Source organism: Salvia miltiorrhiza, chromosome 2 (assembly GCF_028751815.1).
Source record: "Salvia miltiorrhiza cultivar Shanhuang (shh) chromosome 2, IMPLAD_Smil_shh, whole genome shotgun sequence".
Classification (NCBI taxonomy): Eukaryota; Viridiplantae; Streptophyta; class Magnoliopsida; order Lamiales; family Lamiaceae; genus Salvia; species Salvia miltiorrhiza.
The window spans coordinates 48,111,162-48,177,262 of NC_080388.1; the positions used below are offsets into that span (position 1 = coordinate 48,111,162).

General features: G+C 37.5%; 8 protein-coding genes across 8 annotated transcripts; 4 read left to right on the forward strand and 4 right to left on the reverse strand.

Annotated features, from left to right (window-relative positions):
* Positions 1-2,818: 2,818 nt before the first annotated feature.
* Positions 2,819-4,275, forward strand: LOC131009640 (protein FAR1-RELATED SEQUENCE 5-like). The gene is made up of 2 exons (XM_057937052.1): positions 2,819-3,494; positions 4,124-4,275. Exons 1-2 carry the CDS (start codon positions 2,819-2,821, stop codon positions 4,273-4,275), a joined length of 828 nt encoding a protein of 275 aa, XP_057793035.1.
* An 8,741-nt stretch (positions 4,276-13,016) lies between these two features.
* Positions 13,017-14,419, forward strand: LOC131011835 (1-aminocyclopropane-1-carboxylate oxidase 5-like). Its single transcript, XM_057939711.1, has 3 exons — positions 13,017-13,247; positions 13,344-13,567; positions 13,639-14,419. Exons 1-3 carry the CDS (start codon positions 13,146-13,148, stop codon positions 14,234-14,236), a joined length of 924 nt encoding a protein of 307 aa, XP_057795694.1. The 5' UTR covers positions 13,017-13,145; the 3' UTR covers positions 14,237-14,419.
* A 20-nt stretch (positions 14,420-14,439) lies between these two features.
* Positions 14,440-21,257, reverse strand: LOC131011834 (NAD kinase 2, chloroplastic-like). The gene is made up of 8 exons (XM_057939710.1): positions 20,740-21,257; positions 18,503-20,431; positions 17,572-17,693; positions 17,333-17,474; positions 17,024-17,248; positions 16,733-16,807; positions 15,988-16,089; positions 14,440-14,866 (listed from the first exon to the last, which is right to left on the reverse strand). Exons 1-8 carry the CDS (start codon positions 20,995-20,997, stop codon positions 14,663-14,665), a joined length of 3,057 nt encoding a protein of 1,018 aa, XP_057795693.1. The 5' UTR covers positions 20,998-21,257; the 3' UTR covers positions 14,440-14,662.
* Positions 21,258-21,596: 339 nt separating this feature from the next.
* LOC131011836 (uncharacterized) lies at positions 21,597-24,780 on the reverse strand. Its single transcript, XM_057939712.1, has 2 exons — positions 24,268-24,780; positions 21,597-22,462 (listed from the first exon to the last, which is right to left on the reverse strand). The coding sequence occupies exons 1-2, from the start codon at positions 24,468-24,470 to the stop codon at positions 21,703-21,705; spliced, it is 963 nt and encodes a 320-aa protein (XP_057795695.1). The 5' UTR covers positions 24,471-24,780; the 3' UTR covers positions 21,597-21,702.
* Positions 24,781-28,348: 3,568 nt separating this feature from the next.
* On the forward strand, positions 28,349-30,063 carry LOC131011838 (pentatricopeptide repeat-containing protein At1g09220, mitochondrial-like). The gene has a single exon (XM_057939714.1). It carries the CDS (start codon positions 28,574-28,576, stop codon positions 29,975-29,977), a length of 1,404 nt encoding a protein of 467 aa, XP_057795697.1. The 5' UTR covers positions 28,349-28,573; the 3' UTR covers positions 29,978-30,063.
* On the reverse strand, positions 30,000-35,067 carry LOC131011837 (uncharacterized). Its single transcript, XM_057939713.1, has 7 exons — positions 33,280-35,067; positions 32,504-32,559; positions 31,484-31,756; positions 31,152-31,388; positions 30,682-30,801; positions 30,464-30,592; positions 30,000-30,249 (listed from the first exon to the last, which is right to left on the reverse strand). The coding sequence occupies exons 1-7, from the start codon at positions 34,976-34,978 to the stop codon at positions 30,232-30,234; spliced, it is 2,532 nt and encodes an 843-aa protein (XP_057795696.1). The 5' UTR covers positions 34,979-35,067; the 3' UTR covers positions 30,000-30,231.
* Positions 35,068-37,607: 2,540 nt separating this feature from the next.
* On the forward strand, positions 37,608-39,645 carry LOC131011839 (probable receptor-like protein kinase At1g11050). The gene has a single exon (XM_057939715.1). The coding sequence runs from the start codon at positions 37,676-37,678 to the stop codon at positions 39,530-39,532; it is 1,857 nt and encodes a 618-aa protein (XP_057795698.1). The 5' UTR covers positions 37,608-37,675; the 3' UTR covers positions 39,533-39,645.
* LOC131011840 (1-aminocyclopropane-1-carboxylate oxidase 5-like) lies at positions 39,563-40,960 on the reverse strand. The gene is made up of 3 exons (XM_057939716.1): positions 40,769-40,960; positions 40,444-40,667; positions 39,563-40,372 (listed from the first exon to the last, which is right to left on the reverse strand). Exons 1-3 carry the CDS (start codon positions 40,868-40,870, stop codon positions 39,784-39,786), a joined length of 915 nt encoding a protein of 304 aa, XP_057795699.1. The 5' UTR covers positions 40,871-40,960; the 3' UTR covers positions 39,563-39,783.
* Between the last annotated feature and the right edge of the window lie 25,141 nt (positions 40,961-66,101).

Sequence of the window (66,101 nt, forward strand, 5' to 3'; positions counted from 1 at the left end):
TTTTGTATTTTTTATTTATAAATAGATTTTAATGCAATTAAGGAGAAAGACGATGAAGCGCAGTCTGTTGGTAAGACGCTTCCCCTCCAACCAATAGGTCGGGGGTTCGAGTCACCCTAGGAGCTAGAGTGTGAGTGAGTTTTTTCCTTTCTTTGGTTGTAACAAATTTTAAAAAAAAATGCAATTAAGGAGAAAAAAAATATTGGTTAAAAATAAACTTTTAAAAATATAATTTTAATTTTAATACAATTAAGGGGAAGTAAAATATATTGGTTAAATTATATTTAATATTTATATGTAATTACTAAAAAATAGTATCAATTGATTTTATAATTATCGTGCATCGCACGAGTCGGGTGGGTATACTAGTTATATTTTTAAATGCCACTAATTTTTATGACACGAATATTAGCTAGCAATTAAGTCTCATGTCATTAATAGAATTTTTTTGTTGTAGCAGTGGGGCTCAATTTGATAATTAACTGAAACAGAACCGATCACCTACCCACCGTGGGCATGCATAACGTACCCACCATGATGTGGCAATTGTAATTATAGTAAGATAATTTTAATTAGAGTAAGATTTATTAGTTATCTTTCCTAATTAAAATTCACACATCAATGGTGGGCACGTTATGCTTGCCCACGGTGGGTAGGTGATCGGTTCTGTTAACTGAAAATGGATACGTAATGGAGCAAAAATATTTATCTGTTCTTTTTTTATTTATTTACACGATATATATCAGGCTTGTATTTTAAACACCAGGTAGTCATACATTAATTGTTCATGAACCAAACAGCAAATTTTATTCTAAAATATTTAAAGGTAGTTTCATCGTTTGACTTAAACTCTCGGTAGAGTAACCAATAATTCGATATTCTTCCAATAATATTGTAACTTAATCAATGAAGATATTTGATCTTAATAGGGTAGTTAAATTATAGGCTTCATATCAAAACACAAATATCATACGCTAAATGCACGGCATATTTCGAATATAGTTTTTGCAATCTTTAAACTTTAGATTTTCCCCATTTTAAATTATATATTTGTCATTTTCGCGCATACTATAATTTATCATACGGGGCTAGAATTCTTTAACAAAATTTATCCATCAAACTGAAATTAGCACCTATATATATATATATATATATATATATATATATATATATATATATATATACCAATTTAAGAAAGAACGAAAAATCTACTAGCCAGTTAAATGTAACTGGACGGACAAATGTAGAAGGACGAAAATATAAAAATGAATTGAATATAATCTTCAACGAGCTGAGGGATGCCGTGTATATATATATATATATATATATATATATAAATCACGATAAACAAATAAAGTCAATTATAAATAAAATATACATATATTTTTATCAGAGCGGTATGCACGTACCTTTACGTACTCAGTTATCATTAGTACTATCATATACTTATACCAGAATTAGGGTTTTTTCCATCTTGCACCCAGGTGCAATGTACCTAGGTGCTGGATGGACGACACGTGGCTTCCTCTTAAATTCCATTTCCTTTTATTTTTTTTGAACCATTTAACTCAACCCAGGTTCTAAACTCCTATCCCACCTGCCAGCTGTGATTGCTCAATACATTCTTTATACTGTATTTCATTTTAATTTTAAATACATATGCGGGCCCCACTATTGTAAAAGCTTCGAAGGGAAGCTTCTATTCCTTAAAAAGATCTGAAACATCATTCAATTATTTTTGAATTTTACATGTGGGTCCCATTTTAGTTCGAAGCTTGCAGAATTTTGTGTAAAAAATTTTGCTTCGTCATTTTTTTTGGTGGGAAGAAGTCCGTTCATCGTCAAACTAAAAAGTCCGTCACCGTCAGCTTTGGCATCCTTGCCGGAGACATCTTCCCGGAGCAGCGGTTGTCGTTAAGCCCCCGACGGAGGTTTTTTGGGTTGGAAGGTCCAATGGTACTATGTTCGTCATTTGCATCTATCTTTTCCGTAGCTGTGGCTGGCGTTAACCCACCGGCGAAGCGAAGTTCCGGTATGGCGGTATAGCAGAAGCAAGTGAGATTCTGCAGTAGCGAAAATTTGGTAGACATTTGTTCTTTTTAATTTTGAAAATCTTTATATGTTATTCCTATATACTATATTGTAGAAATGGTGTATGCATGTAGTTGTTGCTCTTATGAAATGTGGCAGGTAGTTAAATGCAATTAGGGTTTTTAGTTTTGTGTGTGGATATGTAATGTGAGCCCTGAGTTCGTCAATTTGGTGTGTATGAAGGTTGTTTTTATTGTTTTTTGGTTGAGTGCTTGGATCTGCGAACATTATTTTTTTGGAGGAACAAATACCCCAAATGGGTTCTTCGATGGCTTGTTTATTTAATATGAGTCTTTTGATTCCTGTATTATTGTTGTATAATGTTTTGTCATAAAATAATTGTTTAATTGTAATCATTTTTTCATTGATTAGTGAAAATGGTGTTAGATTTGAATGTTCCGGCTGGAATAGATGAATTGGAATATTACAATAATATTGACAATGATGATGCAATAGATTGGGGCATGAATAATGTACGTGCTGAGGATTTTTCAGCATATGGGTTTGAAACGGAAGAAAATGTGAATGTAGAAGATGTAGATGTGAATGAAGATGTTGTAAATGAAGAAGAAGAGAATGTTCAAGATGTGGAATCTGAGTTTCTCGACGATGGTGAAGATGTGGCGAATGAAGATGTTAATTCAACATCTAGAGAGTTAGAGGACAAATTGGGTGTTTAGTTGATGGGGTCGATGAGGCTTTTTTGTTATATTGTGCCTATGCCAAAATGACTGGATTCAGTGTAAGGAGAGGGAACGAAGAAAAATTTGGGCGGACAAAATTATTGCGTATGAAGACATTTGTATGTAGTTGTCGCGGTTCGACACCTAGTAGTCACATTGATGGTCGTTTACCTATATATAAGAAGCAAACAACTCGGTCCAACTGTCAAGCCCTTTTGAGGGTTGCTCGTGTTGAGGGAGGGCCGTGGAAGGTAACGACATTTAATAAAGAACACAACCACGAGTTACTTGCCAAGGATGAAGCCTATTTTCTTCGTTCTAGTCGTCACCTTTCGGATTCTAAGAAGTCTATGTTGGAGGCTTTGACTTCAGCCGGCATACCAATAAATCGGGCTTGTCGTTTCATGGAAAATGAATCTGGTGGCCTTGAAAACGCCGTATTTATTCGTAAAGATGCTTACCATCATATGGACAATGTTAGAAGAAAGTCTAAGATGACGGATGGAGATTCAATGGCTCTCATGCAGTACTTTGTTGACAAGTCGAACAAAGAGCCTTTTTTCTACTGGAATATGCAAAAGGATGATGATGGTCGACTTATGAATTTATTCTACCGTGATTCTCGTAGTGGCCTTGATTACGAGTATTTTGGTGATGTGCTATCCGTTGACACAACCTACAAGACGAACAAATATGATCTTATTTGTGCTCCCTTTGTAGGTATGGATCATCACTTTGGAAATATTGAGAATGCCCTTAAATATTTTATCTTTTTTTTTTATGAAATTACATTATAAATAATACAAACCACACACACACCCCACCTAGTGATTATTGTGGTCGAGAGTATTCGAACTTGTGACCTCTTGGACAACAGGCAACCACCCCAACCACTAGGCCATCCCAAGGGGTAAATATTTTATCTTTGATTGCATGAAGTGGTTATAGTTCCTTAATTAATGCTAAAATTGATAATGCCTTTTAACATACATTCGACCTCTATTTTGTGCTGTTACATGAGAAGCCCAAAAATGAAGATGATAGACATTCTTTATATTTTTTTTTTACCTAAGGCTTAATTATTTTGTGAGCTTTATTTGACTTTGTTCTTATTTACACCTTTAACATTGATTAAGGGGCCAAGAATAATTTTAGCTTCGATCCAGATAACATTGCCTATTTCTGTAAAAGTTTTTTTCAACTTTATTTGCCATCGAGAATAATTATTTTTGGAGTTTTATTTGGCTTAATTTAAGAACAACTTATGTACACCTTTGTTCTTACATACATTATGGCTTAACATTACCTATTTTTGTCAAACTATAATTTTTATTATGTTGATTTTGTAGGTATTAATCATCACTTGAAGAATTGTATGTTTGGGTTGGCTTTCCTTTCTAATGAGACAACGGAGACATTTGAATGGTTGTTTTCAACCTTTCTCGAGTCGATGAATGGAAAGCAACCGGCGTTATATTCTCCGATCAATGTCAAGCTTTGATGAATGCTATTGATTCTCAATTCAAAGGCGCGGCTCATCGCCTATGTCAATGGCATATCAATCAAAATGCCCCTTCACACTTTGGGTCCTTGAATGGTAACAATGAGTTCAAGAGAGCTTGACATCATTGCATGAATTGGTGCGAGAGCGAGGAAGAATTTGAAAGCTTGTGGGCAAAAATGATTGGAGATTATGGATTGACTGAGCATCAGTGGTTTGCAAGTATGTACAAATTGCGTCAGAGATGGGCTTCTGTTTTCACTAACTCTCATTTTTCTGTCGGATTGCATGCTACTTCGCGAAGCGAAGTAACGAACAAGATTTTGAAGGATTTGAGTAGAAGAAGTGGCTCGTTATTTGAATTTGTCCTCAATTACGAACAAATTCAAAAGGATTGGCGGGTCAAAGAAAGAGCGGACGATGTTTTTTGTATTGGGATGCCCGGTCAATTTGTTGAGCACAATCCACTGGTGGTGGCAGCAGCAAAATTCTTTACACGAGCTGTTTTTATTTCGTATGAGTTCGAGGCCAATCACTCATTGAATGTGAGCATCGTTGAAAATCCTACGGAGGCCGACCAACAACAGTTATGTTTTATTGTGTAAACGACTACATCTATAAATCGGACACTATGTGTACTATTCCATCGTACTTCTCACGAAGCTTCATGCACCTGCCGGTTGTGGGATACTTCTGACATCTTGTGTCGTAATCTCTCAGTCGAAATCGTCCGTGATGTTATCAACGGCATTCATCTGGAATTCACTGGAGGACGGCCATATTCTTTCTACATACGAAAAATTACCGCATTAAGAACTAGATTTTTATTTTTTTCTCGACTCATACAAGACCCTGAAGTGCATTGGGATCCCGTGCATAACATCATGACTATCAGCGATGAGGTTTTTGCGTCCTATCTTGAATTTAACAAAAATCTCGAATTTTTTGTTATAGGCTGAACCGTTAATTCGCGGATACAAGGAGCACGGGGAAGCAATGTTTTTCTTACTTCGCGGAATCTTCTTTGGTGACGCGTGAAGTTTTATATGTGACGAACTCTATCTTTATATCTTTCATATGGTTGTAGTGCATTCTTGTTTGTTAAGCTATTTTAGAAAATAAATTTGTTTACCGAATTCAATTGAAGTGAAAAGGTAAATTATCCACTCACCAACTTAGATTCACTATAAGTCACACATCCGGAGGACCCAAGGGGGGTGCACTTCAGCCCACCAATAAACATAAGAATATATTTTTAGGTTTTTCCAAAATGGTCAAATACTAACAAAATCAGGCTTTCGAAATCTCAAACAAAAATTACAGAAACTATACTTTTTTTTCCCTGGTAGTGGCATCCTCCAATTTCAGCTGAATACACCATATATTGTGGAAAATAATAGCACAAAACTCACTTAAATGGCCGAAAACAATTCTGCATTTACATCGGAAAAACAAAAATCATGAACAATTCCAACACAAAACCCCCAGCAAAACCTAAAAATGGACACAACCACCACACTTCACAAAGCATCATAATAAAACTGGCCAACATACAAAGGAACCGATTATCCAAACTCCTAACTTTCAACTGCAAACTTATACAGTTTTGCACAATACGAGTTGCGGTAATCTTGAGCAGAATCTCCAGATATAGAATCCGTTGGAGTGTTCGTCACCAAGCACTCGAAGTACTTAAGGGCTAGAATGCCACAATTCGTCGTCGTACCTTGTTGTGGCAGATCCGGTATAATTTCTACCTTCCATTTGCCCCTCGGCTTTTTTCTATATCCCCTTTTCTGCCACACTTCACATTGGCCGCAAATTCAATTAAGGTTTTTCCCAACGTCAATGAAAGCATGAATAACCTTTTTAGGATCCCTTTGGAGGGAGAGTGAGTCGTAAACATCAATTTTTTGTTCGTCTAGGAGCACCTCGTAACACACCCAATGCTCTCGGTCTACTAGGGTAAGGCCGAAGATCCTGTCGGCCTTCCACCACGGCATACACAGCCCATATGGAGTCTTTCCTTCAATATATGATTCAATTTGGGATCGGATTGCTCCATACACCTCCGCAGCAAGACCATTCTAACACAAAGACCAAAAAAATATATATATACACGTTCATTATTTTGTTAAAAAGTTAGAAAATAAGTTAACATTTGTACAAAAAAATAATCACAGGAGATTATAAAATCTTACCCATCCTGGTGTTTCAATTACAGTCCAATTCTGTACAAACTCACTGGGTGCTTGCATGAACCGCTCAATATGTAGATTAAGGATTGCATCAATGTGCTGCAGTATAAAAGAAATTCAATATGATACGAAGAGGTCAATCTCCATTGAACATAATCATTTATATATGCCATTTATCCGATCAGTATAGCTGTAGTGGGAAATAAATTAGGTAATTCTCATCGTTATTTGAATTTGTGGTGAATTACGAACAAATTCAAAAGGATTGGCGGGTCAAAGAAAGAGCGGACCATAACATGGTCTCCAGGTACAGATCCAAAGTCTCATGCGCCCACGTCTACAAATCATCCAACAATGAACTTTCCAGCAAGATAACCATACAATGAACTATTTTAGTTCCACGAAAACCATTTTGCAAAAGGAAAGCCTTAGCGGTTTTATTTAACAAAGAAAGGGACAAACTGAGATACTTACTTCAGCGAAGACCCAACCATTGGATTTCCAGAGCTCAGAGAACCACCATGCCTGCCTTGGCCCAACATAGGGCATACCCTTCAATGTTTTCGACCCATTAAACACCAATAGAATGCAGTTAGTTATATAAGTGAAAATGGGATTTCATATTTCCAATAAAATCACATCAACATGTTAGTTTACCTTGGATTTTCAACATTTTCCTCATACCACACCCTAAACTTGTCTATCCATTCATTCGATGCAAGGCGCATCGGATAAGGATCGTCGGTGGAACCGAAGACAGGTGCGGGGGCGGCTTTCTTTCTTTTGGACTTTCTTTGTGCCTTTGGTGAGGGCAAATCATGAACTAACTCAACATCGATCACCTCCTTCTCAACCATCTCGTCCACTTTATCAGTAGGCTCGGACGTTGTAACTAGGGCTAAACATTCATTTCGATGGCATCCACCTGTGAACAACTAGGCTCGGGTGTAGGTTCTCGATGTATGTTGTCTGCACCAAGGTCGAAGGCATTCCCCTTCGGCGGCGGGATATCGTCTCGGCAAACATCATCTGGTACATCAGCTTCATCTATTACAACGATGTGCGACCATTCTGTTTGAGCTCCCGCATTGATAATGTTTGCCGATTTATCATTTTCGAGACGGTCGTCCATAGAAGTGAGGGTGGCTTGTATTGATCGTGCAATCACCAGAAACTACACATTAGATACACAAAAAAGAGGCAGAATTCAGCTTATATTTAACTTTGAAAACCATAAAAATCTATTAAACTTGGGGTTTATACATTACCTCTTCCATTTGGTCGTATGTAGGATATGAATGAGTGTCACACTCTTCATTTTTCTTTGTCTGACCTCTCTTGCTTTAGGTTTTTTGATTTCTCATGAGAATCCACCACAATAACCAACTGCATTAGTTGCTCAAATATGATCTCTTCAACTGCCATGCATACATATGCATTCATTTTCCTCAATTTCTGTAAAGAATCTATTTTCTCACAAATGAAACATAATTTATTTGTCAATGAACTCATCGACACGAACATAGCAACTATGCTTACTATCTATTATGATACCAATGCTCATATAACACATTGCAACAGCCCTAAGCAAAATAACTAACTCACAGATTTCAAAAAGACCATAGCTCAACAAAATGAAACACAAATAAAGTGCAACAAGCACTATACAGACTACATATTACCAGCAAACGAATCACAACACCAATATCACCGCACATACGGAGGAGGCACATCAGAATACAAAGAAGCAAACAAAGAACTCAGGAGACGTGCAACAAAAATGCACTCGCAATTTGCACATCACTTGCTGAAAATAAAAAAGAAGAGCCATTTGAAATTGATGCTTACCCCTTTCGCAAAACCCTAGCTAGTTGGGGTTTCCTAAAAATCCGATCGATATGCAAGTCTACATCCACAAATCCCGCAATACCTACGACAAGGGCAAATAACCCATAGTTAGATGGTGAATCTGCCGGTAGAAATTCAAGCGCAAGTACAAAATACAAAGTTATTCGCCTATCCAAAGTCTGCTTGGAAAAATTCGCAACTCGTCGGATATACGAAACATGTAAGGGTGAGCAGCGGGTCAGACCCGGACTGACCCACCGGGTTTGACGGCCCAAAAATTTTCAAAATTTGGACCGACTCAGATCGAATTTTAAGGGAGGACCGACCTAGGACAAGATCGAACCCGAACATCAGGTCCGGTTCGGTCCGGGTCCGACCCACCGAAAGTAAGAATGTTGAAATACTCGATTACCGTATGGGGAGTAGCTAGACAAGACAATAATATGAGCAGGGTATCTGTATATATAATTTATGATATGAAAATCAAATAATATAATGTATAAAACATTATACACACAAAATTATTACAACCGTATAATTCAGGCAAGAAGGAAGAGTATCTTGCTGCAAAGTATACTTTCAGTTAGCAATCATGATCCTGATGCAGAAGGAATGATTTGTCATCATGCTTCAAACATCATTTGCATAATGTAATAGAATAAATACAATATAAAATGTGTTTTCCACTAAATTAGAAATTTAGTTTTCAGGGAGGTCAAAGTCCCCTTGGCAATCAAAAACATGAATTTATACACAAACTCATATTCCACTTCCAAGAGCAAACAATCCTTAAGAGACGGAGGGAAGCTTCCTAGACATGAATTTAGTTTTCAGGGAGGGAAGCTTCGCAAGGCTGCTGCAGGGTGGTGCAGCTTCCTGGAGACGGAGGGGAGGTCCGGCGCGAAAAGGCTGGATGGCGGTCCGACGCAAGAAGACTAGGCAGCGGTCCAGCGGCGTAAGAATGCTGGGCGATGGGTTTGAATATGTGGTAGGGGTGAGGGCGGCGCTAGGTAGGGTTGTACAAAGAGAAATTGTTCTTTTCTCTACATTTAAAAATTAAGTTTAGATATTATTTTATTTATTAATATTAATATTAATATTATTATTATTATTATTATTATTATTATTATTATTATTATTATTATTATTATATAAATTAAATAATTATTTTATTAAAGGTACGGATCCGTCCGGGTTCGGCGGCTTCGAATTGGTTAAGACCCGGACCGACCCAAATATTTTTCGGTCCTAAAAAACAGACCTAATATATCTATTGGTTCGGTCCGGTTTGGACCGAACGTGCCAGTCCGGGTCGGGTTAACGGGTTCGGTTTGGGTTTGCTCACCCCGAGAAACATGACACACCTATCGCCGGCTAAATCGACGATTACCTGGTGAAGAATCTGTCGTTTTAATATTAACACTTCTCGTCGCCTCTGATGTTTTTAATACATCGCGAAAAATGCGCGGTGAATGAAAATTATTTGAATGTCAAGGGGTGAAAACAATGGGTAATTTTGGGAGAATAAATTATAGACCAATTTACTGTAGCATCACAGCTTTCTAAACCAGTGTACCCCTCATCCAATTACCTATTGTAACAGTGGTTTTGTGACCGGATCCAAGCTAATTGATGGGCTTCCTGTGATACAGCTCTTAAATTTCAAACGCCCACTTAAAGCTAGCACGCGCTCTAAACAGCCCTTAACAAGAAGATCAAACACGGCCTAAGTGGGGTTTGGACCCGAGACCTCACTGTTAAGGGCTGGAGAGGGGGAGCGCAGTGGGGTTCAAGCCCTTAACATGCTCTTAATAATGTCCGATGCATAAAAATATCTTAATTTCACATTAATTTGTGGAACAGTAGATCACATAATTCGACAAATTAATCAATCATATTTGCATTCAAATCGGATGGAAATAACTACAAATATTAAAGTTTGCATTGATATATAGGCTATATATACTAGTAGCTATCTAATATTTCGAGCCACAATTTGCCCTTTTAATTCTTACAATCATTTTGGTTCTAGATTTTTGTCTACAAGTCATTTTTCTTGGACAACATATTAATTTATCCTTTAAGTAGAAATCAAGGAGTTGGCAAATGTTGTGAATTAAATTAATATTTGACCTTCAAGATTATTTAATTTCGAGTCCCTTTCTTAACCCTTAAACCATGCCAATGAATCGACCGATTCTTTAGTTACTTCTTATCTCATCGTACAAAAGTAAAGCACTTCATTTGGTGTAAAGAATTAATGATGGTAAAGTTTAAATGAAATGAAAGAAATATATTGGTGGACGCAGTAAATGGAGTTAGTCGGCAGAGATTATTTATATATCAAGTAAAAACGCTGTCACATCCAATATGAATTCAGCAAAACGTGTATTGGAAATAAAGCGAAAATTTAAAAATGCAGTATAATGTCATTATGGATTTGACCTATTAAATTAAATTTATTTATTTTTTACTTGGGGGAGTTGGAGAGCGGGAGCGCAGTGGGGTTTGAACCCGGGACTTCACTGTTCACACACAGGAGATCGCACTGCTAGGTGTCCCCGGGACACCTATTAAATTAATCTTATTGGTTGATATTGTACTTCCTTGTAACGATTACTATTTTTTTTATTTTGGTCACATGGTAATTTTATGGCTAATTTTTTAAAATTAGTAAAAAAAAATGCCTTGAACCATTTTTTTTTTTCACTTTGTAGCATGGGAACAAATTTCTTGCTGTCGGAAAATTAATGTGGATCCTCTAAACATGAGGTGAATTTTCCACAAAATTACATGAAAATTATATTTTGGGTTTATCATATTTTGTGGGCCCGAATAATGGCCAGTTTCCGACTAATGTTTATAATTCTTTAATTATAATTTATCCAATTTATAATTAGAATTTATTAATTATAATAAAAAAATTTAATTAATTAGAGCACATCATATTTTTGAATACTATTCACACATAATTCAAATAATTTTATCATTTTAACTTGCACTTACTTACCTACAATCTATATAATATTACCATTATTGTGAGACCATTTCTTCACTATTACTTCCCCCCGTCTCACTCTAATAGTCATGTTTTATCCTTTTCGGACGTCCCACTAGAATAGTCATGTTTGTATTTTTGGTAATGATTTTACACTACAAATAATGTGGCCCCACACACCTTTGCACACTATTACACTCAAAAAACAAGTTTCTTAATCTCCGTGTGCCGAAAAGAAACAGAACAATTCTATTGGGACAGAAGAAATAATACTATAAATAACTTTTTATTAAAATTTGTGTTAAAAGCACCTTGCATATTTATGGGACACAGGGGGAATATATCTTAGCCTTAACTAAGTTCGAACAGACTGGTTTACTTTTTCGGATCTCTTATTATCTCTGTCTCATTTCAATAGATCATCTTGTCTTATTTAAACGTTTCATTTCAATAAGTCATTATATAAAATAAAAGTTCTTATATAACAAATACTTCAACATAACTCAGTACTTACACCATGTTATCGTGGCTCACAAATAATTATTTCACTTTAACACATGGTTAGTTCACTAATGATAGCACAGCTACCACCATCAATCCAAAATTTATCTATCTGACTTTATTATTTGAAATTAATTTTTTTTCTCCTACTTGTTACACAAAAATATACTTAAAAAAAAGTTACATTCTCTTATATTTTATTAAAAATTATTCATTTCTTTATATTCATGTTCGAATCTTGAAGTCTACTAAAATGAGATAGAGATAGTATCTCTAGTCACTTATGTCTTGTTTTTTGTTTTAGTTTTTTTTCCCCTTATCCCTCATTGTCTAATCTACAGAGTATTTATTGATGAGAATGATTATATCAGAAGAAATGGTCTGAACTATAGACTTAGAGGCAGCTATAAATTAATAATATCAATCATCATTCTAAAAGCGTCATACCATTGACAAAGTAAAACTTAAAATAAGATAAATTAATAGACTTGACAAAGACAATATATAACACGATTATATATAGGTTGTCAATAAATATCAATACATTAAAGAAAAAAAATGTTCCCTCTAAAATTTGAGTCAGGTGACATTGAAAAATTAATGGTAGAAAGTAGAAACAAAATTATTTTCTTACACAAAAATTGGTTAATTTTCAAGTTTTTTATTTTAGTGGATACTTTTTATTATATGAAAATGGATAATTTTGTATATTGACTCTATTTTTATTTTTTCATTATGGTCCATCATTATTTTTTATTAATTAATTCATTATCTACTATATAGTTATGTATGTGTTCTACTCAAGAAAAAGAATACCTAAACTATGAAAACAAAATAATTACAAAAAATGTGAAATTGAAATACGACATATGAAAGTAAAATATTACAATTGCTTGTTCACTAAAAAAAATCCTTGTATGCTGAACTGCGTCACATTGAAATAAAATACATTGAAATGGGAAAAAAAGGAAATAAGAGATACAGTCGGCAGATGTGGAGAAGATTGCTTTTGTTGTGGAATAGCAAAATAATCTGATTCAGCAAATTAACAACATTGACCTTTACAAGTTCGTTACAATGTGTCACCGTCCATTGCATGTCTCGCGGCTCACTTTTAATTATTTCTAATTATTCAACTAACCAATTCATTAATCATGACATCCCACAATATATATATATATATAGTCCTTCCACTATAAATACGCCTTCATAGTTAAGCCATTCATCACCACTCCATTACTACTAGTCTACTGTTGCAACTCTCAATACATTGAAAAAAAATATATATAGCCCATTTTATACTTAAATTCTTGATTGTGTTATCAATGGCGATTCCGGTGATTGATTTCTCGAAGACGGAAGGAGAGGAGAGGGTCAAGACGCTGGCTGAGATTGCTCATTGCTGTCAAGAGTGGGGATTCTTTCAGGTAAATATGTATAGTATTTACTTTTGAATTAATTAGCACTTGTAACTAATATAATGTTGAATGATTAAACATGGTAAGATTTGATGATTGTGACAGTTGGTGAATCATGGGATCTCGGAGGAGCTCCTGGAGAGGGTGAAGAAGGTGGCGTCGGAATGCTACAAGGTGGAGAGGGAGGCCGGTTTCGAGGAGTCGGAAGTGGTGAAGAAGTTGAAGGAGAAGCAGAGTGATGAGAGGATTGAAGATTTTGATTGGGAAGATGTGTTCTTGCTCACTGATCACAATGCTCAAGAATGGCCCTCCAAAACTGCTGGCTTCAAGTAAGAAAATCTTTCTATCTGTTGGTGATGTGATGAGATCAAATGTTTATGAATGGAGGTTTAATTAACAGGGAGACCATGGAGGAGTACAGAAGCGAACTGAAGAAACTGGCGATGAGAGTGATGGAAGCAATGGATGAGAACTTGGGCCTCCCAAAAGGGTACATGAAGAGGGCATTCAACGGCGGAGAAGAAGAAGAAGAAGAAGAAGCCTTTTTCGGGACGAAGGTGAGCCACTACCCACCGTGCCCGGAGCCGGAGAGGGTGGCGGGGCTGCGGGCCCACACGGATGCGGGTGGGGTGATACTGCTGTTCCAAGATGATGAGGTGGAGTCCCTCCAAATCTTGAAAGATGGAGAGTGGGTGGATGTGCAGCCTCTGAGAAACGCCATAGTCATCAACACAGGTGATCAGGTGGAGGTGCTCAGCAACGGCAGGTATAAGAGCGTCTGGCACCGCATTCTCGCCACACCACACGGCAACAGAAGGTCCATTGCCTCCTTCTACAATCCCTCCACCACCGCCACCATTCAGCCGGCCCCTCAGCTGCTCCTCGAGGAGGTCCACCCAGAGTATCCCAGCTTCGTGTTTGGAGACTACATGTCTGTTTATGCTGACCAGAAGTTTCTGCCTAAAGAGCCCAGGTTCCGAGCTGTCAAGGCACTGTAAATTAGGATTCCTATAATGGGACTCCTACTACATGTGTAGTAGGTTGTGTGATTTTATGCTTCTTGTTTCACCAAAGTAATGCAGTAGTTCCTCAAATAAAATGATGTAGGGGACTGCTGTCATAATTTGTAAGGGAACGAATATAATTGATCAAATGTCAATACAGTTACTTGTTTTATTCAATCTGTTAATAGACAAAATCAAAATGTAATGTGTTTGTTTATTGATATTTTTATAGAGGTAAAAACACCATGCACCCACCAAAATTTAGTAGGCCAAGTTGAGTGGTCAATAATATAGAGAATCAGCTGAATATGCAGGCTGATACAATGGCATTTCTGAGTTCAATTTTCGCTATATATGCTGTACAGTAATATATACAAGGTCTGGGAGAAGAAAATAGTTTGAGCTGTATGGGTCCGGTCCTCAAAGGGCTTTCTGGTCTAGCCTTTCGTTCCAGTTCAAGCAACGGATCAAGCTCCGGAACCAATCACCTGTTTGGTCACACTTATTCACAGTTGGGAGTGGGTGTTGGCTCATGGATATCCGGACAGAATCTCCTCTCGAGAGCTGTTGCCTTCTCTTCCCATCAAACGATACCCAAGCATTGCTGCGTGCATCTTCAGGAATCTGTTCCGTTGAAAGTAAACATTGATTTCAGAAGGTAAAGTGGAATTAGGAAAAAATATAGAAAAGATGATGCTGGAATAGTTGTAGGTAACAACATCAAGCTCCCTGTTGGTAAGGTAGAACATCCCGTGTTATTGATTGCAGAAAGGAAAAGGTAAGAAAACTAGAAAGATAATTTAAAAGACCACAGGTAAGGGACGACAAAATCATACTAGAACAGTCGTCATGTCAATGTGGGCAGATTGGATTAGCACGGAGTAGCACCCATATCTTAAAGAACTGTTAGGAAACAATTGGATAGGACATACGCTTGGAGTAGATGCCTTTCGTTTCTTTAATGTTTTCTAGCAAAAAATTGTCCATCTAATAGGACTACAAACTAGATCTCAAGCACAACTGGTTGAAGGCAACGAAGCAAAAGGTCAACAGAGCCCGAGAGACATCAGAATCCACACAGGCAATTATCTGTGCACCACCAATCTTATTTCATTCACCATTTCAGATATGCTATTGGAGTGAAATATTTCAGACTGTTCCAGATTACATGTGTGTGTGTGTGTGTCTATTGTGCTAAAGTACGATAATATTCATACATAAAAAAGTTTGTATCTCTTTCCGTAGATCATAAAATAAGTTACAGTATTTCTAGGCCACTCAAACAGTATTTCACAAGAATTACTGGGCTATATTTCTCCATTCACATAAGTCAAACCCTAATTCGTCTGATACCTCTCTCTCTTTTTCTCTAGTTCTCGGTGTAATTTTCTTCTTCTCTTCATCCTTTTGTTTGAGTGTAGTCCTCAAACCTAAGTCTATATACAGTTCATGCAACAGTATGGATGGAGCAAAGTCGAAGTCCATGGGAAGACATATCTTACAAATCTAGATTGTCCCTTCCATTGTCATGTAGTTTGAATCTGGTGGGGGGAAATTATTTTACATATATATACAGAATAGTCATTACATAATTGCATTCACTATCCTTTCCTAAGTTCTCTATTATAAGTACGCATAAAAAAAAGGCCATGCCTTAGAAAAGTTAATGTATTCCTCCATGTAGTAGCCACCACAAAATTAGAGTTATTACCAAATTGTTTAAATTCATAAGCGCACGAATATACCTTTAGTTCCAGTCGAGCAGAATCTGGAAGTATGACTGGTCTGAATGAGAGAGAATGTGGACAAATTGGAGTAAAGAGCATACATGGAACATTCGGATGAACCTGCAAAAGGGAATATAGACTCTTTCTTATATGTTTTTTACCAATTTATTTCCGTAAGATATGACAGCAAGATCAACTCTAAAGGAAGACACCATTATGTTCTAATAAGAATCAACTAAGATTGTGTTGGCCTAGTGGTAGGTGGTTAATGCCCAAGGCTTGAGGTCCTGGGTTCGAGTCCACCGTGGCACGGTCTTTGAATTTCTTTATTTACTTGTGTAATTTATCAAAAAAAGAATCAGCTAAGATCAAAATAGTCATATATTGCACACACACAAAAGCAGCATATATTTCCTTAATACAGTACTAGAAATGAAACCCTAAATTGGCAATATTGAATTCCCATACTTCCAGTTTAAGTTTCTTAATGCATCAAACTCAAAAGATAAATTTTCATATAAGTTGCTATTATCTGCACAGTTGCAAGAGTCGCATGATTTTTTTTGTGTGCAATCTTGCTTCCTCATAATCAACTTTCTTACTATATCCAGCATTATTAAAAATTTTGGAAAACAGCACTAGTTTTGTAGGAAACGGCTAATTTAATTAATTTTTATTATCAAGAAATCAGACTAAAGAAACTCAATCTTCATTGAAATTATTTTTATAAGAAATCTTCATACTAATTCTGATAACAGCATACCATAGAACCTCCAGCAGCTGTGGAATAAGCTGTACTACCGGTAGGAGTCGCAACTATGACTCCATCACCTTGCACCTGGTTCAATAATGATAGAAACTGTCAGATACCCATAGAAGTATTTTTTTTTATTACTAAGTATAATTGACAACTCCAGCAAAACTCAGATCATTTGAGTAAAAATACATGAACAAATTAATGTGGCAAATATCCTAGGAAATACATGTCCAACCAAAAAAGGGAAAAGAGAAAAGGGTCCATTGAATTCCTATGTCAAAAAGTAATGGACCAAACCTTGGTTATGAGGCGATCATGTTCATAACACTCGATTTTTGAAAGATATGGATTAGAACCACGATCAACCACAATTTCATTGAGGACATCAAATATCTTGCCAGGCATAGCTTTTCCATTTCGAAATATTTCACAGCGGAGACGCATTCTAAGAGTTATATAAACTCCATCAGTCGTGTTATTCCCATGGATCACTTGTCTTAGATCACCCTTATAATCACCAAACTGCAAAGACAAATAGGAATCACAAAAAAAATGTGTGAAGTAAATTTGCATATTTGTCATCAGAGGTTGACAGAAGAGGCTTACAGTGTGAGATGTCAGAAATCCTAAGGATCCAAGATTAAACGAGACAACAGGCGGAACAGCACCTCTGAATAAATTTGATGCATGAAGTATGACCCCATCTCCTCCCAAACAAGCAACAAGATCAACCCTCTCATGAAGATCACTGCATTGGAGACATGTAGCAGGTTAACAATCCCCTGAACTGAAAATTGATGAGACCAAAGGAGAAATATAATGCTTAATGCCTAAAACTTAAGCACCTTGTATCTTGACTATAGAATGTCTGGACAAACCCAAATCCGGGAATCCTAGCAAATACATCATGAACCTCAGGTTCGACAAGAACATTCATCTTCTCTTTGTGATATAAGAAAGAAGCAACCTGGAGTGCACAGAGAACTCACAGTGAGATGACTTACATAAGGCAGAGATGTTTCAGAAATTAGAGAATTTTCCAACGGAATCAGTTAAAAGCATGCCAACAAAAGCTACAAATATAAGAGAAGAACTAAAATACAAATTTGGATGTTGAGAAGAGCAATGTTCACATATACATATGAAGAGCAACTATCAGCACATTTTCAAGGCCAAACAAAAGGCGCTGAACCGAAACCTTGTTATATAAACTAAGAATGTTAAAAAGAAAATATTTTAACAAAGGCAAGGAGAAAGTTTACCCAGTGCACAGAAATCTTAATGCATAACATGCATCTAAAGCATCTTTTACTGAGATCAATGTAGTGGTATGTAATTGCCGAGCATAGCATGATGGATCAAGACCTCTCCAGGCCACATTGTTAAGAATAATGGACTAGTAAGTTAGTATTCTCATTAATAGCATTTATTCAACTGGGAAGTGAAACAAACTTCACTCCGCATTAAATATCGGTCTGCTTGATGAAGGTAAAAGTACATTGGATTCATATGAAGTTTCCCATGAGCTGATAGTATTCATAGAGCTACGGATTCGATCACAATTTGCTTTTCAGGATTACCAAAAGCAAGCATGAAATCAGTACGATTATAAAGTCCCAAGCTATGGAATCCAAAAAGAAGCTGACCCAAATTAAGTGAGACATCAAGTCTCACTTATCTAACATTCTTGCCTATTAATCAATGTATTAATTAAACTAACATATGACAGAAACACCTATAAACATCAGGGAGTATTACCTAAAAAAGAGCATATACCTCTTTAGCTTCTTCCATGAGTTCCTGGCCCAGCTTCTTTAATAACAATACAGTCTTTGGGGTAGATTTCCACAAAAGCATCTGTTGCTGAGTGCTAGGATGAGAGAACGCCAAGGAAGATTCAGTTACCTTTTCTCGAGTGCAGGAAAATCCATCTGTTCTAACTAAGAACATCTCTGCTTTCTTTCTTGATTGCACTCTTACAACACCAGTTGCTGAAGCACACATATTCTGTTCAATCATATCCAGGTTTTCATCATCTGAAGAAAGGTAGCTTTCAACATCACTCCCATTCTGTACAGAAACCATCACAGAAATGGGATTCTTACTGAGGTCATTGCTTGTCTTTACTGAACCATTTTCCTTACTCTTTGAGTAACTGGCACCATTATTGGCTTTATCAGGAAAAGTCATGGTTCTTGAAAGAATGGTGGGATTTTGATATGACCCGTTACTGATGACCGTACTTTGAGGCTCAGATGTTAATTTCATGCTGGCAGCTGGTTCATTCATAGTCTGTACTTGATTAAGGCTTGAACTAGAGTAAGACAAGGCAGTCCCATTGTACTTGTACTGTAAAGCAGACTGCATCTCCAATCTTCGCTGTTCATGACTGAAGTACGTTCCAGGTGAAATCTTTTTATTTCGCAAAAAGTTGGACATTTCTTTTCTAGAAAAAATATCAAGAGGAGGTATTTGAGACTCCATTGGTTTCACATCTTTATATAAGTCAACAGTTGATTCTAAACCATTAACAGAGATCCCAGCAGGAGTATCAGTTGTCAAAGAATTATTCGATTCCATGGTGCTTTGGGACTGTGTTTGTGTAGATGGAGTTTCGAAATCATTGAATGCAACTGCAGAAGCATAAGACTTATCGGATTTATGTGGAACAGATCCATTCACATTATGAGAAGATATACCTCCTTTAGACTTCATTGAGATATCAGAATCTTCAATTTCTCGAGTATCTTGAGCTCCAAGATCACTGGTAATGACTCTTCTATTTGTAGATGTAATGCGGTTAATGTACTGCCTCCATCTAGAAATCAGAGAAGAGGTTCTCCTCTTTCCTTCCTTGCTGTGTACATAAACCGGCTTTTTGCTTGAATCTGACACTAAGGAAGCAAACTGCTCAACCTGCTCCACCGAAGGTGAAGTCCCAACTTCAACTGGAATTTTGATCAGTTCAATCTTCCCAGACAAAATAGCTTCATACAGAACAGACTCGTAAAATGTGTCCTTCACAGTTTCTTCTCTGAGGTCTATAATGGTTCTGAATCCTTTCTCCATAAGCCACTTCAAACTTTCTTCTGTGACCTGGCCACCCTTCCAAAACGCAGCCGCCGTGTTATCTGACTGAGCTTCCTCCTTAGAGGTAGAGAAGTAAACAGGACTCCAATTCGCTATCAATGTCTGGCAAGGTTGATTATCTCCTCGGGGAAATCCAGAATCATAGCTGACATTTTTCAATCTCTGCAATTTTCTCCAAACATTTAAGCTTCTATCATCACCAGGCATCAAGTAATTCTCTAGGGCAACATGCAAACTTTCGCAATAGCTTTTCATCTCATAGCGGAAATTTGCAAGTGGCGGGAGCTTATCATCCATGGCACTTTTATCCAAGTCGCGAAACGAATTCATAATGGATGATCGTCCCACAAGGACGTCTTCCCTTCCCTTATTTAGGAGACACACCATGCAACCAAGAACAGACACAATTTTCTCTTCCAGTAACGGCTTATCCTCCGATGGCACGTCGTAAGAAACACTACATTCCCCAGTCACTGGATTGCATAATGCATCCATCAAAGCATTGTGAAACCGCTCTGCAGCTCTAAAGATTCTACAGTAAGCCTCGACTTCTGCGATATCCCCCGGGAGAGGTCCAGCCCACGGCAAATGTGATGAATCATAGGTGTAATTACTCTTCAATTTCACACAATAAATATATCAATATACATCAAATCTCACAATATAGTAATCTAAATGAACCAAAATTTCAAAAATCAAAATAAAAACCGAACGGGTTAAACATATAATATCGCTTCAATAACACAATCGCACCACAGAAACTGCATCAAATCGCTCGCGATTTCAAATATTACTCAGTAGAATAAATCAATAAAGTCATTGAATAATGAACAACTGAATCAGAGCTAATCAAAGGTTTAACACTAGAATCAATAATCCAAAAACCCTACACCTCCAAAAAAATTGGAGAGAGAGAAATTAACCTGAGAATCCAAGCCAATGTCAACTGATAAAGAGCTCGAGAACTGAGCAGTGACAGGCAGTCCGGAACGGCGTCGTCCGGGGTCCATCCATCTCTGCTTCTTCCACTTGTGCAGCAGGAGCCCGAGCCCGAGCCCGGAAATCCTGCCACAGCTGCTGAGCTGACGGCAGAAGGACAGCGTGCCAACGGCCCGATTCATGTGGAATTGGCATAGGCAGTTATGATGATTATATGAAAAGTAACAGCTTGATGCCGCCATGCCACCATCAAATCAGAAAATTAATTAATTGGGTTTGGTTAAAGCCCACCAGTTGTTGGTAAATTCTTTCCACATAAATCTCAATTCTGTAACGGTGTGCGTGATGAATCATGAATCTACATACAGCCATTGATTTTATCTTGCTGTCTCTTAAAATCTGATTTTTTGTGGATATGTTGTCGAAGAAGGGAAATTATTTTTTGTGGATTGTATCGACAGGGAGAGAAGGGACAAAATACAATGGGACACCACAAAATCATGCTCCGAATTATCTTTTTTTATCGGAAAAGAATAGAGTACATTTTTATCATTTTTTTTTCTATTAAGAATTGTCAAACTTGTGAAATGTTACTTTCATGGTTGCTGGTCAATGATTTCCTGTTATAATAATTTCGGCTAAGAACATCCGCATTGGGGTTCCTTGATAGCCTACTTGATAGTGTTTGTGTTATTGAGTAGGTAGTGCTGCATTGGAGTTCCTTGATAGCCTACTTGATAATATTAGTTTTGATTTTATGTTTTTCATTTAAATTTTATTGCATAATTTAAATAGCATATTTTTGTAATAGTTAAATACTGGATTAAACATAAATTTAAAATTACTTAAAACATTAAAAAAATACATAAAAATTTAAAAACACCTAAAAAAAATACATAAAAAATTAAAAAACCTAAAACATCATTAAAATCACATTCCTTGATGGCCTAGGATAGACCACGACGCCTGAGCACGTCGGCGACCATGGACGCGTGCAATGCACGTTGTGCGTCCGTCATGTGCGTCGTATCCGTGTTCAGGAGCTGCATATCGAGCTCCCTCTCCCGGATATCGTTCCTCCGCTGGTACTGGGCGGTGAATGCCCTCATCTGCTCGTCGGTCCTCTCCAACCTCTCCACTATTTCTGGTGGAGGATCCGAGCTCGTATGCGACGCTGCTGCCTTCCCTTTCCCTTTGGCCGCCGCCTTCGCCGCCTTGTTGTCAATGGGCCGGGCAGAAGAGATCTCCTCGCCCGACGCCGAGGTGGTGAAGCCGCCCTCTTCCGTAGTCTTTGTCCTCTTGGAGGCATGCACGTCTCCAAGGAGGTACATCGACTTGAACTTGGGATTGTTCCGGAGAACTCTCCACGCATTCCAGAAATTGAAGGAGGCCCTGTGTGGGCTTCGAGCCTTGAAGAGGGTTTGGGCCTTTTCACGAATCATATCATCCGAATGACCAGACGGCCAATTGTTGTGCGTCTCCACCCAAACAGCTTCCCAGAGACGCACATCCGCGCTCACCCGGGACCAATGGCCTTGAAGTTGCTTGATCTTAAGGTCGACGCCGAGGATGGGGTTCACACGTTCGCGGATCCGGCCCCAATATGCCTCTCCCTTCTGATCCGTCCCACGGATCGAGTCGTTGGTCTCCTCCGCCCAAATTTGGACGATGAGATCCGTATGCTCGGGAGCATACGTATGACGGTACCTAGCGGTAGTGCTGCCACGGTTCAACCGGGACCGGCGGGCCAACCCTGAACCGGCCCGAAAGTCAACGGTCCGGGCCCGAACCGTTGACCACGGGCCGGTTTCGGGACCGGCCCGCCAAGGAGCTCGGTCCGGTTACGGTTCAAGGGGAGAGCGGCCCGCGGCCCGCCGGGACGGCCCGCCGGTTCGGCCCTGAACCGCCGGGCCCGGCCAATTTTTTATTTTTTTTTAATTTTATATTCAAATCCTAATAATTTTAACTAAATGTAATTTCACTATTTATAGTGTACTACACATGGTAGAGAATCCTACATTTTTCAATGTGGGATAATGTAGCTTCACTATTTATAGTGTACTACACATGGTAGAGAATCCTACAATTTTCAATGTGGGATAATGTAGCTTCACTATTTATAGTGTACTACACATGGTAGAGAATCCTACATTTTTCAATGTGGGATAATGTAGCTTCACTATCTATAATGTACTACGCATTATAAAGAATCCTACATTTTTCAATGTGGGATCACTCAACCTAACTTATAAATATATAACTTATATTCATGTAATAACTTATAACTTCTAAATATATAACTTATAAATATGTAACTTATAACTTATAAGGTCGATGGATCAATTAGTTAGTTTACTTATTCAATTTGAAAGATTATGTAATTTGTATCCTTGTAATATTTTTTTGGTACATAGAATAAATTCAATAAAGATATCTATTTTTATGAATTCATTTGAATTTTTGGTTCTCAATGTGTTAATTATTTTTCCTTTACTTTCTTTCAATTCAATTGTCATTTGAAAAAAAAGATGACATAAAAAATATTATTATATTATTAAGATTTTTAAGTTGAGTAAATTTGAAAATTATTTTACTTGGTAAGTTGAGTAATTTCAAGCTTTAAAAAACAAAACATATATTTAAAAATTATAATATTTATATGACAATAGTATATAAGTTATTAAGTAATTTAAGACTTTAAGTTGAGTAATTTTAACATTTTAAGTTTTTAACATCATAATTTATAAAACTATATAGTATAAGTTGAGTAATTTTAATATTTTTTTCAACATTTGTAAAGTAAAAACTATTACATGAATATAAGTTATAAGTTACAAGTTATATTTTTATAAGTTATAAGTTATATATTACATGAATATAAATTATATATTTGTAAGTTAGGTTAAGTGATCCCACATTGAAAAATGTTGTATTCTTTACAATGTGTAGTACACTATAGATAGTGAAGCTACATTAAGTTAAAATTATCCCACATTGAAAAATGTAGGATTCTCTACCATGTGTAGTACACTATAAATAGTGAAGCTACATTATCCCATATTGAAAAATGTTGTATTCTTTACAATGTGTAGTACACTATATATAGTGAAGCTACATTAAGTTAAAATTATCCCACATTGAAAAATGTAGGATTCTCTACCATGTGTAGTACATTATAAATAGTGAAGCTACATTATCCCACATTGAAAAATGTAGGATTCTCTACCATGTGTAGTACACTATAAATAGTGAAGCTACATTTAGTTGAAATTAACACAAATCATTTAATTTCATTAAATAAAAAAGTGAAAAATTGTGAAAAACCGGGAACCGCCGGTTTTCGGTCCTGAACCGCCGGTTTTCGGCCCGGCCCGGCCCGGAACCGCCGGTTCAGGGTCCGAAAACCGGCCCTTTATATTTCATCCGGGCCGGTTCCGGTTCGCCGGATTCTCGACCCTGAACCGCCGGTTCGGGCCCGGAACCGGCGGTTCCTGAACCGGCGGCAACACTACCTAGCGGCCTTGTCGTGCTTGATTTTGGTGGCCATTTCCTTCCTCCGGCCGCCTTTCTTTGGTGGGGAGACACTCTGCTGAGCACTGACCGGTTCCTCCTCGGGCGAGCTCTCCTCCAAGTTGATTCCTCCCATATCAGGATGATAATCGGAGGAGAGATCGGGGCACCAATTTGGATCGTAGAAAGGGTTGTGTGGATCCATGACGGAGAAAATTGTAGGAGAAGAAAATTGGAGAAGAAGAGGTGTGAAGATTGTGGGGAGAAGGTGGGGTGTTTTAAAGAAGAGAAGAAGGAAAAAAAAAAATGAAAACGGTCGGTCAAAGGTGCGGAAACCGAGGAGCTGCAGTCAAAATTCGAATAAAATTCGAATTTTTGAATTTTTCCTTTTTTTTTTTAAATTGGGCGCGTGCATTGCACGCGCCATCTCCTCCGCCCTTCGAGCATACTCGATAACTCGAGGAGTCCTCGAGGAGCTCCACGCCGCAACGCCCTCCTCGACGCCCAGTGGCTCCTCGAGGAGCCACTGGAGTACCAGCGTTGCGGGTGCTCTAAGCCTACTCAAGAAATCACTGTATTCTGTAATAAACTTTTTTATTTAATACTAGTACTATTTTTTTGGACACAAAAGTATTGAGTTTAAAAATGAACCAACTCAAATATATAGATATTTGGAGCAAATATCACTTTAAATTTTAAATTATTTTTATATTACACGTCCATTCCCCAGTTTCAAAAATTAACGTGATTTATCGAATATCGTGGTGTATTTTATAATCATGCATAAACTGAAAATTAACGTGATTTATCGAATATTGTGGTGTATTTTATAATCATGCATTTCTTTAACTTGCATGACACAAGTATTATTTAAATTTTAAATTTTTTAAAAAAAATTATATCAATAACAAAGACATTGTTGTTGAATCGGGTTTAAATCTCAACAACAAATAGATAAAAACATAAATAATACCAAAAAATTTATGCGATGCAATCATAAAGATCTACATCCACATGAAGTCGCCAGAGAAAATTCACTATCGGTGGTGGAAGATTACAATTACAAAGGTGAATCATGTATCTAGAATGACTTGCTAAATTTACAAATGAGAATCCTATTTATAAGCATAAAAGTAGACCTAGCACTTAGACTCATTAATCAAAGTAATTAGACCCAAGCCTTATTACAATAATTTTTTATCTTAGAGCTGAGTTGTCCAGGTTAAGATGGAGTTGAGAACATATTTTTTCTGTGAAGTGCCATAAGCTCTGGAGCTTCAGGGCTGCATTCTCTTCTTGCAAAAGAAGATTCGAATCCCCGATCATGAAAGATCCACCATTTTCTATGTTTTTATTAATGAAGTCAGCACTGTCAGGTCAATTTAGGAATTGTTAACTTTCATATATATTATCAGTCCTAGCCTGTAATAGTCAGCGTTGCGCAAAATATTCAAAACAACAATAATAAAAATAAAAATAAAGAGTAAGATTTGATATCTGTCTTCCGTATGAAAATAATTATGATGTCATAATTCAACTCTGGTTTGTACAACGCTGAGCTCCCAATTTTACCCCTCATAATTGTTAATGTGTTGTTATAATTAAAACTATATACTGCATATACTTATTACACATTTCTATAAAAAAACCAATATATATTCTTTATTTTTGCAAGCATTTTCATATATTTATATATATATATATATATATATATATATATAGGGGGCGGTTATTCAATAAATCACCCTTATTTTAAGAATGACGAACCAGCAAAAATGCATGAATTTTATGTATAACACACATGAATAAACTGTATAAAGGCATGAATTGTGAAAAATAATTTTTTGCTACCTTTGGGATTCGAACTCAGGACCATGAATTTATCCAACAAGGTGATGAATCAACCGTAGATCTTGATGATCTAAGAGCTGAAAATGGTTCCTAATTTATATTTTAAGAAGCGTTCTTATTTTAGTCTTCCCCTATATATATATATATATATATATATATATATATATATATATATATTCATTCATTCTATTTATTTAAATTATTTTATCCCACATTGATTTTAATAAGATTTTATCGAATGAAAACTTATATAAAAGGATGCTCCTACTCTCCAAATAAAATTGTGGAGTATGGTTAAAATTAATACAATCTGAAAAACATTGCCGATTTAATTGATCAAAAATATTTGATTAAATAAAAAATTATTTAATTTAATTTAAAAAATAAATAGTTTGACTAAATAAATTATTTCTTCAATTTGATTTGGCCATAAAATTATATATTCTGTACAATTTTTAAAATAAAATTTTAACTATTTTCTTGTGATGCAATTTGCACATATGATGTTGGGCATAATTCATTTATTTTCTTTTATCTTTCTTTTTAGTTTACTAAATATGCAATTGAATATTTTATAGTTTAATAATAATAATAATAATAATAATAATAATAATAATAATAATAATAATAATTGTCATCGTTGTCATCATCACTTATATAGTAGGGAAATTGAATAATTATGTGTGACATCACCACATTTTTATATTTTTAATTTTCTTAATTCTCCAAACATCTCCATATTTATTTATTCTTATTTATCTAAATCATTCGATCTTACATTTATTTTTTCACCAAATAAAAACTTTTATAAAATGATGCTCTTACTCTCCAAACCAAAATAAATAATCGTGATTAATAAATTATTTTTTCAATTTAATTTGGCCATAAAATAAGATAATTTGTACAATTTTTTAAAATAAAAATTGGATTTCACATTATTTTTTATGAAAATTTACCAATTGAAAGACTAAATAAATTAATATAATTTGAATCTCACATTAATTTTCTCAAACTTCAGACGAGATGATTCTCATAACATGATCATGGTCTTCTAAATTTCAAACAAATTGATTCTCACAAATCAATTATACTCTTTTAAGCTACAAATAAGATGATGCTCAAAACTGAATTATGATTTAATCACAAAAATTAAATTAATTAAAAAAATTATATAAAAATAATTTTGTTACACTAAAATAATATAAAATGATTTAGTCACAACATTGTTGGGGATGAATCCAACAATTACGGATAAGGACGTCGGGGTCGTCCGATACGATGGGCACTAGCAACCTGAAACACGAACAACGTTAGAGCCCTTCTTGGAGCACCGGTGGGGGTGTCGATGGAAGGGTCTCCGACGCTCAAGTCAGTAAACAATATTAATAAAAATCGTATTGAAAGCAATTGAAAGTAAATGAAAGATTAAATCGGGTCGATCTGGTCGATGGAGTTGAAGGCGATTGAGCAATGAGCGATGGTCGTTGGGTCGTCTCGGTTGATATGATCACCGGAAAAACCTAAGGCTGAGAGCGTGGAGGCAGAATAGTGCGTGAGGGGAGAGAAGAGCGAGAGAACGTGTTGGAGTGCGAATGATTGTGTGTCCCTCGAATGACCTAGTTGGTTATTATTTATACCGTGATCACCTGACGGCTAGGGTTTTGCTAGCACGTCTACTTAAACCCTAGTCGTTCCTATATTCGTGGGGTCGATATCCCTGATTAGTTTTCGCCTTCTTTCCCAAGTCGCTACCCTATCTAGGGTTTGGATCGATGGGCCTTGATGACCTAGAGTACGGGCCGAATTAATTAATTCGGTTTTTTTTTTTGAATTGGGCCTGATATTTGGGCCGCAAATATTTACTTGAATGGGTTGTACGAAATTTGCCCACTACAAACATAAAGTGATTTTTCGTCGAATTTCGACGAGTTATACACTAATAGACGAATGAATCAATAAATATAAAATTAATAGTTCATGATTTTAAAAATATCAAAAAAAATTAGACTTTTTTTTTTTAGGAAATCTTCTTTGAAAAACAGTACCCTGAATAGTAAATCTGGACTTACTACTGTTCCAAATCTTCTTTGCACATTTTAAACTTTAAAGGGTGGGTTAATTCAGCAAAAAAAAAAATCTCATTGAATTTGGTCATTTTACAATTTCAATATATTCCTATGACTTTTTAGAAATTTTTGCAATACATGGCTTTATAAATTTCAACATATTGATAGCAACTCACAAGACCCTCGTCATTTTTTGTTAAGAAATATTGTTTGAAAACTAAATTTCAACATATTGATAGAAAGTATTAAGAAAAGAGCCGCTTCTGCTTGCGCTTAACCAAATAATTATAAATTGTGTACACATTTACTGCTCGAATATTCTGTGCATACGTTTTTGTAACCTTGATGTGATGTTGGAGGGAGCGTTTGATTTCTCCAACTGTTTGATAAAATGTCTACTAGGCAAAGCCAGTACAACCATCTTCTCTCCCTACTCCACAAACACAGCCATCGCCGCCGCGCCATTCAGCAAATCCACTGCCACCTTCTCCTCACAAATCCACTCCTCAACCACAGAATTTGCTTGCTTGTTCTCTGGAACTCCCTAATCAAGCACTACGCACTCGGCACATTCCCACAAGATGCTCTCTCTCTCTTCAAATATATCGGGAATCAAAGGAATCCCTTTTCCTTCGATACCTTTACTTACTCCTATCTCATCAAAGCATGTGCGAATATGAACACACCTGACGTGGGGAACCAGCTCCATTGCCTGAGCACTAAAGTGGGGTTCCATACCAACCTTCACGTGCAGACTGCGTTGGTGAATATGTATGCAGATTCTGGGTATTTGGTTGAAGCCAGGAAGGTGTTTGACGAAATGCCTGAGAGGAATTTGGTGACTTGGAATGTTTTGCTCACGGGATTCGTTAAATGGGGCGAGATCGGGCTTGCAAGGGCTGTTTTTGACGCCATGCCGGAGAAGAATGTCGTTTCTTGGACCGGGATGATCGACGGGTACACTCGTGTGAACCGGTTTCACGACGCCTTGAATTTGTTTCGGACAATGGTCGTGCACCAAGGGATCCGACCCACGGAGGTGACGCTCCTCGCACTCTTCCCGTCTATATGGAATGTCGGATCACTCGAGTTTTGCCAGATGATTCATGGTTACACAGAGAAAAGTGGACTGAACATGATGGATGTTCGTGTTGTTAATTGCCTCATCGATGCATACTCGAGAAGCGGGAGCATAGGAAGCGCGTGGCGGGTGTTCGAGGATGTCGATGATGAGAGCAAGAATTTGGTTTCTTGGACTTCAATGATATCTGCATTTGCAATGCACGGAATGGCTGCAGAAGCTTCTCATTGCTACAAGGAAATGGAAAACAAAGGCGTCACGCCCAACTCCATCACGTTTCTGAGCGTGATGAGCGCTTGCAGTCACGGCGGATTGGTGGTCGAGGGGCTCGAGTTCTACAGGAAAATGGTGGATGATTATGGGATTGTGCCCGGAATCAAGCATTACGGAGCTTTGATAGACATGTTGGGGAGGGCAGGGAGATTGGAGGAAGCGGAAAAGATAGCCCTAGGCGTCGCCCCGAGTGAAACTGTGGTGTGGAGGACACTTTTGGGCGCTTGCAGCTTCCATGGCAACGTCGAGATGGGCGAGAGGGTGACGAGGAGGATCATGGAGATTGAGCTGAGATATGGTGGCGATTATGTGCTTCTGTCAAACATCTTCTCTGCTGCAGGTAGGTTTGTGGATTCTGAGAGAGTCAGGAAGATGATGGATGGCAGAAATGCCTCAAAACTTGCTGGGATTACTCTGTCCACTTGCAGAGATTTTTCATGACCATAATCTTACATATTCTCAGTGAACAAAAGCTTATCAAAATCTTAAATTTCGATCTAAATAAGATGTTGAGATATTGATATCTACCTTCCATCTCTTTACATTTTTCGGTATACATACATAAATTGACACTGTGCGTATAAATTTACTACATTCTCACAATATGAAGGTTCTCATTTGAACCTCACTCTACACAAATATTTCGAAATGCAGAAACCATGAGATCGATGAAAAAGACAATCTCCACACCCTTGCTACACTCCATAGTAGACCTGTCACACACATCAACTTCATATATTAAGATTTAACTCAATTTAGGAAAATAGAATTTTTGATCTGGTCCTAGTATAGACATGCTGTAAATGCCATATGATTGTATGTAAAGAGAAAATAAAGCTTAGGAAATAATGGTGAGTCATAGATGATATGATTTGATTTGATTAAAGATCTTATTAGCACTGATCATAACAATTAATAAAACCATACCTTTATAATTCTATCGGCTTGACCAACAAATAGCTTCCCATGCCGATACAACAGAGCCGTTATCGGGGAGTTGCAGGCGATGGTCCCAAGAGGGACGACGTCCACCCCTTCTGCAGCTTCGGATACTTCCTACAAATCATTTCATATTTTTTCATCACAAAAAAGAGACAATATATACCACAAATTCAGTTTTGGGATAGAATAAGAAGAAATCAAACCTGCACACTTATTTTCTTGTCCCAGCCCCCGCTAAACAGCCATTTCCCGTTTGTAGCGACTGAGAAGACGGAACCTTCGTGCCTCTGAGTAGACTTCACGAGGACATCATCGTGCCATATCTGGAATAAGAAAACGTAATTGTCTTATTAGATCAACAATTAGAGAATAATTTTTTTTTTGATCGGGCAAAGTCATGTTAGATGTTAGTAGTTAGTTCCCTATCCACTCCAAGAACCACCTTATCTCTCCATTCACCAAACTCCACCCTTATATCTCCAATCACCAATTCGTTCCCAAGAGGGATCGAACCCGGGTCACTTCACTTAAGTGAGGACCCGGTGGCCAGTGGGCTAAGCCCCCTGGTTAACAATTAGAGAATAATAAACCCTGATTGGGGATTAATGAAGCGTGCATCCAAATGCATACAAGTTTTTGCCTATGATAAACCCTAATTCAAGATGAGTTTTACCGTTATGTTGCCGTTGTCATGACCAACGAAGAGCAAATTGTGATCAGCAGCAAGAGACGAAACTGGTACTACATTTCCGAGCTTGTCATCCCCCAACACCGTTAGAGGACTATAATCGCCAAGAGACCATAATCGAACAGTCCCATCCCAGCTTCCACTATATAGGACGCCATTGCAAAGTACAAGTGACGAGACTACTGACTTGTGACCGCTCATAGCACACACAAAGTTATGATCCTGAACAGTTCAAAAACATCATGGATTCCGATTCATGCACCCTAAATCTGATATATAAGTGTATATGACTATAGTGAGGGAGTATGTTCGAGTACCTGCAACGACCATGCTTTTACTAATCTGTCTCCACTGCCGGTGAACAGATAGTCAGTACCAGAATTTGTCATTGCATGAATGCCACTATACCGCCAATCCTTATTCTCGTGCAACTTCATAATTGGCACTTCGGAAAAGGGAAAACTAGCATCCCAGATGCATATAACGCCTTCATTATCACCACTGATGCACAATGGTTGTTCGCCATCCACGAAAATAACAGACATAACTTTATGCTCGTGACCATTAAACGAATGAACATGAGTGAAGTCCTGAGATTAATCGGAGAAATAAATGAGCAATAGTCCAAGAAATTATTATAAGCCACATATACAGAACCATGAATACTACTCCATCCGTCCCAAAAGAGTATGCTCACTTTCCTTTTTCGTCCGTCCCATAAGAGTATGCATAACCTATTTTTAGACATGATCCCACTACTAACCCCTTATTTTTATACCCCAATTTCAACACTTATCTACAACTTTATCAATATGGCCCATCGTTATTTCTCCACTCCACTCACAACATGTAACATTTATTAAAACACAAGTCGAACAAACTAAGCATACTCTGTCAGGACGGAGGGAGTAGACAAAAAGAAAGTTCAGAATCAATCACATCATGCACACATCGAAGAGAATAAAACATTAAAAGTGAGAAATTATCGGGTAGCTCTTATTGATATAAAACAATCTTTGTCTTTATAACATAAACTTTTACTTTTTTTACATCTGCAATGAGAAGTCCACAAATCTAGAAGTAATGGTTTGATCAATCATGAGACAATTTCATTGTGAGATCATATAGGTACAAGTTAACCTGGCACCAAAATCTCGACCCTTGGGCTCTTATTAGGAATGAGTTTTTGCAACGGTTAAGTATCTTAAAAGTTACTATTTTTGCCAAGAAATTGGTCTCGGCAGTAATAATATGGCCTAAACCCTTTTCTAACAGCTTAAGATAACGACATTATGCTGCTCACATAATTCTGCGAAGAATTAATTTGAACTGTGTACCTCCAGAGACCATACACTGACTATCTTATCATACGAGGAGCTGAAGAGGAAGCCCCCTACACAAAAGATAGAATGGATATAAAAAATAAAAAAAAAAAAAAACAATTTTACACAAGCAAACTCAAAAGCTGAAGCTTAAATGGAGCAAAATGGGAGCAACAAAGACATTATTAGATCCAATAGACAAAAAAGAATAAATTTATTGCTCTAGATTTACAGTTTACTTTATCGTTAAAAACAGTGAACTATTGTAATAGATGGTCAGTGCCTGATTAATTTGGTAAGACATCTAGGACTTGTTTCTAAAGTCCAACCATGAAAATCTTGTTTATCAGTTCGTATTATGTATAAACCGAATCTCCAAAGCATAATTACATGGACTTAGTATCGTCCTTCCCTTGCTATCTATTGGTCTTCATCTTACCTATTTATTCATACTAAGAAACTATACTCTTTATGAGTTTATTAGGGGTGGGACTTGGGAGCACATGGCATTGTCAATCATATGAATCTGGTTGAAGCAGCCACACAAGCTTTCTTTAGGATATAAGTAAACACGGTCTAGCAGATCACATGTGAACTAAAATATCAATTTGATAGTGCATATCTGTTTGTGAGCGTTCATTTGTACATTCATACTTGTCTTCTCCTAGCTTGTTTGTAGCTAATGAAAACCATTATTATGTGTGGCTGCAGAATATAAAACAATACTACTTTACAGTTAGTGATAAAATATAAAACGAAAGGCATTTTTACAGGAAGGGAAAGCAATATACCACCGATAACTAATCCTGTGATGAAACCAAGATGACCTTTCATCTCTAGACATTTGAAATTACCATGAGCGATACCATCAACTACATCTCCTTCAACCCTCAATCTCACATCATCTCTACCACTCTCTTCTTTTCCCTCCGAACCATCCTCAGTTTCATCAACCATGCGCCATACATCTCCTAGTACTATACAATGACCCGACTCTTGATTTCTCTGCTCATTTCTCAAGGTGAGTCCAATATCAAACTGAGGTTTAACAACCAACCCCCTCAAGCATTTCCATAGTTCAGTTGCCATAGGCCGATGTCCAGGCTCTAACCCCAGACATCTGCACAAAATATCCAGCAACGGAGCAAAATCCAATCCTAGTCTCCTCTTCAACAACGCAGAAACTTTCTCCATCCACACTACGTACAAACTAGCATAATCACAACCCTTTTCACTTCTAACAGCATTAACCACAGAATGCAAGAAAGACTCCATCTCTTCCACAAAAGAGCTTCCAACAATAACCCAAACCAGCAAAGAGGCCACTGACCAAACATCCGAAACAGGACCTACTTCATACACGTTTAGCGAATTCATCTCAAACCCCGCCGCCTTCACAACTAACTGCAACAACACCTCAGGACTAAGAAACACAAGGTTTTGATGATCCAATAACATATCCTTCAAACTAAAATCCGCATTTGTGCAAGCTCTATGCACTGCTCTACTAACTCTCCTACTGCTATTTACAACCTCACTTAAGTCTACACAAACACGACTAAAATCATCGAAACCAAGACAATTCAAACTCAAGTAACCAACAGTTAGCCCCTCTAGATGCAAGCGGCTCAAAACCTCACATATTTCCACACCAACCACTCCCAGAGAAATCATTTCATCAGCAATGAGCCTTTCATTTTCAACCTTCCCTCTCTTGAAAACACAATCAGTTATAAAATTAGACGAAGCAAATTTCTGGAAAACAATATACACGCTCTTATCCGCCTCATCACACCAAAATCCATAGGCCTTCCCCACATTACTCACTCTAAAACCAGCATTCAAAATAACCCCCAATTTATCTCTCTCTTCTTCCCCCATCCCCCACAAAACAGTGAGGATTCCCGACTCATAGCTTGGCTTGATCAACTTCGAACCTTCCACCAAAATCCCAACTTTAACAAGGCCCACGTATTCTTTCTCTCTCAAAACACACCCCAGCACACGATCACTCCCAAAAACCCTCAAAACAATTCCATCGAAAACCCCACCATCACTATCCAGACGAGCTCCCCCAATCGAAATACAGTCTTCTGGGAGTATCCATCTCCTCCATCTACAATAGAACTCATGCGGCCACCGCTTCAAAACAGAGGGAGGTGAAGCCGATTTTGTTCCCGGCGGAATTACTGTTTTCTCCTCGAGGGGGCGGGTGCGTTGGAGAAGGGAGGAGAAATAGAGGAGGTCGAGGTTCTTGGGGAGCGAAGAGAGCGAGTTGGGTAATTTGAGGAGGAGGGTGCAGACGGTGCAGCGGATAGTGTTGGGGAATGGGCGGGGGAGCAACTTCAGGCACGCTTCGCAGGTGGTGTGGCCGCAGCTCAGGACGCGCGGGATGGCCGTCACGGCGTCGTAAGGCTGCAGACATACCGGGCACTCCGGCGGCTCTGCCTCTTCCACGGCGGACGGCGGCGGATCATTGACTTGCTGCATCTCGGTTGTTTTTTTTCCCGCGGAGTCGGGGAAAGGAAAAAATACTACTCCTACTATAAAGATACTTGTAAAATCAAATCAAAATCCTCCCACCACCCTTAATCAATTGATAATCGGATTAATTATATTATAATAAATCGTCATTATCACCGCAAAACAATTTTGAGGCATATATAAAATTTTCTCATAGTTTATTTACTTGTTTACACGTACTTGCAATTTTTTTTATTGAAATTGATAATCAATAATTAATAGTATCATAATTTTTTTATCTTTAAATATATTATTATTTTGAAAAAAATAAATCATGTTAAACAACAGGTGATAGTTTACTAAAATAGCCTAACCAATCTGAATATTTTGTCATTTTGTGTGTATGCTTTGTGAAAATCCAACACTTGTGTTTATCGAGCTTATTCACGATTTTAAGTTTTTAGTCATTTATTTTAAGTGTGAAGAAAATATGATAAGTTTGATGGTTTGTGCAATGGAGGTTGAATTTTGCGGAAAGAAAATTGAAAATTACTGTAGCTTTCTCTCTGCTCCGCCTTGCTCAATCCCGTCCAATCACAGCAAATCACATTTTGTTTGGCATTTTCTAGAAACTTGCTTCAATGCTACGCTGCCTCCTAAAATCCTCGACACTAGCTCACAAAACAAACCTCAATCGCTCAAAATCCCACAACAAGAACAAGGATTGTCGTGAGGTAAAAGATGATTTGAAGGTTGGAGGTCGGGCAAAATTATTGGTGGATGCACAAACGGGAAGCTCTTCATCACGGGTGGTGTTGTTGTAAGGAGAAGCAGAGGCTGCTCGTTCCCAGATGGCTATGAAGAGAGCTTCTCATGCTGCTGCGGCTCTCACCAACAAGGAAGATAAGCTCGACTTTAATCACATTCATGGCTTCTTCGTCTCCAGCATCCGCCACAGCAACGGACAGCTTGCTTGCCCAAATGAATCAATTCTGCTCAATATTTGAAATCTCTTTTTGCTGTTTGCAGATCACTCATTCTTAGCAAAGTGTTTGCAGATCACTCATTCTTAGCTTTGCTAAAAGTCTAGGAATAGTATATGATTATTTCTCATTATCTGTTTCTAGACTTTAAGCATAAATTTCCATTTGAATGACTCATTGAAATTCTAACTACTCCAAGCTTAATGAATGGATCATTGAGATATTTAACATTTGAATTGCGCTCATTGAGATTCTGACCACTATTTTTCTTAATAATAATAGTAATATTCATGCAATACCCTTATATGGACCGATTTAATTATTTCTATGACTAATATACCCTTTTTGGCAGCTGAATTGATTTGAAAGGTATTATGTGATTTTTTTTCTTTCCTTTTTGACAATATTATTTTCAGAATTAAATCATTGATCGGTTAATACAAGTTACCACTTTAATAAAAAAATTGTACAAAAAATATTAACAATATCATTGATCGGTTAATACAAGTTACCACTTTAATAAAAAAATTGTACAAAAAATATTAACAATATCATTGATTTGATTCATACAAATAATTGATTTTCTACAATAGTTAAATTTTGGTTCTCACACTCAATATAATTCAGTTTTTTTAAAACCCTTTAAATGTTGATACATTTAATTCTAAAAAAAATGTTGATACATTTAACATTTTTACCAATCTTAATTGATTAATTATGTTAAGATGTAATTTTATTTTAAAAAGATATTGATTTTTATAGATAAAATATAACTTAATTAATTATTTAAGATTTGGTTTGTAGTTATTAAAATCTACTCTGGAAAATTTAAACATTTAATAGAGATAAAACTGATTTAAAATATATTTAAAACCACAATTATGACTATAATTGATGGGATAACAATTCTACGATGATAGAAATAAGAAATAAGAAAATATGGCCGCAGCTTCAGGCAGGCTTCGCAGGTGGTGTGGCCAGCGGCCGCAGCTCAGGACGCGCGGGATGGCCGTCAGTGTCGTAAAGTTGCAGACATACCGGGCACTCCGGCGGCACTGCCTCCTCCACAGCGGGCGGCGGCGGCGGATCATTGACTTGCTGCATCTGGGTTGTTTTTTCCCCGCGAGCCGCTACGTCGAAGATTCGGCGAAAAAAAGAAGGAAAAAAATAATGGAGTTTGAACTAATTTACTAAAATAGCCTAACCAATTGAATATTTTGAGTAGTAGCTCGGTTACGTGACATTTCTTATTATTATTTGAAATACAGGTCTATCGATTTCTCCATATAATCTCTCTTAAAATGACACTTTAATTCTTGTATATTTCAATTTTTCAATACATCACATATGATCAATGTTCTTTTCTTTAATGGGTAAAATATAATTCTATGACTATAAGCTAGTGTGTAGATTTTCGATCTCTTATGCCTGCCAATAAAAGGCAGGAAATTTGGTGCAATATAAAACAATAAGGAGCCCCACATTTGGAGTTTGAATTGAAGTACCCTTTTAACCAAATGATTATAAACGTGCAGGGTCGATCGGTTTGACCTTTCTCGGTTTTGACCGTTGAACCAACAAATCATGCAGGAAAGTTGAGCTTAAACAGTTAACACATGTACATTTCAAATTTGAACTCTTTTATCCCAAAACGTGCACTTATTGAACCACCTGCAGCAGCCAAATTTGATGCTGACCCAACACTAATCCTATTAATTAAATTAAGAAGCATGCAAATTAAATGCTTTACTTTTCTTTCCCCGACCAGAAAAACAAAATGAGCATTCTCTTCTTCTCCTTGTTCATCTTCATCATCAATGAAGCAGCAGCAGCAGATTCAGCCTCATGCCCCATCAATTTCGACTACGTGGGAACCTTGCCGTGGGACGCCTCCCTCTGCCGGCGGCCCCTCCAGTCACCCGGCTGCTGCCAGACTCTCCGCAGCCTCTTCGGCGTCGGCCTCGCCCAACACCTCAACCGCACCTCCACCTTCTACCTCCCCAACCTCAACACCTCCTCCGCCTGCATAGCCCAATTCGAAGCCAAAATCGCATCCATGTCCATAATCACATCCCCACTCCCCATCTGCTTCAACGACACCGCCGAGTTCGTCAACAACGCCTCCTGCGCCGGCATCGCCACCGTACAGGACTGGATCGACACGGCCGCCCCCGCCTCCCTCCCTCTCGAGTCCGCCTGCAACGGCGACCTCACCGGCCTCACCCGCTGCAGCATGTGCGTCGACGCCGGCCTCAGGGTCAACTCCTACCTCGTCTCCTCGCATCCCAACTCCACCAAATGCTTCTTCTTCGCAGTGCTCTACGCCGCCGCCATCGCCAACGACTTGGGCCCTGAAGACGTGAGATCCGCCGCCTGCATATTCGGCCTGCCCCCGTCCAGACCTCCAAGATCAAACCACAGAATTCGAAGATTTGTTTTCGGGTTCGTAGGGGGTCTAGTGGGGGTTTCCGGCTTCGTCATCCTCTTCCTGCTCTACACAAAGTGGCAGAGGAAGAGGAAACATGATTCCATCCATGAAAGCTACGTGACGTCTGTGAAATCCATGCAACCCAACATCGGAGCTACGTTTTTCCATCTCCGAGAGCTGGAGAGAGCCACCGATGGATTCTCAGACAAGAATTTGATCGGACAGGGCGGCTTCGGAGTTGTCTACAGAGGAACCCTCCCCGACAACACACACATCGCAGTGAAGCAGATTCTGGATTCAAATTCCACAGAAACGGACGACGATTTCACCAACGAGGCGCTCATCATAAGCAGGATCCGCCACAGGAACCTCCTCCCTCTCAGAGGATTCTGCGCCGCCAGCGACAGATTCCACGGCAGGAGGCGCTTCCTCGTCTACGACTTCATGCCAAACGGCAGCTTGAACGATCACATCTTCACTTCCAACGATCACCATCATCAGCTATCTTGGCCCCACCGCAAGAACATAATCCTCGACATAGCCAAAGGGCTGGCCTACCTGCATCACGGGATCAAGCCCGCCATCTACCACCGCGATATAAAGGCCACAAACATTCTCCTCGACGCGGAGATGAAGGCCAAAGTTGCCGATTTCGGGCTAGCCAAGCAGAACACACAAGGCGAATCCCATCTCACCACCAGAGTTGCGGGAACTCACGGCTACCTAGCGCCAGAGTATGCTCTGTACGGGCAGTTGACAGAGAAGAGCGACGTATACAGCTTCGGGGTGGTGGTTCTCGAGATCATGAGCGGCCGGAGGGTGCTGGACCCCTCGCAGAGCTCCAAAATCTTGATCACGGATTGGGCGTGGGAGCTCGTGAAGAGCGATAAGGTGGAGGAAGTTTTCCATGAGTTTATAAGGGAGGAAGGGCCCAAGGGAGTGATGGAGAGATTCGTGAGGGTTGGGATTCTGTGCGCGCATGTCATGGTCGCGCTTAGGCCCACCATTCAGGATGCCTTGAGGATGCTCGAAGGCGACATCGACATCCCTCGTCTGCCTCTCACCGCCCACCACCTTCTGCAAATGCCCTCTAACTATTATACTCATACCACATCTACAACTCAGGCCTCTGCACCTACTTGGACCACTACTAGTTCATCAGGATTTTAGATTTTGAATATACCTTGTATTGCTTCTAAATGTACACAAACACAAAATTATTTCCATTGTATTGGAGTTTCATATATACATTGATTTTCAAACCGGATTCATACTTAAACAACGTATATCCTAGCATTTGATGCATAAGAATGGCAGTGTAGCCATGATCAAACCACTTCTTTACTGAAAAACAAACAAGAAGCATAAAATCACACAACCTACTACACATGTAGTAAGAGTCCCATTATAGGAATCCTAATTTACAGTGCCTTGACAGCTCGGAACCTGGGCTCTTTAGGCAGAAACTTCTGGTCAGCATAAACAGACATGTAGTCTCCAAACACGAAGCTGGGATACTCTGGGTGGACCTCCTCGAGGAGCAGCTGAGGGGCCGGCTGAATGGTGGCGGTGGTGGAGGGATTGTAGAAGGAGGCAATGGACCTTCTGTTGCCGTGTGGTGTGGCGAGAATGCGGTGCCAGACGCTCTTGTACCTGCCGTTGCTGAGCACCTCCACCTGATCACCTGTGTTGATGACTATGGCGTTTCTCAGAGGCTGCACATCCACCCACTCTCCATCTTTCAAGATTTGGAGGGACTCCACCTCATCATCTTGGAACAGCAGTATCACCCCACCCGCATCCGTGTGGGCCCGCAGCCCCGCCACCCTCTCCGGCTCCGGGCACGGTGGGTAGTGGCTCACCTTCGTCCCGAAAAAGGCTTCTTCTTCTTCTCCGCCGTTGAATGCCCTCTTCATGTACCCTTTTGGGAGGCCCAAGTTCTCATCCATTGCTTCCATCACTCTCATCGCCAGTTTCTTCAGTTCGCTTCTGTACTCTTCCATGGTCTCCCTGTTAATTAAACATCCATTCATAAACATTTGATCTCATCACATCACCAACAGGTAGAAAGATTTTCTTACTTGAAGCCAGCAGTTTTGGAGGGCCACTCTTGAGCATTGTGATCAGTGAGCAAGAACACATCTTCCCAATCAAAATCTTCAATCCTCTCATCACTCTGCTTCTCCTTCAACTTCTTCACCACTTCCGACTCCTCGAAACCGGCCTCCCTCTCCACCTTGTAGCATTCCGACGCCACCTTCTTCACCCTCTCCAGGAGCTCCTCCGAGATCCCATGATTCACCAACTGCCACAAACATCAAATCTTACCATGTTTAATCATTCAACATTATATTATTTACAAGTGCTAATTAATTCAAAAGTAAATGGAGTAATATATATAGTTACCTGAAAGAATCCCCACTCTTGACAGCAATGAGCAATCTCAGCCAGTGTCTTGGCCCTCTCCTCTCCTTCCGTCTTCGAGAAATCAATCACCGGAATTGCCATTGATAAAACAGCCAAGAATTTAAACTTTGAGTATTATAAAATGGACTAATATTCAACTTGCTTTTCAATGTGTTTGAGCGGTATATAAGGCTTAACTATGAAGGCCTATTTATAGTATGGCAAGGATTTTCCTGTTAGTTTGGAATGTCAGCGCTTCTGTTATTTAATTCCAATAATTACGTTTATTTAAAGAAGCAGCCGTTGGAGTCATGCAATGGACGGTGACACATTGTCAAAAGCTCGAAAAGGTCAATGATTTTTTCATTTGGTTAATCAGATGTTTGCTATCCCACAACACAAGCAATCTCTGCCGGCTGCATCTTTGATTTCTTCATATATTTCAAAGTCAATATGTTTTTGGCCAAATATACAACGGGATTTTTGCTATACTCTACGAGAGAATCATTTGCTTACATGTTATCGAATTTTTCATCCTAGAATTCTATTGTTTTCTTTCAAAAAATGAGTAGATTATGTTTGTTTGTTTTTTCTACAATTAATGAATAGATTATGTTAAGATAAAATAATGGGCAAATAGCACCAAAATCCTCAAAGTTTAGTCAAATTCGCATTTTTTCCTTGACCTTTAAATTTCTTGTTAAAATCCTTGAACTTAATTCCGATTCTCGTTTTTTCCATAAAATTGATCGACAATTTAACTAATGCTGACATGGCTGTCGGAAAGCCACGTAGGATTAAGTTTCCGGCGACGCAAACTACATAGTTTTGCCAAAATCCCTGAAGTTTCATCGAATTCGCAATTTTCCCTTGACCTCAAATTAGGGTTCTTGAGACAAAAAAACACCAAATCCATGTCTTCGTCTTCGTCATCCCGCTAGAACTTCAGCCACGGACGCACAAGTACGAGGCTGCCACCGCTGTAACTCTGGCGAGGAGCCCCATCGTCCTTCGTTTGTACACCCTCAAACTGAAGCACCCTCTGAATCTCCATCTCTGTCCACTCCCATCCGCCCTTGGCTGGGCAGTAGCGACACCGCCGCCGCCGACCCCAGCCTCCCTCATCTCTCTCAATTCTGCCTTTATGTCAAACGACGACACACAACAATCGACCGCCTTGTTCCCTCAACCAAACTAGACACCCTCAACAAGAAGCTTAGCAAAACGACGTCGTTTAGCTTCATTTTAAGGTCAAGGGAAAAATGAGAATCGCGCCAAACTTCAGGGATTTTGACACTATTAGGTTAGACGCAAAACGACGTCGTTTAGCTTCTTTTTTTTTTTTGATCAATAAAAATTCATTAATAAACTTGGATGGTACCAGAAGTACCTAAAACATCATACAAGTGGTGAATACTCGTTAGAGCACCACGTAGAGAATGAAATGTTAGACTCAACAACGTGGAAAATTTTGTTCCAACTCCAAAGCCTTCCCTTGATATCTTTAACCGCATTGGACACCTCCCAATTCTTATTCTCGAACCTGCTCTCATTTCTATATTTCCAAATCAACCAAACAGTCCCAATCCAAAGCGCTTTAAGAAAGTTCTTGTTTCTCTTACCTTTCCTTCCTCCGATGAAAGACTTGAAGTGATGTTCGACTGTACGTCGTTTAGCTTCTAATTAATCTATTCAGCATAAGTGTGCCACGTTGGTGACACGCCATCTAATTAATGGCCAAAAAACATCACTAAGGAAAAAACGAGAATCGAAGCAACGATTAAAGATTTTAACAAGAAATTTAAAGGTTATTGAAGTGTCCCACATTGGATTGGAGATAGTGGCATGAGCCACTTTATATGGTGAGGCAACCCTCTCCCTTATAAGGCCTTTTAAGGGAGGAATGTGCCCAATATCCATTTCTAACATGGTATCAGAGCCAACTCAATTCAATGATGGGCCCCCCCAATATCGTTGTCAACAGATGACGTTTGGGATAGTCCACGCTGCGCTTGCGGGGGGTGTATTGAAGTGTTCCACATTGGATTAAAGATAGTGGCATGAGCCACTTTATATGGTGAGACAACCGTCTCCCTTATAAGGCTTTTTAAAGGAGGAATATGCCCAATATCCATTTCTAACAAAGGTCAAAGGAAAAATGCGAATTTCGCGAAACTATATGAATTTTGGTGCTATTTACCCTAAAATAATTATCTCCGATAAATAGATGAAACAAGAAACTCAGTAGAAGTGAAAAGTCAATTTTAGTAGTTAGTTGGTGAACCGCCAAGTTAGTTAACTTTCAACATTATTTTATTTTTAACTTTTCCATCATTAATTCGCTTGACTTTTTACGACAAATGAAATGCTCTGCTTTTGTATGATGAGATATTGCTGTATAGTAAAAAATTATTCGGCTAGTCTGTAACGTAGTCTAAGGGTTAAGAAAGGAGGCTTTACAATATTTTATTCTGGAGGTCAAACATTTTTTATTCAACAACGTACATTTGACAACTCCTCATTATTATTTTTTGTTTGTTTTGACGGTAAATCCTTTTTACTAATCACATTATTAATATTTTCACAATAAATACATTTTTTGTTTGTTTTGACGGTAAATCCTTTTTATTAATTATTTCCTTTGTTCCGATTAATGACTCATTTTCCTTTTTTTTATATGTCTCATTAATAATGGTCCCTTCCATAAAAGAAAATTACTCTCTCACAAAAGATTGTGGATTCAACCACTATCTATCACTTTTATTATTTAATTACTCTTTTTCTTAATTATCGTATTCATAAGTAAGGAATCATACTTAGTAGGACGAAAACAGTACAATATTATTATTTTCACAATAAGTTATACTTAAAAAGTTAGGTATGGACCGTATGGTCGATTCAAATAACCCCGATTGTCTGCAAAACTCACAGAATGGATAAATCACACTTATAAATCACACTGTATCACATACTCAAATCTATAAAAACGTTAATTGAGATTCTTACATATGATTTTTAGACTAAAAAAACACACTTTATCGTTAAATTGTTTCAATTATTTTTCGGGATTAATCTTGATAGATAAAAATAGTAAGGGAGAAGTAGCAAATAGCCCCCTATCATACAACCCCCTAACACATTTACCTCCCTATATTTTGATTTTTGGCTGTTTGTCCCTCAACATCTCATAAAGAGTGCAAAATTTTCATTATTCCCGACGGACACTTAACACCGTTAAATATTTTTTATTTTTTTTATTTTTTATTTCTTAAATGGGTTCCACTATAATATTTCTTAAGCAAAATACATTCCTACAAATATTTCTACGCAAACCTCAACCTTAATCAATAATTAACAACTACCGTTAAATATAAATTTTCATATTTTTTGGGAACATTCGACGAGTATGCAAAGATTAAAATATGCTAGAAATTGCCGAGATATTTGTAGGAGTATATTTTGCTTAAGAAATATTATAGTGGGACCCATTTAAGAATTAAAAAATAAAAAATATTTAATGGTGTTAAGTGTCCGTCAAGAACTAGAGGAATTTTGCACTCTTTATGAGATGTTGAGGGGCTAACAACTCAAAATCAAGAGATAGAGAGGTAAATGTGTTAGGGGGTTGTATGATAGGAGCTATTTGCTACTTCTCCCAAATAGTAAAGTTAATCCATTGTTTATTTTTATGGATTGGAACTTGGGATATCCTAAAACTTTGATCATTTCTACGATTTGAGCTAATTTTGTTTGATTCATATCCCATTGAAAGGATGAGAAAGAAAAAAAAATCCTGATATTAAGAATAAAAATATTCAATCATATAAAGTAAACGCTCCTTGATTATAAAGTGATGTTTTTCAAGAAAATAACCTGGAAAGAATGAACAAGTCTCGTGCGTGGTATAAATCTAGATTTTTTTTTTGTCAGAAAAAAGAGGTGATATTATAAGAATGACGATGGTACCAGGAGTACCAAAAAAGTTTCATAATACAGCATAAAAAAAACTGAAAAGCAGCACCTTCAAAGAGGAAGAAACTAGGTAGTGGCATTCGAGCAACAGTTCTCGAGTTTTGCAGCGATGAACCATGATCTAAAATATTAAAGGGCAAGTTGTAACCGATGAAGGTAGTATCTATATATGGTGAGGGACAGATGCATATATGTGGGGTTAAGTAGGGCTGTCAAAATGGGCCGAAAATGGCCCGGCCTGATGGGCCCGCCCGGCCCGCCCGTAGTTTTGGCCGGGCTGGGCTAGGATTTCCAAGGCCCAAAAAAAATCGGGCCTCCCTGGCCCGACCCAAGCGGCCCGCCGGGTCACCCAGCCCGCGGGCCAAAAAGCCCGCCGGGCTTTCGGGCCTAAATCGGCCCGTCAGTATAGAAGGTGAAAATTTCAAAAATTTATATCTCCTCCCAAATTCCAATCGGCCAATCCCAATGAACCCAACCCAATCTAAGTCAATTTCTTCAATTGACGACAATGACGAGTCGAAGTCTAACTTAGGATTTAAATTAGCAATCAACCATCAATATTAAATTATTTTTACTTGAAAGATTTGTTTATTTTTTATTATTTTTTGTGGTTGTTATTTGATTCTAGTTGATTTGATTACTGTATTAGTTAATTTGTGAATAAATCGTTTTCAGTTTTTGTTGTTTTTGCAAGTAGTTTTTATTTTTTTACTTGTATTCATATTATTCACATTTAGTTTTAGTCATATTTGTTTACATTTAATTTTAGTCAATTATGTAATTTAGATGTAGATTGTTTAAGGCCCTTTTTGTTTCATCGAATTTGTATTCATTTTTTTCTTTGAATTTGATTTAATTTATTAATTTTTGGAACTAAAAATAAAAAGAAAAAAAAAATTGGTCCGTTTTGGCCCGACCCGCCCCGCTGCCCGTATAGGGTCGGGCTGGGCTTCATTGTTCAAGGCCCGCTGAAATTTTGGGCCGGCCCGACTCGGCCCAAAAAATTGCCTAGGCCCGCTGGGTTGGGCCGGCCCGCAAGTTTTGACAGCCCTAGGGTTAAGGGTAGGTTCTTATTTATATATTTTTTATTTTTATTTTATTTTCTGTTGATTTTATTTTTATGTGTCGTTACTTAATTGCTTGTGAGTGGATTAACAAGATAAAATGTAATTTTTAAATGATGCAATAAAGAGTCATTCATAATACGTAGGGCTCGTTTGTTTCATGGTATGGGATAAGATGTGATATCTTTAATTGTGATATCTATTAATTTATTAGATATCAATATCATGTTTGATAAGATATACTCCTTCCGTCTACGAAAGAACTTCACATCTTTCCTTTTTGGACGTCCATAAAAAAACTTCCTACCCATTTTTGGACTATATCCCACCGTTTATAATTACTTACTTTTCACTTTTTCACAACTCTCAACAACTTTTTTCTTAAAACTCGTGTCACTCCCTCCTAGAAAAAAAATTTATGGACGGAGAGAGTATAAAAAAGATTTTATCCTATCACACCTCTCATGTGTGATACAGAATCCAAAATATATGGATAATAAAGGACTTTGAATTTTGAAGCAAACAACATATTAGGGTGTTATAGATATCTATCACACACTTATCATACATAGCAAACGAGCTCGTAGTGTACTAGATAGGATACATTAATTATCATCGGTAAATTAATAAATACATCAGAGATAATTTTTCTTTCCTTTCTCCTCCTCATCTTCTTCTTCCATACACCAAATCTACTTCTGATCACGAGTATTGTGTAATTCTGTTCATGTGGTAATTGTTAGCACCAAGTATATGAACGAGAGAACTTTTACAACGGAAAAGAAATTCAAAGTACAAATTGTACTAAGAAAATAACGAGAGAAACTAAAACTGATTACAAAGTATTAAAACAAACAAGAAAGATGCCGCGTCAAGATGGAACTCTTCCCGCAAGAAGAATTTCGTCCCGGTAGTGCTCTCGGTGTAGGCGATTCTTCCCCAAAGGTAAAACGGCAACGTCTCGGCGGATGTAGCACCACAAGTCCGGCGAACTGAATAGGATCAAGAACTGAGCAAAAGTTTTGAGATGCAGAGTGCATATGAGTGTATGCAGATTTTTTTTATGTACCTAACAATGCCATGTTCTAGACCTATTTATAGGCTGGTCTCATCATGGGGAAATAATACACAATTAAGTGTAATAACCATATGGCTGTTATAACGGTTATAGCATGAATAGCCATAAACCACATATTCAAAATTGGGAGTTACACCTTGAATACCATCAAGGCTCGCAGGCAAAAAACCTCTTGTGTGCTGGACCAAACCGTCTGCGATTTGGGCTATATTTTGGAACATAAATGTATACCTCCTTAGACGTTCTTAGGTTCTGAATCAAACTGTCTACGATTTGGACTATGGTTTGAAACAGAATCAAAGAAGTCCATTAACACACGATTTTATCATTTCTCACTCACATTGAGAAAATGAACATACTACGATCTACTCAACGAGACGAGTAGAACAAATTAATTAATATTTAATCAAATAAATAATATTTAATTAAACATTTACACTCTCATTTTTCCAACTGTAATTAATCCAAACCCAAAATTATGAGTAGCTACCTTTTTTTCAGATATATAAAAGATACATTTATATCATAATATAAATTCCAAATTATTCCAAAAAGTTTCAAAATAATTCGCCCAATAACAAAAAATAATCAAACTTATACAATTTAGATCATATGAACATAACATAGAACACAAAAATTTAGGCACAACCGAGTGTACCGTACAATCGGATTGACCCGCACCCAAAATAGTGTTATTTATAAGGTTCGGATCAGGATACAGGTTTGGGTCAGGATGCGGGTAATGGTCTAAGTGAGGATGTAATTCGATTATACGGTACACCCAGTTATACTCAAAACCACCTCAACATAGAATTAGCAGTTAACACTTTGGTGAAAATCGAATCAAAAACATCCCTGGTAGGGAGATTATGATACCTTCGAATAATATGAATAAGGTGTGTTAGCTTATTATCACTTTAATGGAGGGATAAAATAATAAGGTATAAAAATGTATAATCTTGTTTGTTTGAATAATAATACTTTATTTATCTCACTCTTTATAGATGGTATAAAGTATAACATCATTCGTTAAGTATAAATTTATACCTTGTCCAAAGAAAAATATATTGCACGAAATTTTATACGACCTGGAAATTTTTTTATTACATTAAAACAAATAGGCTGTGTTCTCTTTAGTTGATAAATTTATCATAAGAAAATGAAGGATGCCAAAATAAATTCCGTTTAAATATTTTTTTTTCTTTTCCCTCATTTTCTCAAAAAGAGAATTTTCCCATTTCTCAATATTCCTTCTTTTCACTTTATGAAGGGACAATATTATTCTTTAATTTTTGGTGTGGTAATATTATCATTCTTCGAAGTGAAAATGGTGAAATTCTATTTTGTATAAAATGAAGGAAAAGAAAGATGAGATTTAAAGGAATAAGCATAATAAATTTATCAAAAAAAAAAAAAAAATACACACACACAATTGTAAAGTAAAAGGTAGTAAATAAAACTAACTTTTGTCTTCCTCAAACCTCAAAGTAATATATCTGAATAAAGAAGTAGAGCATCCACTATGGTGCTACCCATAGTGGTGCCACATGTGTGTCACCTCAACAACTACCTTATTTTTCAACTACCTCATATTTTCTCCACTGTGCCACTACCTCATACTATCATTATTATTATTTAACTATTCATGAACCCCACTATCATTATTATTATATTTACCACTACACACACACACACACACATATATATATATTATTTATGTATATTATTTTTTGTATAATATTTTACTTAAATAAAATTTATGTAATTACACAAATAAATTAAATTTTTAAATGATAAAATATAATTTAAAAATTAATATAATAAAACAAAAAACAATAATAAAAAAAAGAAACAATTGAAAAGTAATGATGGGGTCCACAATTTAAATAACTATCCGGGTAGTGGCAGAACTTCCCCATCCAAATTGCTACCCCAAAATTTTATCCCTCCCTATGATACTACCTCACTACTACGGTACTACCCCATAACTTCCTCCGACAGGGGATGCCCAAGTACACAATATTAGTTAATTTATGGAAATTTTGCTCACGTATATTTTATATATATATATATAAATCAGTATATTAATTTGTGTATGATAATGAGTTAGAGCACGCATTAGTTTTGAAAAGGTCATTTGTAGAAGTGTGTCCATTGATAACACTCATGTTTCCATGGTTTTTAGTGTTCTTATGATGTTAATTTTATAGGAAATTGAGTGTTGGATGATTGTTTTGTGCTTAAATTGTTTTATCTTGTGAAATATATTACTTGCTCGTACTTTGATGATTTTTACAGAAATATGGAGTTTGAATTTGGACCAATGCTCTTAATGAAAGTTGTAGATCGTCTCGATACGAGTTCGTAGGCGCAAACGGTTCGCAAATCCGAGTTCGGACGAGAAAGATATGGCCGAAACAAGAAAGTCGCGCACAGCAGTGAATAGTGCCCGACGGGAATTTCCGAATTTTCGGAATTTTGCGGGATTTTCGGATTTTATCAGTATTTTCGAGCTCTACACTGTATTTATCTCCTGTGCCTATATATAGGTCCTTTTCCTGACCTAATAGACACATCTTTTCACATCTCTTTACCTCTTTTCTCCATCTTTTCAGTTTTAGACTTAGACTTTTATTGTTTTCATAGTTTAGCTTTATTTTCCTACAAGATTCAAGCTGTCATTCAACATTCTTCCGGGTTTTATCTATTTTATTTATTTTAATTGCTTTCTTTTTATTTATGTTTATGATTTATTTTAGTATGTCTGGCTAGTTCGTTAATCTGAACCTAGGGTTTGTACATAGCTGATTAATTATGTGTTTATGATTTATTGATATCAATTTGCCTTCCAACTTGTGATTCATGATTTCTGGTGCTTATTTTCTTGTGAATTATTTGGTCAATAATTTACATGTTTAGCTGTTCAGTTTGAGTCTCGAATGAGATAATTGTTCAGCCGATTCAGGAATGCATGATATAGTGTTAGCCTTGAGTCTTGAATGCGACAGGTGAAGCTATAGGAAGCTATTCTTTGTGTGCTATTTGGAGTTAATTTATTCCTTGGAGTCTTGAATGTGAAAAGGGGTAAATTAATCTACGTTCATAGGTGTTCGTTAGAGAAGCTTGTGAATAATATAGTGATCTTTCATCAGGGTAGGATTAAATTGGTAATTGAATCAATAGATTAAATGCATGTAGTTAATTAGTAAAAGTACATCCCTAGGGTAAGAGTCTTTTATTATTTGAATTTCCTAAGTGTTTTTATTTGTTATTTGCGTTTTAGTAAATCAATCTTTATTTTCGTTTGCCTGTCTACTATTTTAGTTTGTTTAGGAGATAGCTAGAGTGATTTCGATTTTTCAGTCCCTGTGGATACGATACTCGGTTACTTTTTACTTGCTACAATTGCCTGTGTTAGTTGCAGTATTTGTTGCTAAGAAATTAGTGATCATCCATGTGTCACACGGTGCCCGTTTCACCCTCGCAGGAAAGATGCAAGCATCGTCCGTGACACCATGTGCGGAAGCAGCAGATGCAGTTAGATTAAAGCAATCTAACGTATACTTAAGATATATATATATATATATATATATATATATATATATATATATATAGGGGCGCGCTCCAGTGAGACCCCTTATTTTTCGTGTAACATGAGTACAATGAATAAGACATATATAGTGATGAACAAGGCAGTATATAGTGATGAACAATGCAGTATATACTGATGAATAACAAAATTTAAAATATTCTGCTTCCTCCAAGATTCGAACCCTGCGAAAAAAAATCACCCTCCAGACACAATATCAGCCATAGGATTGATGAAATAAACGCACCAGATCGTACCCTAGATCTCACTAAAATTAGGGGGTCTCATTGGAGCGGCCCCCTATATATATATATACAAATATGTTTGTATAATGTATCCAGTTCTACGGTTTGCATTTGAATCTATATATGTTCTTGCATATATATTTATGTATATATATGTGTGTGTGAATAGACGAGTTTATATATGGCAAACATGATTGCACGATGATTTATTTCATTGAACCATACTTGATGACATCTTGCATGACCAAAAATAATATTGTTACACGCAAGAGTACGTCAGTACCATCCTCATAAAAATATACACATATTTAATTTTCTTTAGAGTTGACTTTATTACTATTTGTTTATACTATACGACTGCATAATATGGTATATCTGTATGCGTGTGTTGATCTAGCAGTGAGAGATTAATGCCTAATATTTGAGGTTTTGAGTTTGAATTTTTCGTCGTGCGGTCTTTAAATTAATTTATTTAATTATATAATTTATAAAAAAGAGAAGAGAGAAAAGAATACAGCTGTATACTTCATTGCTTTTGTTTAAATTAAACTGTAAAGTATATAAACTACAAATGGACCATTTGTATATATGATAGTGTAAACATATCCCTTAAATATATATCTTCTTTTCATTTTGATCCATTTTCAAAATATCTTTCTAACTTATTTTTGAAAACAATTCCACTAGCAATTATTATTACAATTTTCATTTTTTGTATGACTAATTCTCGATTCATCAAATGCACACCTAAATTTTATTAAAATTTGTGCCACCTTTTTTTAAGAATATGTTTGAAGGACGGAGGGAGTATGATATTTTAGTAAAATAATCTCACTAGTAAAATTCATTCCAGAAAATCTTGCCGGTAAATAATATCTACACCCATAAATAAATCTATCAATAAGTTCAAAAAAATAAAATCTCTAAAGTTCAAATGATACCTAGATCACACAAATTTACAACAAGACTAAGCAAAATTAAAACCTTAATTTTTTTTCCCTATTTATATACATGTATTATTCAGTTCTCCTCACTCATTTTATTTTTTAATCTTTTATATCCACGAATTGTGCAAATTTTATATATGAACCTTCGATGTGATTTTTGTGACTGGAAGGAAGAGATTGATAAAACGTTTAGTCAGGTTGTCAATTTTCTAATGAAATCAAAACAATATTCAAAGTGATTATAACATATGCATGCATCACAAAATAATTATTATAATATATACATGTACATATATATATATATATATATATATATTTGCTATTATCTTTTCTCAATTAAATTTAATTTTATATTGATATTCATATATTGAAAATATATTTATTTTTTATTTTTTCAAGTTTTTTAGTGACATGTTAAATTTTGATATTGAGTTGAAGTAATGATATGGTAGAGTAATTATTTTATTGTTAATTACATATAAAATGGACTATATATTGTAAAGTCTGTAATATATATATATATATATATATATATATATATATATAAATTATAAAATATATCATGACCCGTACATTGCACGAGAGGACGTAAAAATAATGTCGTTCAATTTCGATGCACAAGATGCACTCTCGCACACACGGGCATACTAGTATGCATTACAGGGAAATTTTAGCGTCTATTATTTTGCTTTAGTAAAACATGTATATTAATCTAGTTTATAGATTCGAATGCAACTTCCTTTTTCTGGCATGATTAAGGGAAATTAGGAAACACCCCTACATGGCTAGGGGTGAGCAAAATATCAGAAATCCGAATATCCGATCCGAATCAAACCGAAATTTAAAATTTGGTTCGGATTTTTCGGATTTTCGAATCGGATCGGATTGAATTTTAAGCAAATTTCGGATTTTCGGATCGGATCGGATTGGCACCTTAAAAATCCGAAAAAATCCGAAATCCGAATTATATTTATAATATAATTAATATTATAATATTATAAATAAATATATATAATTATTAGTTTTTAAATAGTTAAATATTTCTAAATTCTAACCCTATACCCCCATTTTGGTTGATTATAATTAATGGCTTGTTAATTATGACCTTAATTTGATTGTAATTATCTAATATGTTAGGTTGACATCTATTTCGGATTTTTCCGATTTTTTCGGTTTTCGGATTTTTTTTTGACATTTCGAATTTTTTTTTTCACATTTCGGGTTTTTCGGTTCGGATCGGATTTTATCCGAAATTTTTCGGATTTTCGGATTCGGATTTTCGGATAATATGGTTCGAATCGGATTGAATTTTAAGAAAATTTCGGATTTTCGGATCGGATCGGATCAGGCAAAAATCCGATCCGAAATCCGAATGCTCACCCCTAGTAACATGGCTACATTGGTTAATCTGCCAAGTATGGACCAGATAAGTTAGCACAATTGTATGTTCGTGACATTATAAGATTGCATTGAGTACCGGTGTAGATCACCTCAAAAAAAAAAAAATTACATCACGTTTTTGGATGAGTTACAGAAAGAGTTGGGTACAAGGATGAATTTTAGCATAGCAGACGATAGAAGATATGATAAGAACTACTATCCTTGATAGATGAGTAAATCGGGAGAATGTGTTGCCACTAATTGAGTTTGCCTATAAGATGTGAGACAAAGTTTCGAGATAGGAGACAAAGTTTTTCTTGAAGGTTTCACCCTCAAAGGGGATGAATAGATTGGAGTTAAAGGACAGCTTAGACCCAGAGTTATAAGTCCTTACGAGATATTGCAAAAGATAGATCCAATAGCGTATAGGTTGGCTTTGCCACCTAGCTTTGGAAATGTGCATAACGTGTTTCACGTGTCACAATTGAGAGGATATATATACATTTCGACGCAAACCATGTGGTTTACTAAGAATAAATGATCTTAGAACCAGACTTCAGTTATGAAGAGAGACCTCAGATGATGCTAGATCATAAAATTCGGCAATTGAGTAGTAAGTCGATTGCATTGGATAAGGTCCAATGGAGATATGATAATTATTTGAATGAGAACGGTGAACTCGGAAGTGAGATCTGAGACCGTTAAGACGTTTTTGAAAATTTTGACTTTTTGACGATGAATAATAAAATACTGCTATTTTGTCTTTTTGTCGACTTTCAAAATCTTACGTGCATGTCATCGAGAAATATTCTTAGTTTTTTTTATACGAGTCCAATAATGAAAGTTTTTATTTTTGGACGACGAGTGAATAGTAAACTGGGATTTCTCGATAAATGAACCGAGCTCGTTTATCAGAATTTCGAGAACGAGCCTGTGTTTTCTATATTTATATAGAATTACGAGTGTAATGAAAGTGAGTAGGAGCTGAGAGGGCGAGTAACGAAGAGTATGGGTAGTTAGTCGTTAAAACGAGACGAAACGAGATATTTAACGACTAACGGGTTAATATCCTAAAATATTTAAACCTACCCTACCCCTAACCACCCCCCAACCGCCCAGATACTTGATCACAAGGTTCAAGTTTTACGAGGCAATAATATTGTTCTCGTCATGTAGTGGAACCATCACAGGATGGAAAAGGCCACAAAAGAGATGAATAAAACAAATGATCAGTATCCCAAGCAAGAATACCAGATATGCAATTCCGAGGACGGAATTTTTATAAGGAGGGAGGGATGTAACACCCCACCCATTTATATTAAGTTTAGAATAATTTTAAACTTAGATTTAAGATGATTCACGTCGGATTGAGAAAAAGAATTTATTTTAATTCAAACAAAAATAATTTACAAAAGCATTTGTAAATTTAGTTATTAAGTTTATATGCATTGCATATTTATTTAATTTAACATTCAAGCATTTTTACGAGCTTTTAATTAGCAAGCCCTGAGGAATTATTACAGTTCCAATAATTCAGTCCTGAGGGATTTTAATTATCAATCCTCACTCAACTCACTTACACTCATACCTCCCATCAGCCGCCCTACACCTATTCAAGCAGCCCAAAATTCGTGTTTTATGCCATGCTTGGCAGAGGCAATCAAATGCCCCATTTTCAGCCCCAAAGTCAGCCTTACGCCATGTTTTTAGCCCAAAAGTCAGCTAAAAACAAGCAATCACAGCTGCCCCCTTATTCACCCAATCGCAGCTGCCCTATTCACCAACCCATGCTGGAGTCAATCAAATTCCCCAACACGCCTCCTGCAAAATTTAAGTTAATATAAAAGTCATGTTCCCACTCTTCTCAATAAATCACAAGTCACCAATCTCAACATATACTCCTTCAAAGAGCTCAAGTTCAGCCAAGAACATCCGTCTAGCCCATTCTCCTTTCCAACAAGCAAGTAGGATCAAATATTCACTGAAATTTCTCACAAGGTAATCACCTGCTATTCTCTGCTTACCTCTGTTCATACATCGTGCATCAAGCTTCAAACTTGTCCAAATCACGTACAAATTCGATATATACACAACAACACATTCAAACTTTTGAAAAATGACATTCATATTATATTTATGCATACATATTCTGTGCATACACGCAAGTGTTTATATCAAAGTGTCAAATGAGAGAAAAGTCAGAGTCTTGAGCTTGTTTGCTTTTAAATCGGGGCTGAGATGGTGGTGAGCGGTGACGGCGGGGCGAAGCTACTGCCGTCGGCTGCCGAGTCAAGTCAGGGAAGGAGCGTTTGGCTGTGAGCCGGCAGACGGCTGTAGTGGCGTGAAGCGGCTGCTGTCAGTCTGGCCGAGTAAGTGGGAGAGAGAGAGAGAGCTTGAGGGCTGGGAATCGGCGGTGATGGCTGAATTAGGCAGGGGAAGAGGGCGGCGGCCGTGGCATCGCTGCGGTTGCCGGAGGTGAGGGCGGCGCGGCTTATAGCTGTCGTTTGTCGGAGTTCCAGAAGGAAGGCGGCCGGAATTGCGCGAAGGGGAGGGAGATGAGGCGGCGAGGCGTGGAGCCACTGACCGCGCCCTCCGGATTTGTTAACAGAGGGAGGTGCGGCGGCAGTCCGTTTCTTCTGCTGCTGCCCGACCGAAGATGGAGAAGGAGAGAGAGAGTTGGGGGCTAGGACGCCGGTGGTGGTGGCGTGAAGCCGCTGCCGTCGTCCGCTGCATTTTCAGAAGGAGGCAACGGCAGATCTATGTGAGCCGAGAGAGAGCGGGTTTCTGTTTGAGTGAGAAGAGGGGTGATAGCCGGCGGCCTTGGTGCCGTCGACCTGAGGAGGGAGATCCGAGCATCGTCAGCGGCCGTCGCTGTTGCTCCGGCAAGCTTTGGCGGCGGCGTGAGATGAGGGAAGAAGCGAGGAACCGAAGCAGAGAGAGAGTTTCAGCGTGAGAGAAGAGGCGCAGGCGTGAGGGAGGAAAGGAAGAAAAGATAAGCTAGGTTTGGGTTGTTGGGCTTGAGAGTTGGGTTTGAGGTTGGGCCTATGATGGGCCGATTTTTAATTAAATTGCCTGGGCTCTTGATTTAATTCAGTTGGGCTCATGTTTATTTAATTATGTTGGGCCTCTGATTTTATTAAAAGATGGGCTGCATATGTTTAAGTTTGGGCTATCACCATTTAATTAAAATGGGCTGCCTTCTTATATTAATTAGACTTTATAATTAGTTTAATTAATTAATTTAAAGAATGATTTGCATAATAATATTAAATTATTATTATGTGCATATTATAAGTAAATTACTTATTATATGCTAAGCATGACATGATATTGCATTATATTTTGCAATAAAAGTATTTATGATTTAATTGATTTTATTTATAATTCCAATTATTTAAGAAAATCGAGTAAGGATATTGTTGGTGTCCTTGACTCAAGAAAATTAGTTTTCAATCTTTATTATTAAATTTTGAGAACTCGGCGTGATGAATCAAAGAATGTCTAGCACGTCCTCTATGACTTAAGAAAAGATTAAGGAGACCTATTAAGAATAGAATTTCTTGTAGGCTTTGTGGACCAAGGGGATTAGCGTTGTTTTCCCAAGACAAGTTATATGTGTATGATCTTCAGGCTTTGCCTATCCAGGTGGGCATTACTTTCATATATATCAAATGAGTTTAAATGTTACGTTCAAGCAAGTTATTTCATGACTAAATTAATTGAAGTTATTTCAAATATTGTCTTGCCATAAAATGTTTAAATTTTAGTATGATATCTATCTGCTTTGGCTTTGCCAATGATGCAATCGAATTCGGGTCCTGAGCAGTTGATAGCTATCCTGCCAGGGCTAGTGTACACCAGTGACCGTGAGTCATCTAGTGGGTTGGCCGGTCAAGTGACCGTGAGAGGTGGCCACCTCTCCGGCACATAGCTTCAGATATGATAGATTACAAGAGAACATAGTCTGCAGACGAACCTTAAGAATCACAAATGAATTTAGTAAGCTTGGGCCTTTTTAGCGAAAAACCCCTTTGCTGTACTATTTATGATGGCATGACAGTTTACAGTCTTTAAGCATGTATTTTATACCTAGGCATACGTGCCCACTGAGTGCTTTTGTACTCAGCCCTGCATATGTTTTCTAAATGTGCAGGTTGAGCTGATGTGATGATGGTGCTGCAATGAGCGGAGTTTCCAGGGTTGTTAATAAATAGTTAACCTGTCTAGAATATGTCTTCATACATATGTCTGGATACTTTCCGCTGCAAGATGTTGTTGATGTTATAGTATGTTATGTCATACTTTGAGTCTTAAGAGAATGGTTTCATATGATGTATAACTTGATTAATGATATTAATTAAGTTTTATGCTGTCTTTCATAGACTATTTTCAATTGAGTATTCATGAATAAAAATGACGAGTTTTATTAAGATGAGTAAGTTTTACGGCTATAAATGACGCCCCTTTTCTTCCCCTTCTTCTTTAACCCCATCCCTAGTCGTAGATCACTCGGCTTAACTATCCTTAGTTAGGGCGGGCTGTGACAGAGTGGTATCAGAGCGAAGGAAAGCTCTGAATTAGAAGTCTTGAGTTTAGTCTAGAATGAGTCACTAGACTAATAGTTATTAACAACCGTGAGCTCAGCGCACCATCACACCAGGCTCAACGAGGTATGTAAAATTTCAAAGTTTATTTGACGTTAAATTTTGAAGAGCATGATGTTGAGGTTATATGATGAGTTATGATGTTATACTTTGAAGATGTATAGTTTGAGTTTGATGATTACAACATGATTAATAATGAGTTATTATGTTGTAAAAGCATATGTTGACGTTACATGATGAATCATGAGAGCGTTTATATCATATGATGTTATATGATTGAGGATGCATAATTATGAGTTATGATGTGATGTATTTGAGATGTTTTGTGATGAGAATTGTTTGAGCAGTTGTGATAAGTCACAATGATTTAGATGAAGGAATCTAATGTCATTGTTAAGAGAGATTTTCTACTCAGTAGAAGGATGAAATGAGAACCTAGAGCTAAAGCTTGAGAGAATTAGCAATTGCTTTAAGTACTTGTTTGTATAAGTTATGGGTTTGAGTTATGAGCTTGAGTATAATAGCATGATTAATGATGAGTTATTAACATGCTGCAATGAGATATTGTACGATATGTTTGAGATGTTTTATGACGCGAGTTTTGCTCACGCAACCTTAATGGTACTTAAGGAGGTATCATGAGCCATAGTCTTTGGAGATGGCTTTGAGAGAGAATTGTTGAGTTGTCTTACTGAATCATGATGATTTAGATTAAGGGATCTAATATCATTGTTTAGAGAGATTCCCTACTGAGTAAAGATGGGACGAGATGAGAATTTAGATGTTTTGAGCTTGAGTTTTAAGATAACAGTACTACTTAGTAGGAGTTTTGCTAAGTTATGTTTTGTTTATTTCTGTTGCTGGAGCCAAGTAGAGTTAGTTCCTAGAGTCACCTTTAAGTTCTCCTTATAGGTTGGCCAGGACTGTTGGCACTGCACGAAAGTGGACTGTTGTGAGATCGAACTCAGGAAAGATCGGATACGAGGATGAGGCGTACAGTATGTGGTACAGAGATACCCTAGCATATTTTCAAACACATGTTCATAGACTATGAAAGGATGAAAGCCTTATGGTTGTTACTAGACTGGATGGCATCGTGCACCTAGTCCCCTTGCTACCAATCGAGTGGTAGGATTGAGCAAGGAAGAAAGCCTCTCAATATGATGGGACGTGTAGTCTTGAGTGCTGGACCCACAGGAGATGAGATTTATTACAGATGCCCAGATTTTCTATGCGGATCTACTGACCGGATGCCTGTTTTCTACCAGGGACTCTAGAAGAGTGTAGTAGATATCGAGTCGATCCTTGAGTATCAGTTACCAAAGATGATAAATGATAAACGATAATGAGGATGAGAAGTAGCCGAGGAGGGCTAGAGTTGATGAGGATGAGAAGAAAAGTCGATGTAGACTAGAGTTAAGAATGATCTTGAGAGTATGAGCGGTACACCCTCGTTGTTGATTAGTTTCAATTACATTGCGATGTATATAACTTACTTAGGAGATACTGGTACTTGAGCTTTTGACATGCTGATAAATAAGCATGCAAATATGGTACCCTACTGATGTTAAATAGATGGATGTTCCTAGTGTGCTAAAGTAGCAACTAGATGAGTTAACTGGTAGAAATTACCGTAAGAGGTCCAGACCGAGACATAGTACTATTAATAGTGTCGGTTTAGAAGGGACATTACGATAGATACTATGGTTTTTGTAGGGTTTATATAACCCCTTTATGTAAGTCCTCTAAAAAGAGGCATTCTACTGATGGATATATTAGGTTGACCAGAGTGGTCTTTTTGTTAGCATTTCGTGAGTGCTTATTGCCTTACAGATGAATGTTAAGGTGACCGTGAGGGTTTCCTTAAAGTTGAGTTAGTAAATTGAACTTGAGTTTCGAGGATGCTTAGAGCGTTGGTCGAATTGAGTTTTCCTTTTGTGATTTCAAAAATGCCTCAAAGATGTCATCAAGAGTGTGATGTGAAGGATAGGCGGGATAATACTCCGCCACCACCACCGCAACATGAGAGGAGAGTCGAAAAATATTGAACTTTCGAAACAAGAGTCTAGAACATAGGACCCTAAGTTTAAGCTTTTAGCTTGCTGGTGTGAACTTAAGTTTTGTTAAATATAGTATGTTGAGGGTTTAGAAGACACAGAATTTCCAAGTTCGGGATAGTATATCCCGTGTGACTGGGGAGTGATTATGTTGGACCTGGCCAGTCCGCATGATCCAAATCTCAGTAGACGTGTTTTGGGTGTATAAACCCATGTGTTTCAACTTTCGGTTGAAAAGCCAGATGAGTTATTACTCTAGGTCATTTTTGTTCGACCTGGTAGTTACTTCATTCTACCCTCTGGTCATTCATTTGAGTCTCTTGAACAATTTGTTTTGATGTCATTCTAGGGTTGAACTCTTACAACTTTTGAGTTATCCTAGTAGATTCTTTTGATGTATAAGACTAGTGAGAGGCACGTCAGAGGACTTTAACACCCGAGCAACTGGTAAACTACACCTGAGAACAATTCAAGGCTACTCTTGAGAAATATGTACCGAGGAGTACAGTAAGCAGCGAGAGACTTATTATCGAAGTTTGATTCAAGGAAAGAAATCGATTGTAGAGTATAATTGAGAACTCTGTGAGCTATCACGTTCGCTCATCAGAAGATGGATACTGATGAAGAGATGTTTGAGTTTTAAGTGCTGGTTTAAGGCAGGACTTTAAGGTAGTATGGGCAAGATATTGGATGCACCAGTTAGAATCCTGTTTAATACAGGAGCCTTGCATTCTTTAAGTGTTTGAAGCATGTTACCTTCAAACTCGAACCAAAACGAGCTAGTCCCAAGTTGAGAGTAATCACTCCTGTAGGAAGAGCTACTACAGTTTCTCACATGATTTCTAAATTAGAGTTTGAGTTAGGACCACTAAAGATGAAAACAAGAACCTTGCACTTAATGCCTATGTGGAACGTAGACATTATTCTAAGGATGGACTGGTTAGCAGAGAACTTTGCCCCGATTGATTGTAAGAAGAGACAGATAACTTTCCAACCACCTGGGAAGGAACGGACATGTTTTCACGGCATTGATAGAAAGAAGAGAGTTCCAATCGTTTCGGCACTTCAGGCGTCGAAATTGGTAAAGAAGAAAGGAGCACAAGCTTACCTAGTTTACTTGAATGATAAAGGAGAATCAAAAAAAAAAAAAAAAAACTTTGAGGATGTAGCAGTGGTAAGGGAATATAGAGATGTATTTCCCGAGGTCTTACCAGGATTGCCACCAACAAGACAGTTGGAGTTCACTATCGACCTAAAACCTGGATCAGCACTAGTGTCGAAGGCACCCTATGGAATAGCGCCTAAGGAGCTACAAGAACTGAAGATTCAGCTACAAGAATTGCTCGAGTTAGGTTTTATTAGACCTAGTGTATCCCGTGGGGAGCACCAGTCCTTTTTGTCAAAAAGAAGGATGGCACGTTGAGAATGTGTATAGATTATCGAGAGCTGAATAAATTGACACTCAAGAACAAATATCCTTTACCAAGGATAGATGACTTGTTTGATCAATTACGAGGAGCGACTTTTTCTTGAAAGTTGACTTGAGATCATATTACCACCAGTTCAAATTTTGACAGAAGGATACACCTAAGACAGCTTTTCAAATGAGGTATGAGCACTATGAGTTCATAGTTATGCCATTCGGTTTGACGAAGGCACCAGTAGTTTCATGGATCACATGAATCGAGTGTTCCATCAATAATTGGATAAATTTATCCTAGTTTTCATAGATGATATTCTCATCTATTCGAAGAATAAGAAGAAGCGCCAAAACATTTGAGAACGATGTTGGAAACGCTAAGAGTTGAGAAGTTTTTGCCAAATTCACCAAGTGCGAGTTTTGGTTGAACGAAGTAACTTTTCTAGGACATATTGTATCATCCGAAGGAATTAAAATTGACCCCGCCAAGGTACCAGCTGTACATGAGTGGAGATCACCAACTACGCCTAACGAGATTCGCAACTTTTTAGGCTTAGCAGGATACTATCAGAGGTTTATTAAAGGATTTTCCATGATAGTAAGACCGAGAAAAGAAGTTAAGTACAATTGGAAAGAGGAGTGTAAAGAGAGTTTTTAAGAGCTTAAAGGAAATTGACTACAGCACCAGTGCTGCTAGTCTCGGAAATGGATAAAGAGTATACCATCTACACAGATGCGTCAAAGAATGAACTAGGATGTGTTTTGATGCAAGAAGGAAGAGTTATAGTCTATGCATCAACTTAGACCCCACGAGATAAATTATCCAACGCATGAATTAGAGCTTGTAGTCGTTGTGCATGCCCTGAAAATTTGGAGACATCATCTCTACGGAGTTAGATGTGAGATTTTCACGGACCACAAAACTTTGAAATATTTTTTTCAAGCATAAGGATATTAACATGAGGCAAAGGAGATGGCTCGAATTAGTAAAGGATGTTAACTGCGACATTAACTATCACCCTGGCAAGGCCAATGTAGTAGCCAATGCATTGAGCCGAAAGGTCTCGTCAAAGTAAGGATGTCTTCTCACGAGAGAGGATGAGCTTATAAAGGACTTTGACAAGATGAGGATAGAGATGATAAAACCACCAGGGACGATAGCGAGTATTGTTGCGACGATGCCTAGTTTGAGAAAAATGGTGATTGAAGCACAAGGAAAGATGAGACAATGAACAAGTTACGAGAAAGGATAAGAGCATGAGATCTCAAGAGTTACCAAAAAGCATCAGACAATGCTATCTTATTTGAGGGAAGAATATGCATTTCCCGCGATGATGAACTTAAGAATACGATCATGAGTGAGACTCATGACACGCCTTACACCGCTCACCCAGGAGGCACAAAGATGTATCAGGTTGTGAAAAATAGATTTTTGTGGGACAGAATGAAATGAGACATAGCTTCGTTTGTAGAGCGATGCTTAGCTTGTCAGCAAGTGAAAGCGTTACACCAACGACCCTATGGGAAGTTAAAACCGTTGGAGATTCCCGAGTGGAAATGGGATCACATAGCGATGGATTTTGTGATAGCTTTACCGAAAAGTCAAAGAGGAAATACAGCAATTTGGGTGATTGTAGATCGACTAACAAAATCTGCACATTTCATGCCGATCCTATTCGCGTATGGACCAGATAAGTTAGCACAATTGTATGTTCGTGACATTATAAGATTGCATTGAGTACCGGTGTAGATCACCTCAAAAAAAAAAAAATTACATCACGTTTTGGATGAGTTACAGAAAGAGTTGGGTACAAGGATGAATTTTAGCATAGCAGACGATAGAAGATATGATAAGAACTACTATCCTTGATAGATGAGTAAATCGGGAGAATGTGTTGCCACTAATTGAGTTTGCCTATAAGATGTGAGACAAAGTTTCGAGATAGGAGACAAAGTTTTTCTTGAAGGTTTCACCCTCAAAGGGGATGAATAGATTGGAGTTAAAGGACAGCTTAGACCCAGAGTTATAAGTCCTTACGAGATATTGCAAAAGATAGATCCAATAGCGTATAGGTTGGCTTTGCCACCTAGCTTTGGAAATGTGCATAACGTGTTTCACGTGTCACAATTGAGAGGATATATATACATTTCGACGCAAACCATGTGGTTTACTAAGAATAAATGATCTTAGAACCAGACTTCAGTTATGAAGAGAGACCTCAGATGATGCTAGATCATAAAATTCGGCAATTGAGTAATAAGTCGATTGCATTGGATAAGGTCCAATGGAGATATGATAATTATTTGAATGAGAACGGTGAACTCGGAAGTGAGATCTGAGACCGTTAAGACGTTTTTGAAAATTTGACTTTTGACGATGGAATAATAAAATACTGCTATTTCGTCTTTTTGTCGACTTTCAAAATCTTACGTGCATGTCATCGAGAAATATTCTTAGTTTTTTTTTTATACGAGTCCAATAATGAAAGTTTTTATTTTTGGACGACGAGTGAATAGTAAACTGGGATTTCTCGATAAATGAACCGAGCTCGTTTATCAGAATTTCGAGAACGAGCCTGCGTTTTCTATATTTATATAGAATTACGAGTGTAATGAAAGTGAGTAGGAGCTGAGAGGGCGAGTAACGAAGAGTATGGGTAGTTAGTCGTTAAAACGAGACGAAACGAGATATTTAACGACTAACGGGTTAATATCCTAAAATATTTAAACCTACCCTACCCCTAACCACCCCCAAACTAACGACAACAGGTTAATATCCTAAAATATTCAAATTCACAATCAACGCTATTCTAGGTGTGAATTTAAATTTTAAAATTTGAATTCAAAACTAGCAATAATATGAGTTGTGAATTTAAGCTTTAAAAACTCAAATTCAAAGTAGTAATAATAGTGTTGGTTGTGAATTCAAGTTTTAAAATTCAATTCAAAACCACCACTAGCGATTCAGTTGTGAATTCATCAATTTGGTTGTGAGTCAAGAACATTAGCAACACAAACCTACCTACATTTTGTCCCAATTAATAAATTCCTTAATTTTTAATTCTCGTCGAAATTTTTTTCTAGATCGTCAATAAAACTTGATCCTCTTTATTCCACGAATTCTTTACAAATCCCCAAATTATCTCAATTACCCGCGCATAGATTGGATTTGACGCCTTGTTTGATGATTAAAATCTCACTAAATTTTCCCTTCGTGCAATGCACGACAATAATTATCAAATAAGTAATAATAAATTATAGTATACCACAATTATATATGTTGAAAAAAATATATTTTAAACTTTCAAAAGTATATATATACACACACCACACACACACATATATATATATATATATATATATATATATATATACTTTGAAAATATATATAGGGGAAGACTAAAATAAGTACACTTCTTAGATATAAAATAAGAATTATTTTCAGCCCTTAGATCATCAAGATCTACGGTTGATTTGTAACACCCCACCCATTTATATTAAGTTTAGAATAATTTTTTAAACTTAGATTTAAGATGATTCACGTCGAATTGAGAAAAAGAATTTATTTTAATTCCAACAAAAAAAATAATTTACAAAAAGCATTTGTAAATTTAGTTATTAAGTTTATATGCATTGCATATTTATTAATTTAGCATTCAAGCATTTTTACGAGCTTTTAATTAGCAAACCCTGAGGAATTATTACAGTTCCAATAATTCAGTCCTGAGGGATTTTAATTATCAATCCTCACTCAACTCACTTACACTCATACCTCCCATCAGCCGCCCTACACCTATTCAAGCAGCCCTAAAATTCGTGTTTATGCCATGCTTGACAGAGGCAATCAAATGCCCCCATTTTCAGCCCCAAAGTCAGCCTTACGCCATGTTTTTAGCCCAAAAAGTCAGCTAAAAACAGCAATCACAGCTGCCCCCTTATTCACCCAATCGCAGCTGCCCTATTCACCAACCCATGCTGGAGTCAATCAAATTCCCCCAAACGCCTCCTGCAAAATTTAAGTTAATATTGAAGTCATGTTCCCACTCTTCTCAATAAATCACAAGTCACCAATCTCAACATATACTCCTTCAAAGAGCTCAAGTTCAGCCAAGAACATCCGTCTAGCCCATTCTCCTTTCCAACAAGCAAGTAGGATCAAATATTCACTGAAATTTCTCACAAGGTAATCACCTGCTATTCTCTGCTTACCTCTGTTCATACATCGTGCATCAAGCTTCCAAACTTGTCCAAATCACGTACAAATTCGATATATACCACAACAACACATTCAAACTTTTGAAAAATGACATTCATATTATATATATGCATACATATTCGGGCATACACGCAAGTGTTTATATCAAAGTGTCAAATGAGAGAAAGTCAGAGTCTTGAGCTTGTTTGCTTTTAAATCGGGGCTGAGAGATGGTGGTGAGCTGGTGACGGCGGGGCGAAGCAAGCTACCTGCCGTCGGCCTGCCGAGTCAAGTAAGGGAAGGAGCGTTTGGATGTGAGCCGGCAGACGGCTGTTAGTGGCGTGAAGCGGCTGCTGTCAGTCTGGCCGAGTAAGTGGGAGAGGAGAGAGGAGCTTGAGGGCTGGGAATCGGCGGTGATGCTGAATTAGGCAGGGGAAGAGGGCGGCGGCGTGGCATCGCTGCGGTTGCCGGAGGTGAGGGCGGCGCGGCTTAGCTGTCGTTCGCCGGATTTCCAGAAGGAAGGCGGCGGAATTGCGCGAAGGGGAGGGAGATGAGGGCGAGGAGTGGAGCCACTGACCGCGCCCTCCGGATTGGTTAACAGAGGGAGGTGCGGCGGCGTCGTTTCTTTGCTGCTGCCCGACCGAAGATGGAGAAGGAGAGAGAGAGTTGGGGGCTAGGACGCCGGTGGTGGTGGCGTGAAGCCGCTGCCGTCGTCCGCTGCATTTTCAGAAGGAGGCAACGGCGGATCTATGTGAGCCGAGAGAGAGCGGGTTTCTGTTTGA

Coding starts and splice junctions, on each gene's coding strand:
- LOC131011836 (XM_057939712.1), bottom strand. CDS start 24,470: ATGGATCCACACAACCCTTTCTACGATCCAAATTGGTGCCCCGATCTC. Junction 22,463..24,267: donor AAGCACGACAAGGCCGCTAG/GTAGTGTTGCCG, acceptor CACTACCGCTAG/GTACCGTCATACGTATGCTC.
- LOC131011835 (XM_057939711.1), top strand. CDS start 13,146: ATGGCGATTCCGGTGATTGATTTCTCGAAGACGGAAGGAGAGGAGAGG. Junction 13,248..13,343: donor AAGAGTGGGGATTCTTTCAG/GTAAATATGTAT, acceptor TGATTGTGACAG/TTGGTGAATCATGGGATCTC. Junction 13,568..13,638: donor TCCAAAACTGCTGGCTTCAA/GTAAGAAAATCT, acceptor TTTAATTAACAG/GGAGACCATGGAGGAGTACA.
- LOC131011840 (XM_057939716.1), bottom strand. CDS start 40,870: ATGGCAATTCCGGTGATTGATTTCTCGAAGACGGAAGGAGAGGAGAGG. Junction 40,668..40,768: donor AAGAGTGGGGATTCTTTCAG/GTAACTATATAT, acceptor TGTTTGTGGCAG/TTGGTGAATCATGGGATCTC. Junction 40,373..40,443: donor TCCAAAACTGCTGGCTTCAA/GTAAGAAAATCT, acceptor TTTAATTAACAG/GGAGACCATGGAAGAGTACA.
- LOC131011837 (XM_057939713.1), bottom strand. CDS start 34,978: ATGCAGCAAGTCAATGATCCGCCGCCGTCCGCCGTGGAAGAGGCAGAG. Junction 31,389..31,483: donor TAAAAGCATGGTCGTTGCAG/GTACTCGAACAT, acceptor TGAACTGTTCAG/GATCATAACTTTGTGTGTGC. Junction 30,802..31,151: donor ATGACAACGGCAACATAACG/GTAAAACTCATC, acceptor TTCTTATTCCAG/ATATGGCACGATGATGTCCT.
- LOC131011834 (XM_057939710.1), bottom strand. CDS start 20,997: ATGGCGGCATCAAGCTGTTACTTTTCATATAATCATCATAACTGCCTA. Junction 17,249..17,332: donor GATTTCTGACATCTCACACT/GTAAGCCTCTTC, acceptor TTGTCTTTGCAG/TTTGGTGATTATAAGGGTGA. Junction 16,808..17,023: donor ATGATCGCCTCATAACCAAG/GTTTGGTCCATT, acceptor TTATTGAACCAG/GTGCAAGGTGATGGAGTCAT.
- LOC131009640 (XM_057937052.1), top strand. CDS start 2,819: ATGACTGGATTCAGTGTAAGGAGAGGGAACGAAGAAAAATTTGGGCGG. Junction 3,495..4,123: donor TATTTGTGCTCCCTTTGTAG/GTATGGATCATC, acceptor TTGATTTTGTAG/GTATTAATCATCACTTGAAG.
- LOC131011838 (XM_057939714.1), top strand. CDS start 28,574: ATGTCTACTAGGCAAAGCCAGTACAACCATCTTCTCTCCCTACTCCAC.
- LOC131011839 (XM_057939715.1), top strand. CDS start 37,676: ATGCTTTACTTTTCTTTCCCCGACCAGAAAAACAAAATGAGCATTCTC.